This window comes from Zingiber officinale, chromosome 4A (genome assembly GCF_018446385.1).
Source record: "Zingiber officinale cultivar Zhangliang chromosome 4A, Zo_v1.1, whole genome shotgun sequence".
Classification (NCBI taxonomy): domain Eukaryota; kingdom Viridiplantae; phylum Streptophyta; class Magnoliopsida; order Zingiberales; family Zingiberaceae; genus Zingiber; species Zingiber officinale.
The window spans coordinates 137,644,898-137,705,845 of NC_055992.1; the positions used below are offsets into that span (position 1 = coordinate 137,644,898).

At 37.2% G+C, this 60,948-nt stretch overlaps 5 protein-coding genes across 6 annotated transcripts; 4 read left to right on the forward strand and 1 right to left on the reverse strand.

The window, feature by feature from the left end:
• Window positions 1–3,296: 3,296 nt before the first annotated feature.
• Window positions 3,297–5,222, forward strand: LOC121972829 (putative disease resistance protein RGA4; the record flags this gene model as incomplete). The annotated part of the gene is made up of 1 exon (XM_042524455.1): window positions 3,297–5,222. A coding segment is annotated over exon 1 (1,872 nt), but the record flags the coding sequence as incomplete, so codon positions are not given.
• Window positions 5,223–9,609: 4,387 nt separating this feature from the next.
• Window positions 9,610–11,049, forward strand: LOC121972830 (putative disease resistance protein RGA3). The gene has a single exon (XM_042524456.1). The coding sequence runs from the start codon at window positions 9,610–9,612 to the stop codon at window positions 11,047–11,049; it is 1,440 nt and encodes a 479-aa protein (XP_042380390.1).
• A 26,577-nt stretch (window positions 11,050–37,626) lies between these two features.
• Window positions 37,627–41,974, forward strand: LOC121971413 (putative disease resistance protein RGA1). Of its 2 annotated transcripts, none has more exons than XM_042522674.1 (2): window positions 37,627–41,638; window positions 41,735–41,974. In XM_042522674.1, exon 1 carries the CDS (start codon window positions 37,702–37,704, stop codon window positions 40,783–40,785), a length of 3,084 nt encoding a protein of 1,027 aa, XP_042378608.1. In that variant the 5' UTR covers window positions 37,627–37,701; the 3' UTR covers window positions 40,786–41,638; window positions 41,735–41,974. The 2 variants fall into 2 exon arrangements, with proteins under 2 accessions (XP_042378608.1, XP_042378607.1); XM_042522673.1 differs by having other exon boundaries at window positions 37,627–41,166.
• Window positions 41,975–49,067: 7,093 nt separating this feature from the next.
• On the reverse strand, window positions 49,068–51,279 carry LOC121973713 (glutamyl-tRNA(Gln) amidotransferase subunit B, chloroplastic/mitochondrial-like). The gene is made up of 6 exons (XM_042525092.1): window positions 51,109–51,279; window positions 50,826–51,029; window positions 50,542–50,739; window positions 49,942–50,010; window positions 49,278–49,394; window positions 49,068–49,204 (listed from the first exon to the last, which is right to left on the reverse strand). The coding sequence occupies exons 1-6, from the start codon at window positions 51,232–51,234 to the stop codon at window positions 49,124–49,126; spliced, it is 795 nt and encodes a 264-aa protein (XP_042381026.1). The 5' UTR covers window positions 51,235–51,279; the 3' UTR covers window positions 49,068–49,123.
• Window positions 51,280–53,375: 2,096 nt separating this feature from the next.
• LOC121972831 (putative disease resistance protein RGA1) lies at window positions 53,376–56,801 on the forward strand. Its single transcript, XM_042524457.1, has one exon. It carries the CDS (start codon window positions 53,376–53,378, stop codon window positions 56,799–56,801), a length of 3,426 nt encoding a protein of 1,141 aa, XP_042380391.1.
• Window positions 56,802–60,948: the final 4,147 nt, after the last annotated feature.

Consider the following 60,948-nt stretch of genomic DNA (forward strand, 5'->3'; position numbering starts at 1 on the left):
GATATTGATGGATGTTCTATTCGATATGTTTTTACTACATGCCTGCCTGGACGGCAGAAGAGGTGAGTTTCGCCGGATTTGAGCTTTACGAGTGTAGTTGAGTAGGGTGGATTTCGAGTCAGAGTACTATTGTTTGTGATTACTATTATTAACTGCGTGGTTGTGACAGCCAGAGGCTGAATGTCTATATAAACTGCGTGGTGATTATTTTTATTTATTGTTATTATTCCAGCCGTCTGTGGCTGAGGTATGTGAGGATGTAGAAAAGTTTCAGATTGTCCACCGTACAGGGGAGATGCTGCTGAAATTTTCTCGGACAGGGACTCCTCTGGGGCGTGACACAGATGACTACCATGGATCAGAAGTGGGAGAAGAAGTGGGCTGCACAGGAGCAGGCATTGGCCCAGATGCAAGCAATCATTGCACGATGGGACCCATCACAGCAGCCCCAGTCAGAGGAGACCCCAGACCCATCAGACCCAGACCCTGCTGATGATTAGATTTTGTTGAGGTATGTTTAACTATAACTTGATTTTTTTTAGATTTTTTTAGAAATTCATTAAGTCAAATATATTTATTGTATTGAGATATTATTAGAGGTTTATCTTAAAGTGTTTTACATTTTTCAGGAGTTCATACTAATACATTCACCATCACCACTAATATTGGTTATCCAAAATATAATCCAGGTATTTTTTTTACAAGTAAAATTAGTTATATATAACAATGTTTGAGTTATATTATATTTGCATCGATTTATTCTAATCATAATCTATTGTATTTGACTTTTACAGGATTATATTCGGATATATGTATAAGTGATGTATCATGGTATGTATTTTGGATATTTTGTATTTGTTGTTCACTTGTATATTTTTAGATATTTTTGATTGTGAGAACTTGATACTTAGATTTTATTATAGTTTGGAGATTTTCTATTTGTCGTTCAGTTATGTTTATATATTTGTTGTGTGTTGTATTTTGGAGATTGTGGATTGATTTATATTGTGATCTTGTTGTTGTATGTTGTGAATATATTGTGTGGATTGTGTTTGTGATACCATCGCCTGTGATGGTTTGTATTTGTATTAAATTTGTATATGGGAAACTAGCAAAACATGGGCAGGATTTCAAAATTTTTCCAGGTTTTTACCGACGGAAACTAAAATTCCGTCGGTATATTATCGAAAAGTAAAGTGGTTTTTTCGATATATTACCGACGGAATTATAGTTTCCGTCGGTAAACCCCGACGGAATCCGTAATTCCGTCGAAAAACACCGACGGAAACAAGTATTCCGTCGGGGTTTACCGACAGAATCTTTTATTCCGTCGGTGTTTGCCGACGGAATCCGTAATTCCGTCGGGAGTTTGCCGACGGAAACTATAATTCCGTCGGTAATCCCCGACGGAATAAAAGATTCCGTCGGTAAGTTCCGTTTAGCGCCGTTTGACTTTTTACCGACGGGTAAGAAAGTCAGTCGGTAATATACCGACTGAATAGATAATTCCGTCGGTAACTACCGACGGATTTACTTTTCCGTCGGTAAAGTGAATGCCGACCAAAATACTTCCGATATCATAAATTCCGTCGGTATTCCGTCGGTAATGTCATATACCGACGGAAAATTCAGTCGGTAATAATGGTAGATAATTATAAAAGAGAACAAAAGCGTGCGTGAACTGGTACATCTTGAGATGTATTAAAATGCATAAGAACAAATAATATATCAAATTTATTACTTATACTACTTGAATTTTTTTAAGAGAACTCTAATTGAAATCTAATGGTAACTAAAATAATTAAATGATGTTTTTCTTAAAAATAATAATGCATAAATTACAGATATTTTAAGCATTGGAATTGGAAATTTGTGGCATGTGGCGTTAGCGATTTACTTAGGGGGCGTTTGGTTCTCTCCTAGGAATCCGAATGGGAATGAGTATCATAGTATTATGGAATGAGAATGGGTATGAGCTTGGGTATCATTCTTAAAAATGATGTTTCATTAGTTAAATATTTTCAATCGGAATGAACCTAAATTTTCATTTTTACCCTTATAGGAAAATAAGAGAAAAAATTAGATGGGAGAGAAAGTTGAATGTGAGAAAAACATAAAATGAGAGAAAATTATGAGAGAGAAAGTGTGATGGGGAAAAAATGAAGAGAGAGAAAGTATGATGAGAAAAAATAAGGAGAGAGAAAATGTGATGAGAGAGAAAGTGTGATGGAAAAATAAAGAGAGAGAAAGTATGATGAGAGAAAACGAAAGAGTGAGGAGAGGGAAATTATGATGAGAGAGAGAGTGTGTGATGAGAGAAAATGAGAGACTAAGGAGAGAGAAAGTATGATGAGAGAGAAAGTGTACTAAGAGAGAAAGAGTGCTGGAAAAATGAAGAGAGAGAAAGTATTACTAGAAAAAAATGAAAGAGTGAGGAGAGAGAAAGAATGATGAAAGAGAAAGTGGATTGAGAGAGAAAGAGTGATGGAAAAAATGAAGAGAGAGAAAGTGTGATGAGAGAAAATAAGAGATTGGGGAGAGAGAAAATATAATGAGAGAGAAAGTGCGCTGAGAGAAAAGTGTGATTAGAGAAATAAGGAGAGAGAATGAAGAGAGAGAAAGTGTGATGAGAGAAAAAATGAGGAGAGAGTATGCTCAGAGATATTGATGAGAGAGAAAGTATGATGAAAAAATAAAGAGAAAGTGTATAATGGGAGAGAAAGTGCGATGAAAGAGAATGAAGAGAGAGAAAATGAGGAGAGAGTGTGTATGATGAGAGAGAATATAGAGAGAAAATGATAGAGAATGTGTGATGAGAGAGAATGAGGAGAGAGAAAGTATGTTGAGAGAGAAAGTGTGATGATAAAATAGGGAGAAAATATGATGAGAGTGAACAAGGAGAGAGTGTGTGAAATTAAAAAAAATTGAATAAATATACTAAGAGCATTTTTATCCAAAACTTAAAAGAAGGATGAGTTTCATTCAAACCCAAGGGAGGGGATGAGTTTCATCCATACTCAAATTTTTTGATTTAATTCCAAAATCTTGATTCTATTCCTATCAACCAAATACAAAATTTAAAAATGAATCCATTCTCTCATTCTCAAACCCATAAACTAAACATCACCTTGGATTTAATTAATATCCACTCCACTGACTGTCATGGTGAGCTGTAATTTATAAGCAACCATTTTAATAGTCGATTTAATAATAATCCATTAAAAAAAAAATGAAGAGTTCAAAGTCGTCGCCCTGCAAATTGTATTATTGCTTCTCTTTTCTCCTCCAAGCTTGCTATTGTTGTTAGCCAGATCCAAACCAAACAGCTTCTGCATCCTTCATCCGGAGCTATGGAAGCAGCTTTGGTAGGTGCCGCGTCTCGCTTCATGGTCGATAAGGTGGCAGTTCTCCTCAAACTCGACGAGAAACTCAAGACCATAACTGGTACCAAAAGGAAGATGGAGAAGCTCAAGGAGCTGGCCCCGATGATTGACACGGTGATCCAACACATCGAGTCCCGCCCTTTGATGGAAGATACTGTGAAGGAGTTGCTGAAGAAGCTCAAATACTTGGCCTACGATCTCGAGGATGTTGTGGATTACTATGACACCAAAGTCTTCCAGAAGAAGCAGAGATCAAAAGCTTTTTTAAGGCCGGTGAGTGATTTCTTCTCCGCTGATAATCAAGTTGCGTTTAAGAGTAGGGTAGGTGGTATGATAAAAGCAATAACAGAAAGTCTGGATTCTATTTTGCTGCAAAAGTCCATTCTTTCCAATTTGCTACAAGGCAGTAGCCCCATGTCGGAACCAAGTCTCAACAACAGAGAGACCCACTCCCGCAATAGCTTTGTTGTTATAGGGAGAGAACCAGAGAAGAATAAGATTGTCGACATGTTAACAAACGATGATGATGATGATGAAAGCCACCATGGCACAGTGAAGGTCATTGCCATCGTTGGGATGGGTGGCCTAGGGAAGACTACACTTGCTCAGCATGTTTACAATGATGCGAGAGTGCAAGACCATTTTGCAAGTCCAACAATGTGGAAAGTCGTCGGGGCTGAATTTGATCCCACAGAGATAATGAAGGCCGTTTTACAACTGGCTACTGGAGGTTCATCAGTCAACATCTCAGAAATAGATTTAGTGAAGCGGAAGCTAGAAGAAGAATTGTCTGGGAAGAGATTTCTGCTCGTGCTGGATGATGTATGGAATGAAGATGCATTAAAGTGGGGTGTGCTGAAAGCAGCCTTAACATGTGGGGCGAGAGGAAGCAAAATTTTGGTGACAACCCGTAGCCAACGGGTCTCTTCACTTATGAGCTCATCCAAGACCACTCACCAACTACAACAGTTGTCCAGAGATGACTGTCTGTCCTTGTTTCAACGATTTGCATTTGGAGATCAAGCAGTGGATCAAAACTTAATGGCAATTGGTGCAAAGGTTGTTGAGAAATGTGGCGGTGTTCCCTTGGCTGCCATATCTCTCGGTAGCATGCTCCGTAGCACTCGAGAAGAAAATTACTGGTCCTCGGTATTGAACAGTGAAATATGGAAGTTGGGAAATCAGGAAGATAAAGTGTTAGCTGTATTAAAGTTGAGCTATGACGCTCTCCCTCTACGGTCAAAGAAGTGTTTTGCATTTGCTTCCCTATTCTCAAAAGATGTTAAGATGAAAAAGAATGAACTGATAAAACTGTGGATAGCAAATGGTTTCGTACGTTCAGAAGGAAATTTTGATGCTGAAACAGTGGGCGAGCATGTCTTTGATGATCTTGTGCTGAGATCATTCTTTCTCTTGGTACCTTCTCAATATGTAACCGAGTGCACGATGCATGATTTAATGCATGATCTGGCACGATCAGTCTCTGCAGATGTATATTGGAATTCCTATCAAGACTCGGTGGAAAATTTTGGAAACAGAACATATCATTTGCAAATAGATCGAAGAAAGTTTCCAAACATGACTCAGGACTTAGGCAAGAAACCTTTGTACTTGCGCACCTTTATGCACATATATACATTTTCACATTTGAGTATCAATCTGCTTGAACTCTTCTCAGAACTTAAACCATTGCACTTGCGGGCGTTAGATTTAACTCACGGTGGCATCAGGGAGGTGCCGACGTCAATAGGAATTCTGATACATTTGAGGTACCTCAACTTATCATGGAATGATATTGAAGTTCTACCAGACTCCATAACTCTTTGTAAGAAGAAGAATAGAGAGAGAGGAAGGAATAAAATGAGAATAATAAAATCTATTGTTCATTGATATTTGCTCTAAGATCAATACAATATATAATGTTCAAAAGTACTTGGTCAAATAACTAATTAATAAATAACTGAATTATTCTAAGAATAATTCTGAGAATAATTATAACAGAATTATTAGAATAATTCTGAGAATAATTATAACAGAATTATTAGAATAATCCAAATACTAATATGATTTGATTTGGTAATTTGATCCGGTCAATTTGGATAATTCTGTTATATCTCTTTTACCCCCCGACAAACTCAACGGGAGATCTCTGACGTTGAGTTTGCTTGCTAACTTGTTGAAGCGTTGTCTGGATAGTAGCTTGGTAAATATATCAGCGATTTGATCTTCAGCAGAAATATAAGAGACAGATAATTGCTGAGTTGCCACACGTTCACGAACAAAATAAAAATCAATTTCCACATGTTTTGTACAAGCATGAAAGACTGGATTTGCTGTGAGATATGTTGCACCAAATTTTTGGTGCAATATTTGATGCAAGATGAAGTTCGGAGAGAAGTGATTGAAGCCAAATAATTTCTGACGTTGTATTTGCTATAGCTTTATATTCTGCCTCAGTGCTTGAACGAGATACCGTAGGTTGCTTTTTCGAATTCCATGAGATAAGATTTCGTCCAAGAAATATTACATATCCACTAGTAGAGCGTCTATCTTCAGGAGAACTTGCCCAATCTGCATCACTATATGCATGTAAATCTCGAGACGATTGATGATATAAAAGAAGACCATGTAGAATAGTACCTTTGAGATAGCGAAGTATTCTTTTACATTATCCCAATTTTGTTCAGTTGGAGCATGCATGAATTGACAAGCACGATTTACCGCAAAAGTAATATCAGGCGTGTGATAGTGACATATTGTAAGGCCCCAACAATACTTGATAAATTTGTGGATCGGATAGAGCAGGAGAGGATGAAGTTGGAGAGTTGTTTATAGCAATTGGTGTAGAGACCGGACGTGCTCCATCCATTTTGGCTTTTGAAGAAGTCCAAGAATGTATTTGCTCTGAGAGAGAAGATAGCCATCCTCATGTGGAATAAGCTCAATACCAAGAAAAAAACGAGCAATACCCAAATCTCTAGTAGGAAATTCTTGATTGAGAAGACTTAATAAAGTCGTGATACCCTTGTGATCATTGCCGGTTATCAGAATGTCATCCACATAAATAAGAAAAAATATCATATTTTCATCATTATATTTGTGAAATAGAGATGAGTCAGTCTTTGATCCAGAAAATCCTTGAGCTTGTAACCATTTAGATAGTCGATGAAACCATGCACGAGGAGCTTGTCGAAGACCATATAAGGATTTCTTGAGTTGGCAAACATGAGATGGAAATTGTGGATGAATGAAACCAGGTGGTTGCTCCATAAATATAGTTTCCTCAAGATGACCATGGAGAAATGCATTTGAAATATCCAATTGTCGTACAAGCCAATTAGAACTAACAGCTATTGATAATAATAGTCTGACAGATGTAATTTTGATGACTGGGCTGAAAGTGTCATTAAAGTCAATACCTGGCTGTTGACTAAATCCTTTAGCTACAAGTCGAGCTTTGTATCTTTCAAGAGAACCATCAGCTCGATGCTTAAGACGCCCACAACATTCATTGAGGGAGTGCGCGGAACTAGAGTCCATGTTCCATTGCGAAGAAGTGCATCAAATTCTATAGCCATTGCACTACGCCAGTTTGGATCCTTGTTTGCTTGTGTAAAACAGGTTGGTTCAATAGATTTGGAAGAAACCACTAGAGCTCGTGGAAGGGGATATCGAGTTGCATTTGGTGGGCAACGCTCATAAATATCACTAATGGGAAGCATGCGACGAGGAGCATTATCATCTGAATCACTTGTTGATGACGACGAGGAAGTAGGCTGACATGGTGATGTAGATGACGGACTTGCATTATCCGAGGAACCAGAGAGCATATTATCTTCGATCGGCGAGACTTCTAAGATTGGAGCAGCAACCGGAGGTGATTCTGATGGTATAGGAGAGTTATTAGAGAGCTCCGGAGCAGGACCTAGAATTCCATCACTTCTGATAATATTAGGTGGCATTAAGAAGGTGCCACTTGTATCTGGAGGAGAGATTGAAGAAGCTACCGAAAAAGGGAATAAAGACTCATCAAAAGTAACATGTCGTGAAATATAAATTCGTCCTGTTGGTATATGCAAGCAACGATAACCATGGTGCAAATTGCTATAACCAAGAAAAACACATTGTAGTGAACGAGAGTCAAGTTTGTGTTTAGAATATGGGCGTAACCATGGATAACATGCGCAACCAAAAATTCGAAGGAAAGTGTAATCAGGGGTTTGATTATAAAGTTTTTCAAAAGGACATTTATGATTGAGCAATGGTGTAGGAAGTCGATTTATGAGATATACTGCAGTGAAAATTTGCGCGGAACTGATGCATGATGAAGAAGAGCTAAGGCAGTTTCAATTATATGTCTATGTTTTCTCTCAGCAGAGCCATTTTGTTCTGGAGTGTGAGGACAAGAAACTCGATGAACAATTCCACAAGAGACAAAATGACGATAGAGAGCTTGATATTCGCCTTCCCAATCAGAATGAAAAGAGAGTATTTTACGATTAAAAGATCGTTCAACTTGAATTTGAAAATTACAAAATATATCAAATAAATCAAATTTCCTTCTCATAGGATAAAGCCAAGTATATTTACTAAAATGATCAATGAATGTAACATAATATTGGAAACCTTGATTAGACAAAATAGGTGCAGGGCTCCAAACATCAGAATGGATTATTTCAAGTGGAAAATTAGAAACATGATCAGATAAAGAGAAAGGTAGCTTATGACTTTTAGATTCCATGCAGGCCCTACATGAATAAGATGGAGAGGAGGTAATAGAAGTAGGTAAACCATACCTATTGATGATTGACTGAATAATACGAAGGGAAGGATGACCAAGTCGAGCATGCCAAGCTGGTTTATTTGTGCGTTCACCAACAAAAGCTTTGATTGAAGAACTCTGAAGACAATAGAGGTCATTTTTGATTCTCCCATAAAACACAATAGCATTTGTTCCTCTATCCTTTATAAGATAATGATTATGATGAAATTCAAAAATGACATTGTTATCAAGACAAAACTGGCGTGTAGAAAGTAAATTTTTAGTGATAGATGGAACATGAAAGACATTGCGCATGTGAAAAGTTCGATTAGATAAATGAACATATGTGTTTCCAAGATTAGCAATTTGCAAACCTGAACCATCGCCTACTTGCACTGTATCTGAGCCATAATATGGCATTACGTCTGTAAGGATATTATAATCTGATGTGACATGATGAGTTGCTCCAGTGTCAATATACCAATTAGTAGATGAGAACTCTGGGTTTTTACCACAAGTAGGCACAGACGAAAGAACTTTAGGATATACTTGTGAAATAGATGGTTGTCTTGAGGCTGTAGGACTACCAATGAAATTTGAATCAAATGGACTAGGACATTGAATACCAAAATATCCAATTCCAAGACAAATTTGACATTTTACCCTAGACCAATCAAGTCTTTAGGGCATATATTTCCAGTATGACCAACGATGTGACAAATTTGACATCGGTCTGGACTTTGCTTTTGTCCTCTTTGATGTCGTCGAGTATTTGACATCTAAAGTAAAAAATAACTTGTCCGATGGTAGTGGAAAAAGAAAGAGATTAAGGAAGAGGAAAGAGAAGCAAAGGGGATGGCAGCGGAAGAAAATAAGTATTTTTCGTTTGTTCTGAAAAATAGAGAAGAATAAGAAAATTAAAACACGTAGGAGAAAATAAGAGGCTTGAGGGAAAAATTTAAAAATTCGCCGTTTATACGATATCCGCTTCAAGAAGTTGAAGGAAGATAAAAAAGAGAGATGGCTCTGATACCATGTAAGAAGAAGAATAGAGAGAGAGAAAGGAATAAAATGAGAATAATAAAATCTATTGTTCATTGATATTTGCTCTAAGATCAATACAATATATAATGTTCAAAAGTACTTGGTCAAATAACTAATTAATAAATAACTGAATTATTCTAAGAATAATTCTGAGAATAATTATAACAGAATTATTAGAATAATTCTGAGAATAATTATAACAGAATTATTAGAATAATCCAAATACTAATATGATTTGATTTGGTAATTTGATCCGGTCAATTTGGATAATTCTGTTATATCTCTTTTACTCTTCTCCCTAATTTACAGTATTTCAATCTCAGTTTCAATCAGAAACTTCGAGAGCTACCAAAAGAGTTAGGGAATATGCAAAATCTTCGGGATCTTGATTTACAAACTCATTCTAGATTCATCACACACATGCCCTGTGGATTATCTCGACTAACTAATCTTCGAAGTTTACCTCTCTTTATTGCTGGTGACAAAACTGGTGCATGCTCAATTATAGAGCTTGAGAATTTGAAACTTCATGGAAAAATGGTAATTCAATTTTCAGAAGATTTTAAGAATTATTCTTGTGGTGGAAGAAAAATCTTGAAGAATAAAGAACTTAATGAACTGCGCATAGCGCTTAATGAAAGATTTGACAAGGACATGTTCGTTGATCTTTGTCCCAACACGAGCTTAAAGAAGTTAGAAATATGCTGTTATAGGAGCCCACAATTTCCAACATGGTTGATGGAGTCACAGTTGCCAAATTTGGTTGAAGTTAGACTTGGAGGCTGCAGGGATTGTGAGCATATTCCTCCGTTTGGAAATCTACAGTTTCTTAAGAAGCTTGACTTAGACTATATGAATGGCATTACACAGTTGGGTGCTGAGTTCCATGGTTACAGAGGCTTTCCTTCCCTTCAAGAACTCAGCTTGAATTGGATGTCTAATTTAGAGGAATGGTCAGAGTCTCATGTTGTCGACCAGTTGTTTCCTTTACTGCAAAAGTTGTTGATTTTCATGTGTCCTAAATTGAAAAGTACACCGAGATTTCCCAGAATCCAAGAGCTTCAGACATCATGCGGCAATGGGAGCATACTCTCATGTATCGGAAGATTCACTTCTCTTTCTGTTCTCCAACTGACGGCGATGCCTGACATAGCATCTCTTCCAAGTGGCTGCATCAGAAACCTCACATCCTTGACCAAATTACAAATTGCAAGATGCGAACAATTCCAATCTCTTCCTGGGGATGAAATGCAGTTCCTAGAAATGCTTCGTTCATTGATCATTGAACGGTGTGATAATTTGGCTTTCTTCCCGGAAGTGCGGAGTCTCAATTCTGTTTGTTTTCGACTGAATGGTGTGATATCGCAGCCAAAAGAATTCGTTCAAATCTTGAATTCAGTAGATGAGTTCCATATAGAGATTTGTGACAACAATGTTGATTTACGTGGGCAACTGCAATACTTACACACGCTCAAAATATTGTCTCTATCTGGTTCACATGCTGACAGTCAATTAACGTTTCCGTATGGAATCCGAAAATTAAGTATTTGTTGTTGTGATGAATTGGAGTCGTTGATTGCAGCAGAAGAAGTAAGCAATATTGTGCTAGAACAACTATACATAAATAGATTTTCCAATCTCACGACCTTGCCTGACTGGCTGCAGCATCTCAACTCTCTTCGTGTACTATGTATCTGGCACTGCCCACGATTAGAAAGGGTGTCAAGGGATTTGAAGAATCTACATATGTTAAAAACTTTGAATATTGTCGGCTGCCCACAACTGAAAAGTAGATGTGCAAGGGAGACAGGTGAAGATTGGCCGATCATCTCAAATATTCCACATGTTGATATTGAATAGACTCCTCCAGCCAGACATGGTTCGAAAGGTAAGTTAGAAAATCATTTTAGTTAAATAAAATAACAGATCATTATATGTATTCCTATAGTTGCACAGCTAAACTACGTCTTTCTTGGGATATAATATGATTTCTTTTTCTTTTCTAAAAAAGTTGATTTTTTATTTAATTTAGCTAATTATTGAAAAGTGATAGTGTTCATGAAACTCATCCACTTTATGCTAACCTTGATATTCTAATTTAGTAAGCAAGTTGCTCAATCCCATCATATACTCATTTTCAAAAAGATTTTCCATATATATATGGAATCCTTAGAGCTTTCAGAATTCACATGAAAAAAACTTCTTGACAAAATTTAGACATTTATATATATATATATATATATATATATATATATATTGAACAAAGTACTTATGTCTTGATAAAATGTATACTATCTAAAGGCACCATATGTATACTTTGTTTGCAGCAACGGCTTATAAGCAATCATAAATATATTTGTAATTCAAAAGTGATACTACTGATTGGAATACTTCTAAATATAAGTGGTAAGATGATATTGGATAAACATCAATTCAACTATGTGTATAGCGTTGTTATCGTCCTGTTTAATAATATTGAATTCTTTTCCTTTAATCTTCTTGTAGGATGAAAGTGGAGGGAGGAGGCTGAGCATGAGATCATAGTGTTGTTATTTAAAGGTGCATCCGTCGTGTCTTATGAAGCTGTTCGCATATATGTGGTTTATTTTATGTCCCACTACGATTTATTAATTTTGTTGTTGGATATATAATGATTTTTCTCTTTTTTAAGGATTATTATTATTATGTTGTGTATTATTTTATGGTGTATAGTTATGTGATAAATAAACAATTCAATATTGAATGACAATTGTAATATAAGTTTTCTTTTAATTTTTTTGGTAATGATTCTTGATATATCATGTACCTCTAAAGTGAAAATAAATATATATTTTTATTTCATCTAAAATCTAAAAAAAATGATTGGTTAATACATTTTAAAATAGTTCTATTCGAGCAATCTTTTATTTTTTATTTTTATCAAATTGTTATGTTTTCTTAATTTTTTACATGCTTATTATTATCCAACGAAAGTATATAAAATTTTATATTGAATGCTATATATGTTTAAAATAACTACCTCTATTTTTTGTATTGTAAGTTGTCACTAGCTCTTAGACTCACAAAACAAAATTAAAATTTAAGCTCATTAATTATAATGCATGATTATATATCTTTTTTTTTAAATCTTAATATTAAATTTTCACCAAAGACTTAAGTCTTTTGTTTATATTTGAAATTAAAATAAATTTAAATATTAGATAAATAATTAATATCAACAACTAACATAATTTTTATTTAAAATATATTATAACTGTTCAATATTTACTGCATTAAAACCGTTTGAATAAACATACTGATGCGGTGATAAGAAGGAGTCCATCTTAAGAAAAATCTCCGCTACAATGAAGGTCAAAGTCAAGACGGTCAACACCCCACTATCACTGGCCAGGCGGGCAAGTGGTTCTCCCGACCGAGATAAGAAATGACCGATCTGACATCATCACTAGCTCGGCCACCAGCTGAGCTAAGACGCTCAAGACAAGAAGGTGCGCCAAGTGTCCATGGAAGTATGCCGAGTGGATACCCCGCTCAACCTTGCATCGATACTCAGAACGTCAGCAAAATAGAGTCATAGCTGAGTAGACCATATACGAACAGCAGCCGAGCAGCTATCCCGCTCAGTCAAGGTACACATGCAATAACCAGACAGTCGAAGTAGCGGTCGAACGGCGATCCTGTTCAGCCAAGTAGTGGATTCATCAGCCAAACAACGGAGACTCCATCCGAGCAGCCATCCCGTTCGGCCCAGCAACAAACGACACTGGGACAGGGAACTCTCAGTCGAGTGGGCATCCCATTCGGTTGAGCAATGAGCACTGTAGGATATCCTTCGACATCCTTTTGGGAGTTAGTGCCACCGACGGACGGCATGCTCAGGCAGAACATCGTACGACGGAAGCTTCCACTGTCATTTCAGAGATATGTTCGGCCCGTCAAGGTACAATGTCAGGGACACTTTACTGACATGTCTCGTCAAGAAAGGTTTGGGACACCATGCTCGCTTTGAGAAACGTGCACACACACTATAGGAGCACTATATAAAGGGGGTCCCAGCATCGGCGGAGGTATGCTTTTCTCGCGAATTCTACTCTTGCGCTATAGTTCTTTGCTTCTTACCTCGCTAGTGACTGACTTGAGCATCCGAGGACCAATGCCGGGGACCCTTTCCCTGACTCGGCACTGATGTAGTTGTGGTTGCAGGTCAGAGCGGAGTCTACACGCGGTCAGTAGGAGTGCCACATCTCCAGCATCCGTCGCCTCGACTTTCGGACAGGATCATATTTGACACCGTCTATGGGAACGTCACCTGAATTCGAGCTAAGGGAATGAAAGACGCTACACGGCTAACCACCGTGACACTCACCCAAGAGGAGTTGGAGATTCTCGTGCAAGCACGGGGAGTGAAGATGATGGAGCAGCAACAACAACAGGTGATAGCCGATCAGCTAGTGCTGCAGCCTACGACCTCGACCGCCGTTCGACGGGAGGGGCAAGAAGACCGAACGGAGCAACTCTCGGTATGGGGACAGAACCGAAGGCCAACCAACACCCAAGGGGAAGCACCACCCACGTCGATCCCCATCCATCGGGCCTTGTTCTAAACCCCCTCAGAGATAGCCCAAGCGCATCAGGAACGGGGATCGTCTTCTGATGAAGCCCCTGTTCAGGACACACAGAAAGGAAAAACGCCCTGAAACGTCGCGTCCTTCAAACGGATCAACAGGCAATTCTTGAAGGAAATCTTACAGGACCCTTTGCCTCAACACTACACCCCTGTTGGCGATCAGGACGTACAATGGGACGACCGACCCAGATGATCATCTGGATCGGTTCGACAACGAGGCTACACAGCACTAGTACACGGACAGAGTAAAGTGCAGAGCCTTTCTCACGACTCTCTCCGGATCGGCGTAGCGCTAGTTCAGAAGGCTGTCGAACGGCTCAATATGAAGTTTCAAAGACTTCCGAGCCACCTTCCAGCACCACTTCGCCAGCAGCTGACGCTACCAGAAGACAAACGTCAGCCTCTTCGCCCTGAAGCAAGGATCCAAAGAAGCGCTCCGAACGTACATCCATCGCTTCAACCAAGTAGCCATGGATGTCCCCTCGATTTCGTCTAAGACCATGATGAATGCTTTCACCCAGGGACTCGCTGAAGGGGACTTCTTTCGGTAGCTCATTCGTAAGTCACCTCGAGACTTCGACCACATGTTGAAAAAGGCCAATGAATACATCAACGTGGAAGAGGCTCAGGCAGCCAAAAGGAAGGAGGCGCCGACCGAGCATTCGGCGCCGATCGAGAGTCGATCGGCTAGCAGCCATCTACCACCTAAAGGGCCAAGGGTTGAAGGAGCACGACTGCATTAAGAGGCTAGGATGCATGTCGTACATCACGTGGCGTCTGGTCGGCCTAAGGCACCCAAGGGCAAGGTATGAACGCCCATATTTTACTCATTTCACCAATTGGCAACGCACAACATACGGGACTACCAAGGACTGACACCAATCTGTTGGTGCAGCGGGGCCGGTAAGAGGGGGGTGAATTGCCTGAAAAATAAAGTATACCCTCCTCAAGACTTTCAACTCAAAAATACAACACTAATAAAATAAAAAGCATAAATAAAAGAGCTAGAAGATAGAATTTTGACTTGGTTACAACCAAGACGGTTGTTAATCCAAGGCGGTCGAACAGTTCTACTAGAATATCTCCTTTACTGTAGGCGGAGAAGCCTTCTTTACACACTTAGAATGCTCAGAGGTTGATAGGAACTTAATACAGAGTTGAATCTTGATTGATTTTTTATTCCTAGGTTTAGGGCCCTTTTATAGCCCCTGAAAAGTCTATCCCGTAGGTCGAAGGTGCCTCCAACTGAGGTCCAAGGTGCCTCAGCTCGGGTGAACGGATAGAACTCTATCCGATCGACAACGGTTGTTTTGGCTGGGTCCGAGGCGCCTCAAACAGCCTTAGAGGCACCTCAAACTGTCTGAGGCACCTTCAAGGTGATGGAGGAGCCTCAGACTGGGCAGGCAGCACAGGCGTCTTCAGTACTTCGTTGAAGGCGCCTCAAGCTAGCTTTCCAGTTCCTTTTGACTTCATTTTGACTTCCGATGCTCCGACAGCTTGGGTGATTGCGGCCAACCAGAATAGGGCTCACCCGAATCCAATTTCCGGCCTTTTCCTCGAGCAGTCTTCCGTTCCGGCTTTACGTCTCTCGAACGTCGCGCACGTTCTTCTCGCCCATCGGTGTACTCTTCCGCAGCTCTCTCGTCCTTTGGATGCACCGAGCCCGTCGACTCCCTTCCCATGCCATCCTTCTCACTAGCCGCGTCTTCCGCTCGACTTCCTGCGCTCCTAAGCTCCTGCACACTTAGACACAGGGATCAAAACTAAAGCAGGACCTAACTAACTTGGTTGATCACATCAAAATACCCACAGGATCCAACAATCTCCCCCTTTTTGATGTGCATCAACCCAAGTTCAAGTTAGGGTTAAACAGACAAGTAGTAATTTTGAAGAAATTACTAAACTAACTTTTTAAGCATAAAATTGCAATTAAAATAAATTGCAACATAAGATTTAGCTCAGATCTAATACCAATATTTGAACAGTATATCATTTTACAAAAATTCAAAATAGAATTTTAAAATATTTCTAACACCTCCTTAACTTATGTCTATCTCTCCCCCTTTGATCACAGCAAAAATGGGGTCTAAAACATGTTCAAAATTTTAAAAGATTCTTTAAAAAGAAATTCTAACTTAGGCACTTTTTTTTTAAAAAAAAAGAGTTAAAAAGTTTTCGAAGTAAAAAAAATTTTAAAACAAAATTTTAACTTAGACCTATCTCTCCCCCTTTTAAACAAGATTTTAACATATTCTAAAAGATTTTTTAAGAAATTTCCAAAATGTTTTTAAAAGAAACTTTCTAAAGCATTATTTAATCTTAAATTTAATGCTTTATCAGAAAATTAATTAAACATTTTTATTCCAATATTTTGGCTTCCAGGTCGTGGTGAGGCACTAGACCTTCTTAGTTATTGGAACAATAACCACTTCCTTAGACAAAGCCTCATAAAGAAATTTTAATGTTTAATTTTCTCGCTGGAAGTTTTTTTTTAAAAAAATATTTGAAAAAATTAGTCTAGAAAAGATTTTGGAACTCAGTAAAGGTTCCTTTCTACTGGATTAATTAAGAACTTAGGGGTACATAGTTTTTAGGAACTTTTCTAAATTGTCGCTGATGCTTTCTAATATACCAATTTAATTTTTTATAAACTCTAAGTTTTGATTTTGAAAATTTAATTAAGCATGCATAATTTTTTAATTTTTTAATTTCAAATTTCAATTTCTCATTTTCTAATTTTAAAATATCATACATTTCTAGTGAACATGCTTTTGCTACTTGTAATTTCAATTTAACATTTTCTTTTTTTAATTTCGCTAGATCTTTTGTAAGCACTTTGATAAATTCAAAAGACTGAGTAGGGGTGAGATCACGTATCTTACTTACCTCACTTGGTGATGCTCTCCCTTCGTCGCAGCTTTCTTCTTCTTTTGATGATCCTCCCCCTTCATCTATGCTCATCTCCGAGCTGGTTTCTTCGAAAAGATGATTGGCCATCAATGCTAATCCCGAGAAGGCTTCGACTTCGGATCCCGAGGATGATGATTCATCCCATGTAGCCTTCAGACTCTTGCGCTTCGAGGGAGTCGGTCTTCGAGACTTTTCTTTGTCCTTTTTCTTTAATTCGGGGCAGTCATCCTTGATGTACCCTTCTTCATTGCAGTTGTAACCGGACCATCCTTCTGTTGCGCTGATACTTTCTCGGCTGCGATCAAAATTTATTAGTTTTAAGAAATTTATTGAAACGTCTTACCAGTAGTGCCGCTTCGGTTTCGTCGATCGATGCTTCGGAGTCGGGATCGTCCTTTTCAGCTTGTAGGGCAATGTTGAGGTTTGACTTCTCTACTTGTTTAGGCTCTACAAGTCGAGACTCGTGAAGTTCGCAAGTAGAAAATAAACTTTCTAAACTACTTACCTCAAAGTTCTTAGAGATGTAGTAAGCATCTACTAAGGACGCCCATTTAGGAGTTCTGGGGAAGGAGTTGAGCGCATTTCGGATCGAGTCTCGGTTCATTATCAATTCTCCGAGGTTGTTGAGTTGAGTTATTAGCTCCTTGATCCTCGCTTGAAGTTGCGCTATCTTCTCACCATTATTCATCCGGAGGTTCGTTAGCTGAGTCTGGAGGATGTCCCGCATTGCCAATTTTGCTTCTGAGGTACCTTCATGAAACTCCAGGAATTTTTCCCAGAGGTCTTTGGCGGAGTCGTAGTTTCCGATCTGACTTACCTCCTGGGGCGGCAGAACGCTGAGCAGGTGGAATTCTGCCTTTCCGTTGGCCACAAAATCTGCTTGCTCCTTCTTCGTCTAGTTGTATTCTTCCTTGTCTTTAGGTGCTGCAAAACCATATTTCATAATAAGAAGAATATCAAACTCTGTTTTGAAAAATACCTCCATTTTGCGTTTCCACGTAGCGAAATCTCCATCGAACTTCGGGGGATGAATGTTCGCTCCGGCCATTATCTTGATCTTTGTGTTTCAGTTAGTGGTTAGTCCTTCTGAGGTGATCAGGCTCTGATACCACTTGTTAGTGCAGCGGGGCCGGCAAGAGGGGGGTGAATTGCCTGAAAAATAAAGTATACACTCCTCAAGACTTTCAACTCAAAAATGCAATACTAATAAAATAAAAAGCAAAAATAAAAGAGCAGACAGAATTTTGACTTGGTTACAACCAAGACGGTTGTTAATCCAAGGTGGTCGAACAGCTCTACTAGAATATCTCCTTTACTGTAGGCGGAGAAGCCTTCTTTACACACTTAGAATGCTCAAAGTTTGCTAGGAACTTAATACAGAATTGAATCTTGATTGATTTTTCATTCCTAGATTTAGGACCCTTTTATAGCCCCTGAAAAGTCTATCCCGTAGGTCGAAGGCGCCTCCAACTGAGGTCCAAGGTGCCTCAGCTCGGGTGAACGGATAGAACTCTATCCGATCGACAACGGTCGTTTTGGCTGGGTCCGAGGCGCCTCAAATAGCCTTGGAAGCACCTCGGACTATCTGAGGCGCCTTCAAGGTGATGGAGGAGCCTCAGACTGGGCAGGCAGCACAGGCGTCTTCAACACTTCGTTGAAGGCACCTCAAGCTAGCTTTCCAGTTCCTTTTGACTTCATTTTGGCTTCCGATGCTCCGATAGCTTGGGTGATTGCGACAACCGGAATAGGGCTCACCCGAACCTAATTCCTGGTCTTTTCCTCGAGCATTTTTCCGTCCCGGCTTTATGTCCCTCGAACGTCGCGCACATTCTTCTCGCCCACCGGTGTACTCTTCCATAGCTCTCTCATCCTTCGGACGCACCGAGCCCGTCAGCTCCCTTCCTGTGTCGTCCTTCTCGTTAGCTGCGTCTTCCACTCGACTTCCTGCTATCCTATGTCGTCCTTCTCGTTAGCTGCGTCTTCCACTCGACTTCCTGCTATCCTAAGCTCCTGCACACTTAGACACATGGATCAAAACCAAAGCAGAACCTAACTAACTTGGTTGATCACATCAAAATACCCACGGGATCCAACACAATCGTTAGCCGACCGACCCCCAGGGGATATCACCGTCGCTCCCCATCTCTTGATCGATAGGATCATCGCCGCTCGACCGAGCGACAAGAAGATAGAAGGGGGCCCGAGCGCCATCACCACTAGCGGAGGAAGGAAACCAATCCCTCCAGGAACCCGACCGAGCAAGATAGGTCATCTACCAAGGAAGAGGAAAACAGGAATAATGCTTCCCGAGGAGAGATAGGCATGATCGCTGGAGGGCCGATCGATGGAGACTCTAACAGGGCCAAGAAATCATACGCCCGGCAGCTGAAGATCCATGCCGTCGGATGTAGTAAAGAGAAGGCCGAAGGGCAGCACATCAACTTCGGCCCCAACGATTTAGAAGGAGTCGAAATCCCTCACGATGATGCTTTGATTATCCGAGCAGCGATCGCCAACTACATCATTCACCGAACCTTCGTCGACACAGGGGGTTCAGTGAACATTATTTTTAAGAAGACATTTGATCAGTTGCAGATCGATTGTAGCGAACTATTGCCCATGACGATCCCACTCTATGAATTTACAGGCAACGAGGTCTTGCCGGTCGGCCAAGTAAGATTGGTCATCTCACTGGGAGAGAAGCCATTAAGGGGAACCCAGACCACCAACTTCATAATCGTGGATGGACCGTTAACCTACAATATTATTTTAGGTCGACCAACTCTTAACGAATTTTCCAATCTCACGACCTTGCCTGACTGGCTGCAGCTAGCATTTCTACTCTCTTCGTGTACTATGTATCTGGCACTGCCCAGGATTAGAAGAAAGGGTGCCAAGGGATTTGAAAAATCTACCTATGTTGAAAACTTTGTATATTGTCGATTGCCCACAACTGAAAAGTAGATGTGCAAGGGAGACAGGTGAAGATTGGCCGATCATCTCAAATATTCCAAATGTTGATATTGAATAGACTCGTCCAGCCAGACATGGTTCGAAAGTAAGTTAGAAAATCATTTTAGTTAAATAAAATAACAGGTCATTATATGTATTCCTATAGTTGCACAGCTAAACTACGTCTTTGTTGGGATATAATATGATTTCTTTTTCTTTTCTAAAAAAGTTGATTTTTTATTTAATTTAGCTAATTATTGAAAAGTGATAGTGTTCATGAAACTCATCCACTTTATGCTAACCTTGATATTCTAATTTAGTAAGCAAGTTGCTCAATCCCATCATATACTCATTTTCAAAAAGATTTTCCATATATGGAATCCTTAGAACTTTCAGAATTCACATGAAAAAAAATTCTTGACAAAATTTAGACATTTAATATATATATTTCTTGATAAAGTGTATACTATCGAAAGGCACCACACCACACATATGCTTTGTTTGCAGCAACGGCTTTATAAGCAACACAAATGTATTTGTAATTCAAATGTGATAATACTGATTGGAATACTTCTAAAATAACTGGTAAGATGATATAAGATAAGCATCAATTCAATTATATGTATAGTGTTGTTACCGTCCTTTTTAATAATATTGAATTCTTTAATCTCTTGATTGTAGGATGAAAGTCGAGGGAGGAGGCTGAGCACGCATAGATCATAGTTATTGGTTAAAGGTGCATCTGTCATGCCTTATGAAGTTCTTCGCATATATGTGATTTATTTTATGTCACACCGCGATTTAGTTTATTGTTGGACATACCATGATTTTTCTCTTTTTAAGAATTATTACTATGTTGTGTGAGAAATTTTTGTTTCTTTATAGTTATGCAATAAATAAACAATTTGCTATTGAGTGATAGTTGTAATATAAATTTTCCTTTAATTTTTTTTGTTATTGAGATTCTTGATAGTTGATACATCATGTACCTCTAAAAGTGAAAAAGAAATATATTTTTTATTTCATCAAAAATCTTAAATATTTATTGGTTAATACACTTTAAAATAGTTCTATGTGAGTAATCTTTTAATTTTTTGTGTGTCTGACTATTTTATTTTCTTAATTTCTTTTACATGCTTATTATTATCCATTATCCAATGGCAATACTTTAAATTTTATATGGAATGTTATCATTGTTATGCTTAAAAGAACTGGATTGTCACTAGCTCTTAGCAATTATTATACTGACACTTCTTGTCGAGGCAGCTACATTCTTGGACAATAATGGGTCAGTTGCAGTATCTTGTTCCTCTTGTCAAACTTATAATTTCTTAGACTTATGCACTCAATGGCTATGATAATACTTGGTTATTTAACTGAACCATTGATCTTAACCTGGCTGGCTTATATGAGTTTCTTCAACTGATTGAACTATTTGATATTTGGAAACACCATAAAACTCAGTCATTGTGCCATACCATCCATTTGTTTGATATTTGGAGAGAGAATTAAGAGAGAGAAAGTGTGATGAGAGAAAATGAGGAGAGAGAGTATGCTCAGATAAATTGATGAGAGATAAAGTATGATGAAAAAATAAAGAGAAAGTGTGTAATGGGAGAGAAAGTGCGGTGAAAAAAAATGAAGAGAGAGAAAATGAGGAGAGAGAGTGTATGATGAGAGAGAATATAGAGAGAAAATGATAAAGAATGTGTGATAAGAGAGAATGAGGAGAGAGAAAGTATGTTGAGAGAGAAAGTGTGATGATAAAATAGAGAGAAAATATGATGAAAGTGAACAAGAGAGAGTGTGTGAAATTAAAAAAAAATTGAATAAATATACTAAGGGTATTTTTATCCAAAACTTAAAGGAAGGATGAATTTCATTCAAACCCAAGGGAGGGGGTGAGTTTCATCCATACCCAAATTTTTGAGTTTCATTCCAAAATCTTGATTCTATTCCTATCAACCAAACACAAGAAATGAATCTATTCTTTCATTCCCAAATCCATAAACTAAACACCAGATTTAATTAACACCCATCCCACTCTCTGTCATGGTGAGCTGTAATTTATAAGCAACCATTTTAATAGTCGATTTAATAATAATCCATAAAAAAAAAAAAAAAAAAAAAAAAAAAAAAAGGAAGACTTTAAATTGTCACACTATAATATATGAGTAGAACAGTAGAAAGATGGAGTTCAGAGAGAATGGAGTTCGAGAGCTATTACCGTAATTTGTTGGAGGATGTGAGCAAGATAGAAGCTGGGCGGTTTCGTGTCCTGGCTATGATTCTGATCTGCTGCTTGGTTGTTCGGTTGACCGATCAGGATGTTCGGTCGACCGATCCTGGTCAGTTCTAAGCCTGCATCAAAATGTTAGTTTTCTACAAAACAGAGTTAGAACAGAATATAATTAAACAAGAAATAGTAATTAGATTCCGTCTCACCGAGACCAGAATCTAGTCAAGATCTCGACTTAGAGTTCCTAAATGGCTTTAAGTCGGATAGGCGCCTAAGTTCCCTTCCCGGGAACGCGTCCTCACAGTCACTCCCCTCCAGTGACTTACCTCCCTTACCTGCCAGACGTCCAGTCAGCCCTTCGACCCGTCTGGACTTTGTGCCAGCTATCCGGTTATCCCGTCGACCTAGCTGGACTTCGTGCCAACTATTCGGTCGGTCCATCGACCTAGCTGGGCTTCATGCCAGACATCCGGTCAGCCCATCGACCTGTTTGGACTTCTCCTGCACACTTGATCAAAGTGTTAGACAACAACAAAACTAACTTAACGTAATTTGTCATTCATCAAAACCTGGGTTAAACCGTTAGTGCTAACTGCACCAACAATTTCTCCCTTTTTGATGGAATGACAACATGATTAAGTTAGTATAAAGCATTTTTTTACAGGTTTTTAAGTTAGTTTGTATTTTTGATTTGTTTTAGCTAACTTAACCACACCTAACCCTCCCCCTTTGGTATTCATCAAATAAACTAGAGCAAAGTCATAGATCAACAAAAAATTGCAAGCGCACAAAAATTCAAAAGTCAGATTGACTGGGAGGAGTTTAAAATGTTAAAAGATAGATAAGTTTATCTCTTAGATAAGTAAAAGAGTAGCTAAGTTTTTGAAACGTACTTTTCAAATATGATTTTTACAAAGATAATTTAAAAAGTAAGATTTTCGAAACCAAGTTGATAGTAATTTACACAACTAATTTTAGAGAATTTATCTTTTAACTTTTCAAAGGTTAAGTAAAAATCTAATTTTCAAATGATCAATTTTATAGCTTTAGGTTAGATCCAATGCTCAAGTTTAACTTAAAAACAAAGAAAATTTGAGATCCAAATTTTATAAAAAAGTTTTACAATTTAGGTTTATTAACTTAGATTTTCATAGATAAAATTAATCTTCAAAACTAAGTAGATTTTGATTTTCAAGAATAACTTTGTAAACTGAGTTTGTAAAATCTAGTTTGTATAGCTTAGGTTGTAGAATTTAACTTTCAATTTTTAAATAAACTAAAACATTTGAAATTTACCACCAACTTAGTTTTTAAAAGAGACAGACTATTTCAAACACTGATTTTAAGGTAAGTAATTAGGTCCTCCCCCTGAACCTGACATTAAAACCAATATCTAACCAATTAGTTACTTACTAACTATCAAAGGATAGCAGCTTTCACTTGATTAGTCAGGTTAAGTTTATTGCAATCAGTTAGTGTTTGACTAAACTGAATAATTTAACCTGGTCAATGTCTGTTTAGTATTTAACGCCTAGACTCATGTCGATGCACTGAAATAAGCATCTTAAGTCCAGACAATTGGCCTATGCATCTCACCCCTTTCTATGTTTGTCAATCACAAGCAAGGTAAGCCTAGGGTTTTGGTGAGATACTCAAGTGCTAGGCCTATGGGTACATGCTTTCTAAGGTATGGAACTAGTCTAAGGCTAAAAACTGTTTTTGAAATTCTAAAAGTAGGAAGGTTTTGAAAGTAATTTTAACCTAGAATTTAAAATAATTATTTTTGAAAATAATTTTGAAAATCCTAGTCTATTAAACACATCCCTAATTTTCTACGTAGATTGCTAAATTCACTTTCAAGGAGATGTTTGGTGAATATGTCAGCTAAATTTGACTTGGACTCAATGTACTTGAGTTCATTGTCACCTTTAGCAACATGATCTTTGATAAAGTGATGCCTAATTTCAATGTGTTTACTTCTTGAATGATGCACAGGATTTTTTGTTAAATTGATTGAACTAATATTGTCAATTAATACTTTTACGTTTGTAATGTTTAAGTTAAAATCTTTTAAAGTGTGCATCATCCATAATAGTTGTGCAACGCATTCTCCTATTGCTATGTATTCTGACTCAGTTGTAGATAGAGCAACACAATGTTGCTTTCTACTAAACCAGCTAACAAGTGATGGTCCTAGTAGTTGACATCCACCACTTGTGCTTTTGCGATCTAATTTGCACCCAGCATAATCTGAGTCAGAATATTCTATTAATTCAAAATTATTAGTTCTAGGATACCAAATACATATATTTGTTATTCCTTTAAGGTATCTAAAGATTCTTTTGACTTGAGTCAAGTGAGATTCTTTAGCACAGATTTGGTATCTAGCACACATACTGACTACAAATAAAATGTCGCGGGTCGACTTGCAGTTAAGTACAGTAGACTACCTATGACACTCTTATAGTATTTTAAGTCAACTTGTTTTCCATTTGGGTCACTATCTAGGATTATGTTTACTGCCATAGGCGTTTTTATCTCTTTAGTATTTTCCATTCTAAATTTTTTAAGTAATTCTTTGGTGTATTTATGTTGATAAATATAGTTTCCTTCATTTGTTTGTTTGATTTGTAATCCTAAAAAGTAGGTTAGTTTTCTTACTAAACTCATTTCGAATTCCTTTTCCATTAGATTAGTAAATTCTTCTAAAAAGTTTGAGTTGGTTGAGCCAAAAATTATGTCATCTACATATATTTGTGCGATAAATATGTCTTCTTTTATTGATTTAACGAACAAGGTTGGGTCAATTTGCCCCTGGTTGAACCCTTTGGATGTTAGGTAAGAAGTTAGCCTTTCATACCATGCCCTAGGTGCTTGCTTAAGTTCATATAAGGTCTTTTTAAATTTAGAGACATAGTCAGGGTGTTCTAGACTTTCAAACCCAGGTGGCTGTCCTACGTAGACTTCTTCTTTTATTAGTCCATTGAGAAAGGCAGACTTAACAACCATTGGTATAGTCTAAACCCTTTATGGGCTGCATAACTTAGTAATATTCTAATGGATTCTAATCTAGCTACTGGGGCATAAGTTTCATCATAATCAAGTCCTTCAACTTGACTGAACCCCTTAGCAACTAGCCTAGTTTTGTTTCTAGTAATTTCCCCAGTTTCACTTAATTTGTTTTTAAATACCTATTTTGTTTCTATTATTTTCTTATTTTTGGGTGGTGGTACTAAGTCCCAAACCTCATTGCGTTCAAATTGAGCTAATTCCTCTTGCATGACTATGACCCAGTCCGGGTCAAGTAATGATTCAGCTATGGTTTTGAGTTCAATTTTTGAAATTAAGGAAATTTGACTTAGATTTCTAAAGGACGATCTAGTCTGAACCCTTAAGTCTGGGTCACCAATTATTTGGTCAATTGGATGATTTGGGTTGACTCTAATTGTTCTAGGAGATTGATTTTCTTGAGGTTCTTCTTCCTCTTCGTGATTTAGGAATTGATTGGCTCTTTCAGAATTATTATTTTCTTGAATAAATTCAATTGGTTGAAGTTGGGTTTGTTCTTGGTTTTGTTTGGATTTTTCAAATTTTACATTAGTGATTTCTTCAATTCGTAAGGTAACCTTATTATAAACTCTATAACCCTTACTATTTAGGGAGTATCCTACAATAGGTAGGAATTAAAGTTAGTCTAATTTTAGTCTTTTAATATTATTTTCAAAGTTGATTATTTTATGTTTAAGTTGATTTTCAAGCAAAAGAAATAAGTTTAATTTAATTTAACTTAATTCTAATTTAATTTTTAATTTAATTTAATTTTAATTTTAATTTTAATTTAATTTAATTTAATTTTTAGTTTAATTTTTAATTTAATTTAATTTAATTTAATTTAATTAATTTAATTTTATTTTATTTTTAATTTTTAATTTAATTTAATTTAATTTAATTTAATTTAATTTAATTTAAGATTCTTAGTCATCTCACCCCATCTAAATTATCAATCAGGAAATCCTATAATTTTGTGAGATGAATTAGATTCAATTTTAGGGTTTAGTTTAACTTTGTGTTGGATTCAGGTTTAGTTTTGGGCTCAACAAATAGACATTATTTGGATAAACTTCTGAGCTATGGTGAGTCACCTGGACATCATTAGAGTAACCATGCCTTCGAGGTTTTCCAAATAGTCCTATCCACTAAACTTAATACAAAACCTTGGTCTAACTAGTCAGGATCCGTAAGGGGTAGCTTCGGCTAGTTTCACTTAGTCAAATGCACCAGGTCGAAGCCATATCTTCTTAGACATGCATAGACTAAGCTTCCCTAACGTACTATCATCCAAAACTTCACCAGTACAGTAGTTCGAGTTAAACTTTTGTCCCTTTTTATTCTAGTCCTAATTACCCTGCCGGGTAGGTTTGTTTAGGTTACCCTGTCGGGTAGGTTAGTTTTGGAGGTGCCAACTATTCTGGAGTCTCCTCCTGAATTATTAGCCTTTAATTTTTAATTCTTGGTTTATATATATTTCTTTTATAGTTATAATTTACTTGATGATAGTCTAAGTTTTGGTGAGTTTTAAAATATTTAGATTTTAAACTTTTTTGTTTAGGTTTGTATTCTGGTTTTTGATTTGATTTATTTGATTTTACGTAACATATTTTGTCTTTGGATATGTAATATTGATTAAGTCCTACTTGCGTGGTTAAACACGTTTTTGGAACCCAAGCTTTACATGTTGGTTTGTGTTGAGTTATTAGTGATTTAAATGTTTTATTTGAGCTTGACTTATAGCCAAGTCTGATTTTATTATAAATTGTTTTTTGATTATTTAAAATTAAATCTAAGTTCTTAGATCTTGTTGTAAATTTTTTCTAACATTTCTTTTAAATTTTTAATTTCTGTTTTTAATGATAAATTCTCCTCCTCAAGTGTTAGATCTTGAGTTGGATTGTTATTTATGATTTGTTCCTTGAGGTTTTGATTTTCCTCAAGGAGCAATTTGTTTTTATTTTCAAATTTAACTAATTTACTATTTAAACAAGAAATAATTTTAAATAATTTTCGATTTAAATTTAGGTATACTTCTTCGGGACATTCGGAAACGAGTACGGACTCGTGGCTCAATTTGGGTTCGGACCCCTCTTCCGATTCGTCCTCCGACTCCGCTTCGCGAGCCATCAGCGTGAGGTAATTCTGGTGCTTTCGATCTTCGGCCTCCGATTCGTCCGAGGATGAGTCATCCCACGTCGCTTTTAGAGCCTTCTTCTTGAATGTTTTCGTCTTGTCCCTCTTCAGTTTCGGACACTCGTTCTTGTAGTGGCCCTTTTTGTTACATCCGAAGCACGTCACGTTCCTTGGTTCGGGGGAGTTGATCTTCTGCAGGTCCTTCTTGTTGAAGCTCCTCTTCCTCCTGGTGAACATTTTCCTTACCAGGTTCACCTGGTGCTCTTCGTGTTTAGACTCCTGATCGGACTCACTTTCTGATTCTAGCTTGTTTTTTATCTTCTCCTTGGAGGAACCTGCAAATAGGGCAATACCTTTCTCGGATCCAGCATTAGTTTGTTCATGCAACTCTAGTTCACAAAATAGTTCATCAAGTTTTAATTTAGATAAGTTTTTAGAAATTTTGTAGGCATCCACGATAGATGCCCACAAATTGTTACGCGGAATGACATTTAATGCGTACCTTATCAGATCCCTGTTTTCCATCTGGTGGCCTATCGCATGGAGACCGTTGAGGATATCCTTGATCCTTGCGTGGAGTTGACTCGTCGTTTCTCCTTCCCGCATTTTAATGTTAAATAATTTATTTAGTAAGAGATCGCGTTTTGTTACCTTCGCGTCGCTTGTTCCTTCATGTAGCTCGATCAATTTATCCCATAATTCCTTTGCGTTCTAGTGCGGTCCCACCCGGTTCAGTTCTTCCTTCGTTAACTCGCATTGTAGCGTGTTGAGAGCTTTGAAATCTATTGACGCCTTCTTTTTCATGTCTGGAGTCCACTGTTCTGGGTCCAGTGGAATTCCGGAGTTGTCAACTAGTGTTCTGTAGCCTTTTGAGACACTGAACCATTGGTCGACGTCCGTTTTCAGGTATACTTCCATCCTTTTCTTCCAGTATGGAAAGTCATCCCCGTTGAACAAGGGAGGACGTACTGTGCTGAAGCCTTTGAGTTGAGACATAATTGACCTGCACACACAAAAAAAAAAAGAATGAAGGGATCCCAAGACTAGGTCTTGGATTAGTAGTGCGGGAAGAAATAAGAACAATAAAAAGAACTGAATTGATGTTGCACCAATTCAGATTAATTGCAACTGAAAATGTTTCCAAAAAGGTAATATTACCAGTTTGGAATTTTGCAAAAAACCAAAAATCGAAAGAAATTGAAAAATGGAAAGACAGATTTCACCCCCTCTTTTGATTGGTGGTTGCACCAAATCAGAGCGGTACCTGCTCTGATACCACTTGTTGGATCGAATTTAAGCTAGAAGGGGGGGTGAATAGCGAGTTAAATCTTTCGAAAGAGTGCGCAGCGGAAATTAAAAAGCAACACAAGACAAAGGATGCCAAACTTTTTACTTGGTTCGGAGCCTAGGTCAACTCCTACTCCAAGGCCCGCGGTCGTTGACCGCTTTCGGTGGGCAATCACTATCAATCCGTAAAATGGTTACAATTTGAAAGTACAACTATTAAATGAAGAACCAGTATACCGATAATACAAGGGTGAAGAAATTAGACGTCGGATGTCGGAGTAGCAGAGCGCAGTTGAAGACTTCGAGGCAGCGTACAGGGGCACACGATGTTCTGTTCAAATTGATTGAAGAGACTGTTCCTCGAGGCTCCTTTTATAACTTCTGCAGAGCTGATCCAGATCCTCGAAGCTCGGGATCAAGTATGACCCGAAGCGGATCAGTCGACCGATCCTCGGTTCGGTCGACTGATCCTCGGTTCGGTCGACCGATCAGATGACTTCCACCTCATCCGATCCACTCGCACCGCTTCATCCGGGTCAACTCCTATCCCGGTTCGGTCGACCGATCCCCTGATCTGGTCGACCGATAAGCTGCTTTGACCCAGTCCATCCAACCTGAACCCAGTCGACGATCATGTGTGTCATTTGTATAAGGCGCTTTATGACCTGAAGCAGGCTCCACGTGCCTGGTATTTGGAGCTTCGCGCTTTCTTGGTCTCTCTTGGCTTTATCACATCCCGAGCTGACACCTCCTTATTTGTTTATTCTCGGGATAACACTGTTATCTATTTCCTTGTATATATTGATGATCTAATCATTACATGGAGTGATGCTTCTTCTGTTGACGTCATAGTATGTAAACTTCATGCAAAATTTACGATTAAGGATCTTGGGACTTTTTCCCTCTTCTGTGGTATTAAAGTTCGCCCAACCTCAAATGGTCTTCTCTTATCTCAGCAAAGTATGCCACAATCTTCTCTCCAAACACAACATGCTTGATTCCAAGCCGATCTCCACTCCTATTGTTGTTGGCTCTCGTCTTACTTTGCATGATGGGTCTTCATCTTTTGATACGACTAAGTTTTGACAAGTGGTTGGAGGCTTACAACATCTCCGTATGACTCGTCCTGATATTTCCTTTGCAGTCAACAAGCTTTCACAGTTTATGCATGCTTCTTCAGAGATGCATTGGCGTGATGTGAAGCGTCTAGCTACTTCGGTATCTCAATGGTATTAGGGATCTTGGCATTCGTCTTCTTGCGGTTACACCTTTTACTCTTCATGGTTTCTCCGATGCAGACCAGGTAGGATATCCAGATGATCGATATTCTATGAGTGCATTTATTATTTTTCTAAGTGTTAATCCGGTTTCCTGGAAATCTACCAAACAGCGCATGGTTGCATGCTCTTCGACTAAGTCTGAATATCGTGTCATTGCCTCTGCAACAATTGAGATCCAATGGATTAAGTCACTTTTGACAAATCTGCTTCTTCCGGTTATCACGCCTGCTGTGCTTTTTACTGATAATTTGGGTGCCACATATCTTTCAGCTAATCCTGTTTTTCACTCTCAGATGATGCATCTGGCTATTGACTATCACTTTGTTCGTGATCTGGTGCAGGCCTCCGAACTACGAGTTACTCATATTCCCGCTGAGGATCAGTTGGCTGATGCACTTACAAAGTCGTTTTCTCGACCTCGGTTGTTTGCTATTTGCAGCAAGATTGGTGTCATTTCTAGGACACCATCTTGAGAGGGCGTATTAGAAAATAATTATTATAAATAAATAGTTATTTGTTTTCTAATTATTAGGGAATAATTATTATTATTAGAAAATAGTTATTTGTTTCCTAGTTATTAGGGAATAATTATTATTATTAGAAAATAGTTATTTGTTTCCTAATTATTAGAGAATAATTATTATTAGGAAATACTTATTGTTTTCCTAATTTATGTATTTTCTTATTTTTACTTGTAATGATATTTATATATACCATATACTATCATTAATAATATATGTGAATTCTATAGTCAATAATTTTAACATGGACACATTTAGAAAGTACATAGAGCTAGTGGAGAACTGCTGATGGACGAGCAGTCAACGATGTCTTGCTGAGTTCTTTTAAAATTGAGGTAATTGATACAGGAAAATCTAAAGATTTTTATTAATATTTAAGAGTATTTTTGATAATTTTTATTTTTTACAAGTTAGGATTTTAGATCTATATAATCATTTTATTTTGTTAGTTGATGTATGAAGAAATTTTTGGATTAATAATATTTTTTGACGGAACCTTTAATTCCCTATTTTTTGGTATTCTTCTGAATCAACATATTTTAGAAGATTATTTTCGATATTCGTATTCGAATCAACGACATTAATAAAACCCGTAGAATAATCACTATTTTACCCTGCGTCAGTTTCAAACTACAGTAAATTATAACTTTTCAACATTATTGCTGATTCATGCACCTAGCCGGCGAAAAACCCTTTCAATCTGGTTTTCTTGCACGATATTATTCGACTTTCTTGGGATTATTGACTAGTTGACATAAAATGTGATAGCACTCACGTCAAGCGTCCCTCATCACCAACCCCACGGTGAATGGAGGAAAATCAAGTACCGAGTAGCCCCCTAAATAGAAGGGTTGTTTGTCACAACCACGACTTGAACCCTTGTCCATTGATGCAAGTCTACCACTTGGGATTATTGATTTGTTGTAGCAAAAGATGAAGTCGTTACCTTCATTCCAAGGCGGCTCCACACACTTTAGAAGGGGTAAATCATGAGAGGTATTTGTCTTAGCACAATAATCTTTTATATGAGGGAGGTCAAATACCCACCGAGATATTTTTATATCCGCTGAGAATTGATCCTAAGATTAAACATCCATGTAGATATCAACTTATACCAATCCGTGGGGGCGAGATTATTAATTAGTGCTTCTACGACTTCTAGATCTACCATCTGAAATTTTGCATAAAAAGCAATTTATACATTGTGTAAAATAAATTTACTATATAACCAGCAACAAGTTCGATATTCTCAGTTGGAAAATGAGCACAAATTGCATTTTGATTAACTGCTAAAAGCCATGCACATGACTTCAGCTGGAATAATGATTATCCTCAGCGTGGTATCGATTTCGTTGATTCAATTATGAATGTTAAAAATAATCTTTTAAAATTTATTAATTCGAAACACTATAAAAAAAATTAAAAAAATAAACGACACTATAGAAAATATTATTAATAAAAAACCTTTTTTCACATCAACTAACAAGAGGTTTATATATATATATATATATATATATATATAACTTGTAAAACATATAAATTATCAAAAATACCTAAAATAAAAAAAAAACTCAAAAATTATTAAAAGTAATAATTTATTAAAAATAATAAAAATATCCAATAAATCCTCCTGAATTGATTGTTCCGGATTGAAAAAATTCGCCTTTAAATTTATAATAATATCAGATAGTAATACAGGAGAAAGATCTTCTACCATCAACTAGGTAATTATTTATTATGGACCGATGCGTGCTAAATATAATTTAACAGGTTTGATTACTGGAAAATAAATAACAATAACTTCTGCAATCTCTATCTTCAATCCCTTTAACGATCAAAGCTATTGTCTCAAAAGAAGCCTCAGAGAATTGGGGTTAATTCTTGCTTTCTTCATATTCTGATCCAGTCTTCCTGTCTCCAATTAGATGATCCATGGCATATTGATTCGTTAAAGAAATAGATAGAAGAGTCTTCGCTGCTGAGGCAATAATATGATCATTCGATATTACTAAAGTTATTTTGTGATAATCGATCAACTATATTTTTTATTCAAACAACAATAGGAGCTCGATAAAATCGAACCACATCGAAATAAATTTCTTGTTGTGAAAAAAAGAGTAGAAAGTGGACAGAATTTGATAGAACATATAGGCACAAACTCTATGATAACAAATCCTTTTACAAAGAGTTTAACATCTAATGTCTTCTATGAGCATACCACTCATATAAGTGTTATTCAATTTGGTGAAATCTAAATCTAGTGGGAGATTGTACTATATATGTTTGGTTATGTTGTTGATAGAGATTACCTGATCAGATATAAAATTTAATGTTTACTTTATTACACTTTGTATAACTTAAGTTTAAGTTTTGACCTCACTTTGATTATAAGGACCAGTTGAAAATTGACATGAATAGACGACCTTGTATAATTTTCATGTCACATATTCATAATTGATCTATGTCATTTGATTATATTGATGTGCGTGACTAATGATAGTTTAGTTGTGATAGATACAACGAAGACTACATTGATCCTATATCTATATAATTACTGGACGAGATTGTTAAGGGAACCCTACGGCTATGATGACAAAAGTTATGAGCTCATTAAGGTTAATATTTATAAGTTTATACATATGGCTCAGTGGGAGATTGTTATCATTTTAGTGCCATAATTGTAATTATAAATGTCTAATGTCATCAATTAAAGTAGTCATAATTTAATGTGATCAAATTTATGATTAAGGAATATGACTTAAGGGTTTAATTGTTATGAATATATTAATATTGATACAATGTGCAATTTCTAATTTATTGAGGGATCAAATTAGAAATAGGTAAACTTATGTTTCTATAAATAAGGGTTATGATCCCAGTTTGCAGATGAGACTTTTTGTTTTGTTTCCTCGTCGACAAAACTCTCTGGATACTAAGGAAAATCTACAAATTGAATACCTTGCCTAAAATCGACTGCATACTATGGATTCTGGTACGCTTCCTTAATTTTATCTATCCAATTTATAATTTTTAAGAATTGAATAGAATACATATATTTTGTGTTGAGATTATTTTCTTAAGACTACATTGATCCTATATCAAACACTTCTTGATAATAAAACTTTTTCTCTACTTCATTAATCCAATCAACAAATTTCTCGATTTGTAGCATACCAGAAAACTCATGAGGATCAACTAGAAATTCGATATCTCCATACCGTTCCTTTCGACCATGACTTTTGAGATTGTGATAGGAGTTTTCAAAAGTGGAAGCAGAATTAGAATAAGATAACTTACGACCTTTAAAGTCTTACGTTGCTAGACGTTGGGATAACTTTATGACTTATCTCTATAGATCTTTAATTATCTCGTCTTGGGTGATACAATCACGGTTCAAGGCTTCCAAAGCCAAAACCTACCTATCATGACTATGATCACGACCACAATGATCATCCATGAGATTCAAAGAGCTTTGATACCAGTTGACGCCGCACTAGGATAGCGATTATCCTGCGAGAAATATTGATTCTGTTGATTCGACTGCGAACGACGCCAAAAGAATACTAGAAAATAGAGAAATAAATTACACTGTTAAAAAATATTATTAATTCAAAAACCTCATCTAACATCGATTAACAAGACGCTTATATAGAATCAAAACCTTACAAACGATAAAAATTGCTAAAAATATCCTAAATACAATAAAAAATCTAAAAAATATTAAAAATAATAATTTACAAAAATAAATAAATTAAATCCAACGAACAAACTGTATTATTCTTAGTCTTCGAAATGGAGTTCTTTTGGCCGGCTTTAAGAATTGTCGGAAGATGCTTACTACTTATGCTGTTGTGGTTGTTATAACTCAAAGCCCTGCTCAACATCTTAACAACTGCAACAAATGCTAAACTACTCTATTCACGGTTAACTAATACGTTATGAGTTTATCAGCTCCACTACCATTAATACTTAGATAGTCAGAAATCTGAAGATATTTCTAAGAATTCACTTAGATATCATGTATCGATAACCAGAAGAATCCATGCATCAAATCATCACAATTAAATTCATGTCAACAATTATAAATTAAGATGATGTTTGATTTAGGGATTTGGGAAAGAGGGAATAGATTCATTCTTAAATTTTATGTTTGGTTGATGAGAATGAAATTAAGATTTTGGAATGAAACCCAAAAATTTGGGTATGGATAAAACGCACTCTCTCTCTTGAATTTTGATGGAATGGAAATAAAAATTAAGTTTTGAACGAAAATACCCTTAGTATATTCGTTCAATTTTTCTTTCATTTCACTCTCTCTCTCCTTATTCTCTCTCATCATACTTTCTCTCTCCTTATTCTATAATCACACTTTCTCTCTCAACATATTTTCTCTCTCCTTATTCTCTCTCATCACACATTATATACCATTTTCTCTCTATATTCTCTCTCATCACACTCTCTCTCCTCATTCTCTCCTCAATTTTCTCATCATACTTTCTCTCTCCTTAATCTCTCTTACCATAATCTCTCTCTCCACATTTTCTCTCATCACATTTTCTCTCTCTTTATTTTCTTTCATCACTCTCTTTTCTCATTTTCTCTCATCACACTTTCCCTCTCTTTATTTTTTCCCATCACACATTCTCTCTTATCACACTTTCTCATCATACTTTCTCTCTCCTCAATCTCTCATTTTCTCTTATTATATTTTCTCTCTCTTAAATTTTTTTCTCATCACTTTTTCTCTCTCAACACACTTTCTCTCTCTTCATACTTTTTCTCTTCTCAATCTCTTCTATCACGCTCTCTCTTTTCATTTTCTCTAATCACACTTTTTCTCTCTTCATTTTTTCCCATCACCCTTTCTCTCTCATTGATACGGTTGGTAATGGAGGGGCCCAAGAGGAAAGGATTAGAAAAGGCAAGACCATACGGCGGTCAAAAGTCAAGAGGAGGTGGCAGTCAATAGTCAAGACAACTTGGCGGTCAAATAGTCAAGCTGACGGGGCAGTCAGAGTTGAGCATAGGGGGTAGCCAAGGGCCAGGCAGACTTGTTCATCGAAGGGGCAGAGCTGTAGGAGAACGAGGGGGGACGACAGGGGGAACACCAGGCACAGGTCGGGATCGGCAGAGCTGTACAGAGACAGCTCGGTCTGCAGGTTCATCATTCAAAGGCCCGGGAGTGCAAGTCACAAATCACAGGTCGAACGCGGCAGAGCTGTGTAGGGACGGTTTGGTCGGCAGGTCTGCGAGTCGAAGGATCGGAAGTGCAAGTCACGAATGGTCTGCAGGCCTGCGATTGAAAGGACTGGAAGTACATGTCACAGGTCGGAAGCGGCAGAACCAGGCAGAGATAGGTCGAGATCGGCAGAGCTGAGCAGAAGCAGCACGATCTATAGACCTGCGGTAGAGAGCCAGGAAATACAAAGCACAGAGGCAGGTCGGGATTGGCAGAGCTGAGCAGAGTCAGCCCGTCTGGCAGGCGACGTTTAGAGGCTAGAGTCGATCAGAAGAGGCGAGGCCGGTGCAAGTCACAATGGATCGGAGAAGCTAAGTCATGCGGGTGCAGAGAATCTCAAGGGTCCGTCGAGGATAATCATTACATTCCAATAGTGCGAACGAAGGCGGAGGTTCCGAAAACGAAAAGATGCCCTCACAACCAGTAGCAGCCTGCCAGCTGTCCATCACTACAAGACAAAACTCATGTACGAAAGCGGAGGTCCCTAAACAGAAAGATGCTTTCACGACAAATGGCAGTACGACAGGTGTCCGGTACTAGACGACAAAGCCCAGCGTCTAACGTTTTCTGACAGGATGGCAGGTTCTAGGAAAGGACGACGCATAAAAGGGGAGAAATCCCTCGTATGCAGGTACGCGCACACTCTCCCTCGTCACTTTTCTTCCACAACTGTTTTTTCTTCCTGTTCTCTCTGTTCTTTCTGGGGAAAAAGAACCTGACTTAAGCGTCGGAGGGCCTGATCCGGGGACTTTTTCCCTGGGTTTCGGTCTCTAACGCGAAAGGGGAGACCGTCTGAGTGTGCGCAGGGTCGTGTAGCAGTGTCAGCCACCCGTGGGAGCCGAGTCATCTTCTACGACCTTCCGTCAACCATCGGGACACCTCGACCGGCCTCCGTCCGACTCAGCTTCCGGACGGGATCACTCATCATACTTTGTCTTTCATCATTCTCTCTCATCATATGTTTCTCTCACATTCAACTTTTTCTCTCATCTAATTTTTTATCTTATTTTCCTCTAAGGGTAAAAAAGGAAATTTAGATTTTTTCCGATTGAAAATATTCAACTAACCAAATATTATTTTTAATAATGATACCTAAGCTCATACTCATTTTCATTTCATAATATTATGATATTCATTCTCATTCTGATTCCTAAGAGAGAATCAAACACCACCTAAGATGATTTGCAGACTTGAAGTATTAGACCTGCCTGAACGGCTAAACTAGATCCTTTTCCTCTATCAGTGTCTGGATAATTTGCTGATATTATCTCTCAAATGGGATGGAAGTCTCCGGTTCACTTTTCTCCATTAAGGATGCTCCTTATTTTGGTGTTGAGATGTATAATAATTCACAAGGAATAAAAGGAAAAAATAATTGATTTATCATTCTTAACAATTAAACAGGGGCAATCTATTTTCCCTAACTGTGGTTGTAGTTGGTAGCGAGGTAAATCCTCGTGCTTATCCATTGGCATTGTTTTTTTGTATTCTTATAAATTTTTATGTTATAATTTTTTTATGATTAATTTGATATTGTGGTAGGGTTTGTCAATTGAAAGGTGGGGGTTAATTTGCCGAGTGTTAATTTCTAATATTTTAGATGCTTGGGTATACTATAAGGTCATTTAACATTAATTTGTTTGGATGGTGTAAAATTCAGAATCAGTTACTTTGATTCGTTTATAGGCGTTTTGGAGATATTGTTGAATATTTGCTATCTTAGTTCTTGTTATTTATTAGTAGTAATAACAAAGTGAGCAACAAGACAAATTATAAAAGAGAACAAAAGCATGCGTGAACTTGTACATCTTGAGATGTATTAATTAATTAAAAGGCATAAGAACAAATAATATAACAAATTTATTACTTATACTACTTGAAATTTTTAATAGAACTCTAATTAGAAATCTAATGGTAACTAAAATAATTAAATGATGTTTTTATAAAAAATAATAATGCATAAATTACAGATATTTTAAGCATTGGATTTGGAAATTTGTGGTCTGTGGCGTTAGCGACTGACTTAGATTTAATTAATACCCACTCCACTCACTGTCATGGTGAGCTGTAATTTATAAGCAACCATTTTAATAGTCGATTTAATAATAATCCATAAAATAATAATAATTAAAAAAAAAAAAAAAAAAAAAAAAGGAAGACTTTAAAGTCGTCGCCCTGCAAATTGTATTATTGCTTCTCTTTTCTCCTCCAAGCTAGCTATTGTTATTAGCCAGATCCAAACCAAACAACTTCTGCATCCTTCATCCGGAGCTATGGAAGCAGCTTTGGTAGGTGCCGCGTCTCGCTTCATGGTCGATAAGGTGGCAGTTCTCCTCAAACTCGACGAGAAACTCAAGACCATAACTGGTACCAAAAGGAAGATGGAGAAGCTCAAGGAGCTGGCCCCGATCATTGACACGGTGATCCAACACATCGAGTCCCGCCCTTTGATGGAAGATGCTGTGAAGGAGTTGCTGAAGAAGCTCAAATACTTGGCATACGATCTCGAGGATGTTGTGGATTACTATGACACCAAAGTCTTCCAGAAGAAGCAGAGATCAAAGTCTCTTTTAAGGCCGGTGAGTGTTTTCTTCTCCGCAGATAATCAAGTTGCGTTTAAGAGTAGGGTAGGTGGCATGATAAAAGCTATAACAGACAGCCTGGATTCTATTTTGCTGCAAAACTCCATTCTTTCCAATTTGCTACAAGAACAAGGCAGCATCCCCATGTCGGAACCAAGTCTCAACAACAGAGAGACCCACTCCCGCAATAGCTTTGTTGTTATAGGGAGAGAACCAGAGAAGAATAAGATTGTCGACATGTTAACAAAGGATGATGATGATGATGATGATGATGAAAGCCACCATGGCACAGTGAAGGTCATTGCCATCGTTGGGATGGGTGGCCTAGGGAAGACTACACTTGCTCAGCATGTTTACAATGATGCTAGGGTGCAAGACCATTTTGCAAGTCCAACAATGTGGAAAGTTGTTGGGGCTGAATTTAATCCCACAAAGATAATGAAGTCTTTATTAGAATTGGCTACTGGAGGTTCATCAGTCAACAGCTTCGAAATAGATTTAGTGAAGCGGAAGCTAGAAGAAGAATTATCTGGGAAGAGATTTCTGCTGGTTCTTGACGATGTGTGGAACGATAACGAGCTACAGTGGGGTGTACTGAAAGCAGCCTTAACATGTGGGGCGAGAGGAAGTAAAATTTTAGTGACAACCCGTAGTAAATGGGTCTCTTCAATTATGAGCTCATCCGATACCACTCACCAACTACAACAGTTGTCCGGAGATGATTGTCTGTCCTTGTTTCAACGATTTGCATTTGGAGATCAAGCAGTGGATCAAAACTTAATGGCAATTGGTGCAAAGGTTGTTGAGAAATGTGGCGGCGTTCCCTTGGCTGCCATATCTCTCGGTAGCATGCTCCGTAGCACTCGAGAGGAAAATTACTGGTCCTCGGTATTGAACAGTGAAATATGGAAGCTGGGAAATCAGGAAGATAAAGTGTTAGCTGTATTAAAGTTGAGCTACGACGCTCTCCCTCTACGGTCAAAGAGGTGTTTTGCATTTGCTTCCCTATTCTCAAAAGATGTTACGATGAAAAAGGATGAACTGATAAAACTGTGGATAGCAAATGGTTTCGTACGTTCAGAAGGAAACTTTGATGCTGAAACAGTGGGCAAGCATGTCTTTGATGATCTTGTGCTAAGATCATTCTTTCTCTTGGTACCTTCTAAATATGTAACCGAGTGCACGATGCATGATTTAATGTATGATCTGGCACGATCAGTCTCTGCAGATGCATATTGGAATTCCTATCAAGACTCGGTGGAAAATTTTGGAAACAGAACATATCATTTGCAAATCGATCGAAGAAAGTTTCCAAACATGACTCAGGACTTAGGCAAGAAACCTTTGTACTTGCGCACCTTTATGCACATATATACATTTTCACATTTGAGTATCAATCTGCTTGAACTCTTCTCAGAACTTAAACCATTGCACTTGCGGGCGTTAGATTTAACTCACGGTGGCATCAGGGAGGTGCCGACGTCAATAGGAATTCTGATACATTTGAGGTACCTCAACTTATCATGGAATGATATTGAAGTTCTACCGGACTCCATAACTCTTCTCCCTAATTTACAGTATTTCAATCTCAGTTTCAATCATAAACTTCGAGAGCTACCAAAAGAGTTAGGGAATATACAAAATCTTCGGGATCTTGATTTACAAACTTATTCTAGATTCATCACACACATGCCCTGTGGATTATCTCGACTAACTAATCTTCGAAGTTTACCTCTCTTTATTGCTGGTGACAAAACTGGTGCATGCTCAATTATAGAGCTTGAGAATTTGAAACTTCATGGAAAAATGGTAATTCAATTTTCAGAAGATTTTAAGAATTATTCTTGTGATGGAAGAAAAATCTTGAAGAATATAGATCTTAATGAACTGTGCATAGAGTTTAATGAAAGATATGACAAAGACATGTTCGTTGATCTTTGTCCCAACACGAGCTTAAAGAAGTTAGACATATGCCGTTATAGGAGCCCACAATTTCCAGCATGGTTGATGGAGTCACAGTTGCCAAATTTGGTTGAAGTTAGTCTTGGAAACTGCAGGGGCTGTGAGCTTATTCCTCCGTTTGGAAATCTACAGTTTCTTAAGAAGCTTGACTTAGACTATATGGATGGCATTACACACTTGGGTGCTGAGTTCCATGGTTACAGAGGCTTTCCTTCCCTTCGAGAACTCAGCTTGGTACGGATGTTTAATTTAGAGGAATGGTCAGAGTCTCATGTTGTCGATCAGTTGTTTCCTTTACTGCGAAAGTTGTTGATTTCCTGGTGTCCTAAATTGAAAAGTACACCGAGACTTCCTAGAATCCAAGAGCTTAAGATATCATACAGCGAGAGCATACTCTCATGTATCGGAAGATTCACTTCTCTTTCTCTTCTCCAACTAACGGGGATGCCTGACATAGCATCTCTTCCAAGTGGCTCCATCAGAAACCTCACATCCTTGACCAAATTTCAAATTAGAAACTGCAGACAACTCCAATCTCTTCCTGTGGATGAAATGCAGTTCCTAGAAATGCTTCGTTCATTGACCATTGAAGAGTGTGATAATTTGGTATTCTTCCCGTCGGAAGTGGGGAGTCTCAGTTTTCTTTGTTTTCGATGGAATGGTGTGATACCGCAGCCAAAAGAACTCGTTCAAATCTTGAATTTAGTAGATGAGTTCCAAATAGAGATTTGTGATAACAAAGTTGATTTACGTGGGCAACTGCAATACTTAACACACGCTCAAAAAATTATGTCTATTTGGTTCACATCTTAACAATCAATTAATGTTTCAGTACGGAATCAAAACATTAAGTATTTGTTGTTGTGATGTTGGAGTCGTTTATGACAGCAGAAGCAGCAAGCAGTACTGAACTTGAACAACTATACATAAATAGATTTTCCAATCTCACGACCTTGCCTGACTGGCTACAGCATCTCAAGTCTCTTCGTATACTATCAATCTGGAACTGCCCACGATTAGAAAGGGTGCCAAGGGATTTGAAGAATCTACCTATGTTGAAAACTTTGAACATTGTCGGTTGCCCACAACTTAAAAGTAGATGTGCAAGGGAGACTGGTGAAGATTGGCCAATCATCTCAAATGTTCCAAATGTTAATATTGAATAGGCTCCTCCAGCCCGACATGGTTCGAAAGGTAAGTTAGAAAATCATTTTAGTTGAATAAAATAACATATCATTATATGTATTTCTATAGTTGCACAGCTAAACTATGTCTTTGTTGTGATATAATATGATTTCTTTTTCTTTTGTAAAAAAGTTTATTTATTTTTATTTAATTTAGCTAATTATTGAAAAGTGATAGTGTTCAAACTCATCCACTTTATACTAACCTTGATATTTTAGTTTAGTAAGCAAGTTGTTCAATCCCATCATATACTCATTTTCAAAAAGATTTTCCATATATGGAATCTTAGAGCTTTCAGAATTCTCATGAAAAAAAATTCTTGACAAAATTTAGACATTTAATATATATATTTCTTGATAAAATGTATACTATCGAAAGGCACTATATATATGTTTTGTTTGCAGCAACGGCTTATAAGCAATCACAAATGTATTGTAATTCAAATGTGATAATACTGATTGGAATACTTCTAAAATAACTGGTAAGATGATATTAGATAAACATCAATTCAATTATATGTATAGTGTTGTTACCGTCCTTTTTAATAATATTGAATTCTTTAATCTCTTGATTGTAGGATGAAAGTCGAGGGAGGAGGTTGAGCATGTATAGATCATAGTTATTGTTTAAAGGTGCATCTGTCATGCCTTATGAAGTTCTTCGCACATATGTGATTTATTTTATGTCACACTGTGATTTATTTTATTGTTGGATATACTATGATTTTTGTCTTTTTAAGGATTATTACTATGTTGTGTGAGAAATTTTGTTGCTTTATGGTGGATAGTTATGCAATAAATAAACAATTTGATATTGAGTGATAGTTGTAATATAAGTTTTCCTTCAATTTTTTTTGTTTGTTATTGAGATTCTTGTACCTCTCAAAGTGAAAAGAAGTATATTTTTTATTTCATCAAAAATCTTAAAAAATTATTGGTTAATACACGTTAAAATAGTTCTATGTGAGTAATCTTTTAATTTTTTTTTTGTGTCTGACTATTTTATTTTCTTAATTTTTTTACATGCTTATTATTATCCATTATCCAATGGAAATACTTAAAATTTTATATGGAATGTTATGCTTAAAAGAACTGGATTGTCACTAGCTCTTAGCAATTATTATACTGACACTTCTTGTCGAGACAGCTACATTCTTGGACAATAATGGGTCAGTTGCAGTATCTTGTTCCTCTTGTCAAACTTATAATTTCTTAGATTTATGCACTCAATGGCTATGATAATACTTGGTTATTTAACTGAACCATTGATCTTAACCTGGCTGGCTTATATGAGTTTCTTCGACTTATTGAACTATTCAGGGCCGTCTCAAGGTTCTATGTGACCCTAGACAAAAAAAAAAAACATTTAGGCCTTTAATATATTTTTTTAAAAAAAAAATTCCTCGCACTTTTTCATTCGGACTTGGGACCGACAATGGTGGGTTTAATTTTTTTTTAAAAAAATAAAATATTAATTTAAAATAATTTTTATGTAAAATTTAGTTTTCTAACTTTTTGAGATGCAAAATTATTAATTAAATTTTTATATTCGATTTTTGATAATATTTTTTTTTCAATTGATAAAATTGTTAGATTATTTAATCTTTCTTGAGACATTGTTGAACGTAAATAAGACTTTATTAATTTTAACTTTGAAAAACTTCTTTCTGCTGAAGTTACACTAACAGGTATATTTAATAATATTCATTTTTTTATAAGGTTCAATACCTCAAGTGCGGTTTTTAATTCTGGATTTATTATTTCTCTTAAAACTTTTAATTCTAAAAATAAATCTAAACCATCAATATCAGATAACATGTCATGTGTTAAAAAGTTTTCAAGATTTAAACATTTTATTTTTAAAAACTCATCATCAAGCAATTTTAACTTTTCTACATCATATAAAAAATTAAAATTATCTTCATATATTTTAAATTGTTCAAATCTACTTTGAAGTGAAGAAATGACATGGTCAATAATATAATTAAAGTAATTAATTTTAAAAGATTCGGTAAAAGCTTCACTTCATTAATTTTATTCTCATCAAATCGTTTATTTCTTTTAATTATACGTTTTTCACGAAATTTTGGTTCTATATTCATTTCATTTGTAATCTCTTTAGCAGAAATCACAGCAGATATAAATCCATTTTCTCTATAATCATTAAAAAAAGAAACAAGACCTTTTAATTGATCTAATGCAATAACAATGTTCATATCTTTATATTGTAAAAATTTACTAACAGTGTTAACTGTAAATAGTATATCATACCAAATAACCATACCTAATAAAAATTCAAAATTTTCAAACTCATATGTTGCTAAAGAATTTGCTTCACTTTTTGTTTTAGGATCATCACTAGTTTCTGCAAGTTTATATAAAACTTCTTTTATCTGTGGAGCTTGATATTTTATTGCTTTAACGCTTTCAAGATGACTTTCCCAACGTGGTTGTGATAATGGTTTAAGAGTTAAATTAGAAATTACATGATCTTGTAAAATTTTTCATCTTTTTGTAGAAGAAAATAATTAGTAAATAAGTTGTATCACACCAAAAAATATTATAGCACTAGGACAAGAATTAGTCATATCACATAGTACTAAATTAAGACTATGACAACCACATGGTGTATAAAAAGCCTAGAATTTATATCTAACAATCTCTTTTGTACACCTTGTTGTTTACCTTTCATATTAGCTCTATTATCATATCCTTGTCCTCTTATGTCATTCATATCCAGTTCAATTTTCTTTATTATATTAATAAGCGTATCAAAAAGACCTTTTTCTGATGTATCATCTACTTTTAAAAATTCTATAAAATATTCTTATATTTTGATTAGACTTGTTGAAATATCTACACATCTTAATATAAGAGACATTTGTTCTTGATGACTTACATCATGAGTACAATTAAGTATAACTAAAAAATATTTTGCTTCTTTTATTTTTTTAATTATAATATTATTTACTTCTTTTCCTAATATATTTATTAACTCATTTTGTATATTTTGACCAAGATAATGATTATAAATTTTACCATTTTGAATACATTTAAGGTGTTCTTGTATTATAGGATCAAATTTTGCTATCGTTTTAATTAAACCTAAAAAATTTCCATTGTTATCTTGATAAATTTTCTCATTTGTGCTAGGAATGCCAAATTATTTTTTTTGCAAGATTTTTAACTATAGCAATAATTCTTATTAATACATTCTTCCAATGTTCTTTTTCCTTATTTATTTTTTCTTGTAAATTTTGATCAATGGTTTTATTTTTAAGCAATCTCATTTCAATATCAAACCAAATATTCATATTTATAATATATTCACTGCTTGTTTCATGACTTTTTCCTTATTTATTTTTTCTTGTAAATTTTGATCAATGGTTTTATTTTTAAGCAATCTCATTTCAATATCAAACCAAATATTCATATTTATAATATGTTCACTGCTTGTTTCATGACTTTTAAGCTTGATACTAAGATTTTTCCAATCACGACACCCTTCGTTTGCTAATTGAATTGTAATTGATTTTTGACTAAATAATTTACAACAAAAATAAAATACTTTATGTAATTCTTTTGAATATATTAACCATTTTCTATCATGTTTTTCTCCATTTGATAATTTTCGAATGTAATGAATCATACAAAATTGTCTAGAATTTTCATCATTTGGAAAAGAAATATTGATTTCTCTAATTTGACCCTTTTCAACTAATAAATCTATTAAATTTGTATTTATATTTTTCATTGTGCTAAATCATATATATTTTGAATAATAATTTCATCAATATTATTAAAAAAAATTATTTTCATGATTTGTTAAGTGTCTTTTTCTTCTTCTAAATTATAATTATTTTCTTCATTAATATTAATATTTGATGAATTTGTTTTGTGATCATTAGAAAGTTCTTGATAGATTTCTTTTTGTCCTAAGTATTCAATTAGTTTTTCATTTAAATTTTCAATTATATTATTTTCTGAGTTTTGATTTTGATTATTAATAATAAATCTATTGAGTGCGCCTTTTTGAGATTGAATAAATTCTTTTATTTTTCTTTTTTTCATACGTTTCATATATCCAGAATCATATTTTTTTCATAGACATATTTATATTAAAATAATATTAGAAAAGAAAAATATAAGTATCTATTATTTTATCAAAATAAAATTACTTATAATTAAATGAACAATAAAACTGATTTACACCGTGTAATTTTAATTTGATGATATTTCAAACTGATTACTGAGTATTACTTGCACAAATATAATAAAAATATAAAATATTAAATTTGATTTGAATCGTTTAATTTAACGGTTTATATTTTATAATAAACTATACTTAACAAATATATAATAAATGAGATAAGTGCGTAAATCAAGTTTGCGATAGTAGTAATTTGTTTGTGAGAGAGGAAAAATGAGAAAAAAAATTTCATACAGTTGCTAATAATCTAATTTTCCAACCATATTTCATATTTGGGTCCATTTCATCAATAATTTATTATTTATACAGAACAATAAAGAACATTTCATGAATGAAGAAAAAATTAAAAAAATATTACCTGACGATTAAGGAATGCGAAGGGTCGAGGGCGTTTTGTCGTATTCAGTATTCTGAGACTGAAAGAATCACGTTGAGAATCAAATTCTGAGACTGAAATATGAGTAGGATGAGAGTATGAGACTTAGAGAACGAAAACATGAGTAAATCAAATTCTGTAGTGGTTTTATATAGAATTCTAGAAGAATTATTGTATATAATTAATTGAAGTTTTGTTTTTCGTTGGAATAGGTGATTGTACAGTACATTACTGTGCATGGAAATCGAAGCGGCAGTCTTCAAAGATGGTTGTACAATGTGCACAGTAGAAAATCGAAGCGGCGACGGTACAGTATATATTACTATGCATACCTGCATGGAAATCGAAGCGCCGAAGCGGCATTCTTGAAATGAAATGTCCCGTTTTAGTTAAAATTAAATTTCAATTATTAAATATATTTTAAAAAAATATAATATTAATGGGCCCCAATTATATTGAGGCCCTAGGCATAGGCCTTATTGGCCTATGCCTTCATCCGGGCCTGGAACTATTTGATATTTGAAAATACCATAAAACTCTCAGTTATTGTGCCATACCCATCCATTTGTTTGCTGAAATTCTTCAAATGCTGGCACACTGCAATCTTGTTATGTGACTCTGACAGTGATTAGAATTCGTCTATTTAAGCCTGGTTTGATACTAGTATTGACACTTTTTTTTACTGAATCCTAATTGTGGTCTTGTGCAATAATAATGTCACCTTGTGAGCCGATTAAGTGAGGTTTAAGGCATCGAAGTAGCCTCATTAGTCATGCTGGATTCTACTTGTATTTATCTTCATCATTCCCCATGGTTTGAAATAAATTGAAATTCCTGAGTTTCTCAAATCCATATCACACAGGAGCAGGATGGACGAGAAAGACTGATCTTAGTGATAGCACCAACAGTAGATTTCTGGCAATATTCATCTTTGTGGTTGTTTGCATTTGATCAACTTCTATTTGCAATATATAAACTTAATCATTGTCCAATTCCCTCTGGTGCTATGTCTAGAAGCTTACGCGCCTTAGCATATAATAATATTTATAATCATAATATTTACAATTATAGCAATGAATATGATAAATTTGAAAATATTGTCTTATGCTATTGATTCATGCCGATTTTGATTATGATGCTTGATAGGGTTGAAATCAATTCAAGATTATTATCCATTATTATCTTCTTTGTTGTCATTATTCTTCGACAAACTCAACGAAAGTGCTCGAACATTGAGTTTGATTGTTAACTTGGTAAAGTATTGTCTGGATAATGGTTTGATGAATATATTAAATAGAGATGTAAAAAATAAAATGTTGTCCAGTTGTCATATATTCATGGATAAAATAAAAATTAATCTTGACATGCTTGGAACGAGCATGAAAACTGGATTTGCCGTAAGGTCTGTCGATTTAATATTGCCACACACTATAATATAGGAGTGGCACAGAAGAAAGATGGAGTTGAAAGAGAATGGAGTTCGAGAGCTATTACCTGTTGGAGGATGCGAGCAAGATAGAAGCTGGACGGTTTCGTGTCCTGGCTATGATTCTTCTTCTTTTAGTGTGGAGTGGGATAGCGATTGCGGCTATGAAGCTGTGAAGCAACCTTATTGCATCGGCTGGAAGAGGTCAGGGGCATGTGCATCAGATCAAGAAAGAAAAAACAGGAGTCCCTTGGGCTGAAGAAGAGATACTATGTTCATTCAGTTTCATAAGATTAATTTGATTCACTAGCTTATTGTCATCTATGAAGTTGGTGATTAGCTTACATAAATCTGTTGGTGTACCTTGTAACTTATGTAGTGTATGGTTGCTGGTGCTTGAACTGAATCAACTTGGTTCTGAAATGTAGCGATTTCTTATCTTCTACAAGTGATTCCTACTTGTCCTTAAAAAGTATGGTAAAGGGGATTGGAGAAGTATTTCTAGGAGCTTTGTGATTACTAGGACCCCTACTCAAGTTGCTAGTCATGCCCAAAAATACTTCATCAGACTAAATTCGGGTGGCAAAGACAAGAGTAGATCCAGCATACATGACATTACTACCGCCAATTTTCCAGATAATACGCCTCCTTCCCTGTCTCAATCATCTGTTCTCACCACTCAGTTAGAAGTCGCATTGCCAGGTTCCTACTCATCTAACCATTCAGATTGGCCTGATGAAGCAACTGGTTTTCTAAGTTCATTAATTAAAGGGAGTCAGTTCCTGCAAACCCATCATGGAGCAGCAACCTTATGAGATGAAGATAGAAGCTCATGCATCTAGGAGTCGCATTCTTCATGGTGTTGTGGTTCACAGCATCTAGAAGTCATCATCACCTTCATGGTTGAGATCATGATCTATACGTGAGGGTTGAACCTAAGGCGAATTAATGATTAGATTCCCCACGATCTAGGGAGAATTCATGGTTTTCTTCTTCCTCATGATTAATTTATATTAATTATACCACTATACAGTACGTAAATAAAGTTGTAACTCAGCAAGCACTGGCCTGTGTTCTTTCTCTTATGTACTTCGAGACTATAAGATGTGTTCAAGAAGCACAACTTTTTCTAATTTGCTGTCCAAAATGAATCTAATCAGTGTAGCAGTTTGCTAAGGCCAAAAGCACTTGTGAGTTGATGCACTAAAGTGACTTCTGGTGCAGACCAAGAGCTGAATCGATAGTCTTAAACTCGATGGTGTTTTTGTTCACTCTAGTTCCATGTCTTAGATTAGTACGATTCTGTTGTTTGTAGTGACTTAAAATAGGATGAAAGTGAACAGACGGACGACAATCAGAAAACCACAAAAGGTAAGTCCGCAAGGAAAAAAAAATGGCCATGTATCGCAACCAACGATAAGGGAGCAACTTTGTAATCATGTATTGCAACGATAGTCATGAAAACTCACTCCAATTGGAGCAACTTTGTAAAATTGTTGCAACGATGTTGGACAAAAGCATTTTCAAAATATAAAGCGCCCTTTCGATATTTATTTCAAAGTGTGGTACACTTTTGATAATAATGATAATAAGGACGCCCTTTTAAATTTATACCTTTTATATAAAAAAAAATTCACACTTTCATAAGTATTAATAATATCTATAGTTTTGTTATCATATTATCCCATATTTTTAACAATTAAGGGGAGAATTAATAACACTCATCTATGAAAGTGATCCTACCAAAGTATAAAGGTAAAATAATAATAGTGAACCTATTTTAAAAGGTAGTTAAAATACAAGAATAAAATGAAAATTTTCTCTTCTCTAAATGGCATCGGTATGAAAACTTACATTCTTGTGTTTCCAATTTATTAAAGTTAACTCTGACTTTCTAAACTTCCTTTGCAAGAAAATCTATGAGGTAGATCTCATGACTTTGGGTCTTAACAAAGTCAACTCTCTCCTTTCAATTTGACGCCAAGAATCTTGTTCAAAACCAATGGATTTGCCTTGCCCTTGGATTCCTTCATCACCTACAGAACCAAAAATCAGAGTTTCAGACTGCAGTAAAATCATAGCTTTTCGAAATGTCACTGATTCATGCACCTGGCCGGCGAAAAACCCCTGCAACCTGGTTTTTCCTGCACGGTACTGTTCGAGCTGCTTCGGATTCGCAGCAAGGACTTTATCAACTAGTGCTTCTATGGCTGCTGGATCTACAATCTGAAATTTCGCATATAAAGCGAGTTATACATTGTGGAAAACAAATTTACTGGATAACCAACAACAAGTTTCATGGTTGGAAAAGGATCACAAACATAGAAAGCTTGGTCTCGTAAATTTTATGATACAAAAGCCTAAAATTGATGTTGCTCACTCCTGTTTAGATGAGTCGGAAGCTATCATGTCTCTTTCATTATGAATTGTTCTTCTGAAACTTCGAAACGGAGTTCTTTCAGCTGTAAGAATTGTTGGAAGATCCTTACGACTTATGCTGCTGCTGTTGTTGTTATAACTCAAAGCCATGCTCAGCATATTAACAACTACACAATTCTTAAACTACTCTATTCACGGTTAACAGTTTACGAGTTTACCAGCTCCACTATAATTAATATTTACGTGGTCAGAAATCTGAAGATATTACTAAGAATTCACTTGGATACCATCAATCAATAAACAGAAGAATCCATGCATCAAATCATCACGATTCCATGTTCAGATCAACAATTATAAATTAAGATCCTTTGCGGACCGGAAATATTAGACTTGCCTGAACTAGATCCTTTTCCTCTATCAGTGACTGGACAGTTCCACCTTTGGCCAGAAGCTCAAAAAGTATCTGTCAGAAAATGGAAAAAAAAAATGAGAATATTTAGAAAAATATGGTATATAATGTCGAACATCTGGTAGGGATGTTTAAGCATATGGTCTATAGCCTTTTCCAAACATTCTGCATAGAAGAACTATTAGTTCCTATAGTTTTCAAGTGACTCAGTAAGACAAAGAAGAGAGAAGAGAATAAAATGCTTAGCTAAAAAGAACTAACGGCATAACCCTGAGCTTTTAGAGTATACTTACAATGATGGCATATCGTATCATAATGAAAAAAAAAAAACATAGTAATTGTTGTTTATGATACCGTCAACTCCTAGGAAATTTATGACTTCATGATTGTTTCCCAGAAGTAGACTGAAGAATATGCTAACAAATAATAAGTTCAGCAAGACATGTTGAGAGTTTGACAATTTTCTTGATTGCAAAAAATGAGCTGATTAATTTTACATGTCAACAACTTTAATATTACCAAAACAACCATAACCGGATTATAGAAGGAAATTATCTGACACACAAAATCCAAACATTGGCATACCTCCTTCCCGATCTTCCCACTGATGGTTCCATTTTTTATTGAAGCTATTAATTCAGAAAGCTCAAACGGTGTTAGTTTTATTTCAGTTATTGAAAGTCGCTCATTTTTCAGAAAAGCTGAAATATCTCCCATAATCCAGTTGGCGGCTAATTTTGGATCAGCGCCGTTCTCAAGAGATGCATCAAAAAATTCAGCAACCTGCAAAATTCATCAGTTGTCACTGTTCCTCCATGAAAGGCATCTGTTTATCTCTAAAGTAACCCGAGATTTTAGCTATTTCCTACATGATTGTCATTAGCTAGAAAGAGAACATCTTGCATTGCGAGACCCATTTTCTCATATCGTCTGCGCTTTGCTTCGGGAAGCTCAGGCAACCCTTGACAAAGTTTGTCGACAAATTCCTTTGTGAGAACAACTTCTGGTAAGTCAGGCTCTGGAAAATATCTATAATCTGCTAGCCCTTCCTTTTTCCTCATTGTAAAAGTTTTCTGGTCCATAAACAGGCAACATGAAAAAAGAAAAATGAAGATAAGACTCAGAATCTGAACTACATGGAAAATGGCAAACCTGAGCACCTTCTTCCCATAGACGAGTTTCTTGGAAAATCTGATCACTTTGACCTTGACTATGTAGAAGAACCTGTCTCGAGATCTCATAATCAATGGCTCTATTCATTGCAGAAAACGAATTCATGTTCTTTATTTCTACCTGTCGACAAAGCAAGTAAAAGCGGGAGCAACAATCACTATAAATGAAAAAGGTCTAACTTCTAACCGCTAAATTAATTCATCCAAAGTAATCCTGTAATGAATGCAGAAGAAAACACAATAGGGTGATCAATCATGACCACAGTCAATTTAGCTATAGATATGTAGAAATCAGGAAAAGGTTGCCATCTTGATTAATCCAAAAAAATGTCAGGAATAAAGAGTACAAAGTTTTATATAGTTAGATTAAGAAAATATAAATCCTAAATTGAAAAATTAAAAGACTAAATTACCCTAAAGGTTATAAACAAATAATCATAATAAATACATATAATCTAACATTCCCCCTCAAACTCACGATGCTACAGCTAGAAGCATTAAAAATGAAAGTGCGAAGCAAAATGAGCCTGATAAATATTTCAGCTATCTGCAATGAGAAAGGAACAAAAGGCAGTGTGATAGTGCCAAGCTGTAAATGATGACGAGTGAGATGACAATTAATCCCAATATACTTCATTCTCTCATGAAAAATCATATTGCGTGCAATTTGAATGACACTCTGATTATCACAATGGTTGCCAAAGAAAAACTCTCATATCTGTAAGCAACCAACGTAGCCAAACAATCTCATAAGTGGTGGTAGTTATGACACGATATTCAGCTTCTGTAGAAGATCTTGAAATAACATCTTGTTTTTTATTCTTTCAAGAGATAAGAGAATCGTCAAAAAAAATGTCAATCAGCATCAGAATATGCACATAACTCAAACGAGAAAGTAAAAGGGAATAAGAGACTCTAAAACTGAGTTCCTCTAAGATACCAGAGAATGCGAAGAACAACAACCCAATAAACTATGGTCGGTGTGTGACAAATTGATTAACCATATGTACAGCATGCGCAATATCAGGACGAGTCACAGTGAGATAAACCAAGCTTCCCACAACTGTGTATGGTAGAGGTTAGGATCTGGCAAAGGAGAACTATCTAATGGAGAGCAACGAGCATTAGTCTCAAGAGGAGTATCAACTACCTTGTTGTCAGTGAGACGTGGACGCTCAAATAGATCAGCTATGTACTTTGACTGAGATAAGAGATAACCTTTTAGCGAAGAAGCAATCTCGATCCCTAGAAAATAGTGTAGTAAACTCAAATCTTTCATAGCGAAACAACGAACTACTTCAAACTTCAAAAACTAAATTCCATCAAAATCATCATCTGTAATTATCATGTCATCCACATATAAAGACAAAAGTATATGATCCACACGCGTACACCTGACAAATAAAACTGAATCATGATTATTAGGATGAAAGCCAAGCGAAGTAATCACCGTGGAGAACTTTACAAACTAAGCACGTAGTGCTTGACTATTGACTACTACATCCTCCTAACTATTCACTATCATGCCTCCTTAACATTTGACTTCCTGGCCCCTCGGTCCCTCCTTTAGGTGCCGTATCAAGGGATTTTAGCCATTATAAATTTTGTATGATTAATTTGATATTGTGGTAGCGTTTGACAATTGAAAGGTGGGGGTTAATTTGCCGAGTGTTAATTTCTAATATTTTAAATGCTTGAGTATATATACTATAAGTTCATTTAACGTTAATTTGTTTGGATGGTCTAAAAGTCAGAATAGGTTACTTTGATTCGTTTCTAGGCGTTTTGGAGCTATTGTTTAATATTTGCTATCTTAGTACTTGTTATTTATTAGTAATAACAAAGTGAGCAACAAGACAAATTATAAAAGAGAACAAAAGCGTGCGTGAACTTGTACATCCTGAGATGTATTAAAATGCATAAGAACAAATAATATAACAAATTTATTACTTACACTACTTGAATTTTTTAATAGAACTCTAATTAGAAATCTAATGGTAACTACAATAATTAAATGATGTTTTTATTACAAATAATAATGCATAAATTACAGATATTTTAAGCATTGGAATTGGAAATTTATAAGCAACCATTTTAATAGTCGATTTAATAATAATCCATAAAAAAAATGGAACTTCAAAGTCGTCGCCCTGCAAATTGTATTATTGCTTCTCTTTTCTCCTCCAAGCTAGCTATTGTTGTTAGCCAGATTCAAACCAAACAACTCTGCATTCTTCATCCGGAGCTATGGAAGCAGCTTTGGTAGGTGCCGCGTCTCGCTTCATGGTCGATAAGGTGGCAGATCTCCTCCAACTCGACGAGAAACTCAAGACCATAACTGGTACCAAAAGGAAGATGGAGAAACTTAAGGAGCTGCCCCCGATCATTGACATGGTGATCCAACACATCGAGTCCCGCCCTTTGATGGAAGATGCTGTGAAGGAGTTGCTAAAGAAGCTCAAATACTTGGCCTACGATCTCGAGGATGTTGTGGATTACTATGACACCAAAGTCTTCCAGAAGAAGCAGAGATCAAAATCTTTTTTAAGGCCGGTGAGTGATTTCTTCTCTGCTGATAATCAAGTTGCGTTTAAGAGTAGGGTAGGTGGCATGATAAAAGCTATAACAGATAGTCTGGATTCTATTTTGCTGCAAAAGTCCATTCTTTCCAATTTGCTACAAGAACAAGGCAGTATCTCCATGTCGGAACCAAGTCTCAACAACAGAGAGACCCACTCCCGCAATAGCTTTGTTGTTATAGGGAGAGAACCAGAGAAGAATAAGATTGTCGACATGTTAACAAAGGATGATGATGATGATGAAAGCCACCATGGCACAGTGAAGGTCATTGCCATCGTTGGGATGGGTGGCCTAGGGAAGACTACACTTGCTCAGCATGTTTACAATGATGCGAGAGTGCAAGACCATTTTGCAAGTTTGACAATGTGGAAAGTTGTTGGGGCTGAATTTAATCCCACAAAGATAATGAAGTCTTTATTAGAATTGACTACCGGAGGTTCATCAGTCAACATCTTCGAAATAGACTTATTGAACAGGAAGCTAGAAGAAGAATTATCTGGGAAGAGATTTCTACTCGTTCTCGACGATGTGTGGAATGAGAACGAGCTACAGTGGGATATACTGAAAGCAGCCTTAACATGTGGGGCGAGAGGAAGTAAAATTTTAGTGACAACCCGTAGTAAACGGGTCTCTTCAATTATGAGCTCATCCAATACCACTCACCAACTACAACAGTTGTCCAGAGATGATTGTCTGTCCTTGTTTCAACGATTTGCATTTGGAGATCAAGCAGTGGATCAAAACTTAATGGCAATTGGTGCAAAGGTTGTTGAGAAATGTGGCGGTGTTCCCTTGGCTGCCATATCTCTGGGTAGCATGCTCCGTAGCACTCGAGAGGAAAATTACTGGTCCTCGGTATTGAACAGTGAAATATGGCAGCTGGGAAATGAGGAAGATAAAGTGTTAGCCGTATTAAAATTGAGCTATGACGCTCTCCCTCTACGGTCAAAGAAGTGTTTTGCATTTGCTTCCCTATTCTCAAAAGATGTTCCGATGGAAAAAGATGAACTGATAAAACTGTGGATAGCAAATGGTTTCATACGTTCAGAAGGAAATTTTGATGCTGAAACAGTGGGCGAGCATGTCTTTGATGATCTTGTGCTGAGATCACTCTTTGTAACTTCTCAATATGTGACCGAGTGCACGATGCATGATTTAATGTATGATCTGGCACGATCAGTCTCTGCAGATGTATATTGGAATTCCTATCAAGACTCGGTGGAAAATTTTGGAAACAGAACATATCATTTGCAAATCGATCCAAGAAAGTTTCCAAACATAACTCAGGACTTAGGCAAGAAACCTTTGTACTTGCGCACCTTTATGCACATAGATACATTTTCACATTTGAGTATCAATCTGCTTGAACTCTTGTCAGAACTTAAACCATTGTACTTGCGAGCGTTAGATTTAAGTAATGCTGGCATCAGGGAGGTGCCGACGTCAATAGGAATTCTGATACATTTGAGGTACCTCAACTTATCATGGAATCATATTGAAGTTCTACCGGACTCCATAACTCTTCTCCCTAATTTACAGTATTTCAATCTCAGTTTCAATCATGAACTTCGAGAGCTACCAAAAGAGTTAGGGAATATGCAAAATCTTCGGGATCTTGATTTACAAACTTATTCTAGATTCATCACACACATGCCCTGTGGATTATCTCGACTAACTAATCTTCGAAGTTTACCTCTCTTTATTGCTGGTGACAAAACTGGTGCATGCTCAATTATAGAGCTTGAGAATTTGAAACTTCATGGAAAAATGGTAATTCAATTTTCAGAAGATTTTAAGAATTATTCTTGTGATGGAAGAAAAATCTTGAAGAATATAGATCTTAATGAACTGTGCATAGAGTTTAATGAAAGATATGACAAAGACATGTTCGTTGATCTTTGTCCCAACACGAGCTTAAAGAAGTTAGACATATGCCGTTATAGGAGCCCACAATTTCCAGCATGGTTGATGGAGTCACAGTTGCCAAATTTGGTTGAAGTTAGACTTAGAGACTGCAGTGGTTGTGAGCATATTCCTCCATTTGGAAATCTACAGTTTCTTAAGAGGCTTGACTTAGACTATATGAATGGTATTACACACTTGGGTGCTGAGTTCCATGGTTACAGAGGCTTTCCTTCCCTTCGAGAACTCAGCTTGAATTGGATATCTAATTTAGAGGAATGGTCAGAGTGTCATGTTGTCGACCAGTTGTTTCCTTTACTGCAAAAGTTGTTGATTTGCTGGTGTCCTAAATTGAAAAGTACACCGAGATTTCCTAGAATCCAAGAGCTTCAGATATCATGCGGCAATGGGAGCATACTCTCATGTATCGGAAGATTCACTTCTCTTTCTGTTCTCCAACTGACGGCGATGCCTGACATAGCATCTCTTCCAAGTGGCTGCATCAGAAACCTCACATCCTTGACTAAATTACAAATTACAAACTGCAGACAACTCCAATCTCTTCCTGGGGATGAAATGCAGTTCCTAGAAATGCTTCGTTCATTGATCATTGAACGGTGTGATAATTTGGTATTCTTCCCGTCAGAAGTGGGGAGTCTCAGTTCTCTTTGTTTTCGACGGAATGGTACGATATCGCAGCCAAAAGAACTCGTTCAAATCTTGAATTCAGTAGATGAGTTCCATATAGAGATTTGTGATAACAAAGTTGATTTACGTGGGCAACTGCAGTACTTACACACGCTCAAAATATTGTCTCTATTTGGTTCACATGCTGCAAATCAATTAACAATTCAGAACGGAATCCGAAAATTAAGTATTTGTTGTTGTGATGAATTGGAGTCGTTGATGGCAGCAGAAGAAGTAAGCAATACTGTGCTAGAACAACTATACATAAATAGATTTTCCAATCTCACGACCTTGCCTGACTGGCTGCAGCATCTCAAGTCTCTTCGTATACTATCAATCCGGAACTGCCCACGATTAGAAAGGGTGCCAAGGGATTTGAAGAATCTACATATGTTAAAAACTTTGAATATTGTCGGTTGCCCACAACTGAAAAGTAGATGTGCAAGGGAGACAGGTGAAGATTGGCCGATCATCTCAAATATTCCAAATGTTGATATTGAATAGACTCCTCCAGCCACACATGGTTCGAAAGGTAATTTAGATGGATAAAATAACAGATCATTATATGTATTTCTATAGTTGTGCAGTTAAACTACGTCTTTGTTGGGATATAATATGATTTCTTTTTCTTTTCCAAAAAAGTTTTTTTATTTAATTTAGCTAATTATTGAAAAGTGATAGTGTTCATGAAACTCATCCACTTTATGCTAACCTTGATATGCTAATTTAGTAAGCAAGTTGTTCAATCCCATCATATACTCATTTTCAAAAAGACTTTCCATATATGGAATACTTAGAGCTTTCAGAACTCACATGAAAAAAAATTCTTGGCAAAATTTACACATTTAATATATATATTTCTTGATAAAGTGTATACTATCGAAAGGCACCACACATATGCTTTGTTTGCAGCAACGGCTTTACAAGCAACACAAATGTATTTGTAATTCAAATGTGATAATACTGATTGGAATACTTCTAAAATAACTGGTAAGATGATATTAGATAAACATCAATTCAATTATATGTATAGTGTTTGATCCGGTGGTAAAGGTTGAGGTCCGTCTGGTAGAAGGTCATCGCCACATGAAGGATCATAGTCAAAGTAATCAACGTCCTGGGCAAGCGTCCGATCGGACGAACCATCTTCCCGGTCGGCATGAAGAATAGTCAATCCGACACTTCGACAGCTCGGCCAAATATCGAGCTTCCGACGCTCAAAAAGCTCAAGCATGAAAGGACAAAGGCCGAGGGGCCGTCTCGCTCGGTTAAACAGTGGATGCAGCCTCGATCAAGCAAGCACGGCTCCCTCGCTCGACGGGACAGAACCGGATAACAGATCATTGGTCAAGCGGACGCTAGACCCGGCCATATTATCACCTGGACAATAGATTAGCCGAGCGGCTCTCCCGCTCGGCCTAATAACGGGCAAGAGCAGTTGGGAATATCTTTCTCGGAACCAGTGTCGTTGACAGGCGGCATGGTTGGCAGCAGAATCAGATAGAGAATCGTACGGTGGAAGTTTCTACTGTCACGTCAGGGATATGCTCGAGCTATTACGGTATGATGTCAGACACGCTTTCCTAACACATCCTTTCCATGTATTCTCTGAAAAGTGTGCATGCCTTGGGAAGCGTGCATGAGCCCCTCAGGGGCCCTATATAAGGACCCCCAGACTTTGACCGAGGTATGTTCACTACTAATGTAGTCACAGTTACGCTGCTGCTCTCCTCTATTCTCTACTTCATTCGTGTGCCACCGGTGACTGACTTGAGCGTTGGAGGGTCATCGCCGAGGAACCCCTCCCCGGCTCGGCACTAACGACTTGTGGTTACAGGTCTAGCTCGTCGGAGGCCCACGTCATCTTCAGTCTACATCCAGTAAACGTGAGTGTCACCTCCCCAACGTCCGTTGACTCAACTCTCGGACAGGATCAAATTTGGCACCGTCTGTGGTAACGCACCTGAATCCGAACAGAGAATATGGAAGAAGTTGGACGTCTCCCCACCATGACGCTCACTCAAGAGGAGCTCGACGCGCTCATCCAGGCACGAGCGGCAAAAATAGTCGAGCAACAGTAGCAAAAGACGCTAGCCGATCGGTTGGCGCAACAAGCGACATCAGCCTCAGGAGGCCAAGCGGCGCAGGAAGACCGGCTGGAACAGCTATCCATCTGGGGACAGAATAGAGGGTCGACCGGCATGCAAGGGGAGGCGCCGCCCGCCCCTATAACATTACACCGGGCTTTGTTCTAGACGCCCTCCGAGATCGCGCAAGCAAACCAAGAACGAGGTTCTTCGTCAGATGAAGCGCCCGTTCGGGACGCAAGGAAAGGTAAAGCGCCGAAAGCTAATTTGTCTCCCGAGCAGATCAACCGCCAATTCTCTGAGGTAATACTCCAGGATCCGCTACTGAGGCACTACGCTCCTCTGGCAATTGGAGATACAACGGATCAACCGACCCGGACGACCATCATGGTAAGTTCGACAACGCCGCTACTCTTCATCAATACACAAATGGAGTCAAATACCAAGTCTTCCTCACTACATTATCCGACTCGGCACAATGCTGGTTTCAGAGGTTGCCGGACGGATCGGTCCGGAGTTTTAAGGACTTCCGAGCGGCTTTCCTCCACCACTTCGCGAGCAGCCGGCGCTATCAGAAGATAAGCGTCAGTCTGTTCTCCATGAAGCAAGGGCCAAGAGAGACTCTCCAAGCCTACATCCAGCGCTTCAACCAGGTGGCGATGGATATTCCCTCAGTCTTGTCTGAGACCATGATGAACACGTTCAAGCAAGGGCTCGTGGAAGGGGACTTCTTCCGATCGCTCGTCAGGAAGCTGCCCCGAGACTACAACCATATGCTGAAGAAGGCCAATGAGTACATAAACGTGGAGGAAGTCCAGGCAGCCAGAAGGAAGGAAGCACCATCAGAACCATCGACGCCGGCCGAGCGAAGCCCGCCGACCAACCACCAACCACCAAGAGGGCCCCGAGCCGAAGGAGCACGATCACATCAGGAAGTTAGACCACACGTCGTCCAGCATGTGGCCTCCGAGCGGCCAAAGCCAAGGGGAAAGGTATGAACCCCTATGTTCTGTGTTTTCCATCAATCGGCAACCCACAACACCCGCGATTATCACGGATTCCCCTCGGTCGCTCAAACGACCCCTAGAAGTTATCACCGTCGATCGCCTTCCCCCGACCGGCGACATAAGCATCAGAGCATCGAGCGGTGGGAGGAGACTAGGCGATCACCCGAGTGGCAGCACCATCAATAGCCGAGGATTGACAACCATATCCGAGCCTCGCATGAGCGAAGCCGACCGACCGCTCGGGAGGAGGAGAATAGAAGCAACACCACGTGGGGCAAAATCAACATCATCGTCGACCGACCGACCGGTGGAGACTCCAACTGAGCTCGGAAGTTATACACCCGCGGCTAGAGATCCACGCCATAGGCTGCAGCAAGGAGAAGGCGAGCGGGCCCAAGATTAGCTTTGGCCCCAAGTACCTCAAAGGAGTCGAAATACCGCACGACGATGCACTCATTATCCGATTAGTAATTGCAAACTATACCATTCACCGTGTATTCGTTGACACTGGCAGCTCGATCAACATCATCTTCAAAGGGGCGTTTGACCAACACCAAATTGATCGAGGCGAGCTGCAGCCGATGACGACCCCATTGTATGGGTTTATCGGAAATGAAGTGCAGCCCATCTGTCAAATCAAGTTGGCCATATCACTGTTGACGACATACTGGTCAAGTCCCTTCGAGCGGCTGATCTCTGTGCAGATATCAAGGAGACCTGCCAGACCCTCTGGGCGTACGGAATTAAGTTAAATCCTCAGAAGTGTCTGTCCGACGCGAAAGTGGGCATTTCCTGGGATATATCATCATTGAGCGGGGCATTGAGGCAAATCCCATCAAGGTAAAAGCGCTCCAAGATATGCCACCGCCGAGAAACTTGAAGGAAGCTCAGCGCCTCACCGGTCGGATAACAGCGTTATCTCAGTTCATCTTTAAGTCATCCGACCAGAGCCTACCCTTCTTCAAAATATTGTGTCAAGCCACCAAGTTCCAGTGGGATGAGGAGTACGATTGGGCCTTCGAGGAACTCAAGGCGTATTTAAACTCGTTACCTGTACTAACCAAGCCAACTACCGGTGAGCCATGTTGAGACCAAAATGTAGCTGGGGGGGTGAATAGCTCGTCGCACTCCTCGTGCTTTTTGTTGCTTGTTTCTTTAGATCATGTGTAGCGGAAAATACAAAGAAACAACACTCAACGCTAACACTAGGGATTTACTTGGTATTCATCTCAAGAAGAAGTGACTAATCCAAAGATCCACACATTCACGCACCCTCCACTATGTAAACACTCCTTTTCGGTAACTACCGAAGGAGGAGAAGCCCTACAAGCTCACAGTACAAGAAGAAAGGGAAGGGAGATACAATACAAGCAAAAGCTTACAAGAGATGCACAAAAACCCTAACTCTAGCTTCTTCCTTGCCTCTTGACATGGACGTGCACCAGCACAAGCCTCCAAGAACCTTCAAGATCTGGCGTGAGAGCTTTGTGGAGTCGCTGTGAAGATCTGGGATGAAAATCGTGAGCTCTGGAAGTTCTACCGAAGACGAACGCACGC

Excerpts from the sequence above, each read along its gene's own strand:
- LOC121973713 (XM_042525092.1), bottom strand. The coding sequence starts at position 51,234 with ATGAATTCGTTTTCTGCAATGAATAGAGCCATTGATTATGAGATCTCG. Across the intron at positions 50,740-50,825 it reads TTCTAGCTAATGACAATCAT|GTTGCTGAATTTTTTGATGC; the intron begins GTAGGAAATAGC and ends TGAATTTTGCAG. Across the intron at positions 50,011-50,541 it reads GTGGGAAGATCGGGAAGGAG|ATACTTTTTGAGCTTCTGGC; the intron begins GTATGCCAATGT and ends ATTTTCTGACAG.
- LOC121972830 (XM_042524456.1), top strand. The coding sequence starts at position 9,610 with ATGCCCTGTGGATTATCTCGACTAACTAATCTTCGAAGTTTACCTCTC.
- LOC121971413 (XM_042522674.1), top strand. The coding sequence starts at position 37,702 with ATGGAAGCAGCTTTGGTAGGTGCCGCGTCTCGCTTCATGGTCGATAAG.
- LOC121972831 (XM_042524457.1), top strand. The coding sequence starts at position 53,376 with ATGGAAGCAGCTTTGGTAGGTGCCGCGTCTCGCTTCATGGTCGATAAG.